The following is a 70,128-nucleotide window of genomic DNA, read 5'->3' as shown; positions in this document are numbered from 1 at the left end:
CGCTGCGGCTGCCTGGGAAGGGCGGTGCTGTAGCATCCCAGAGCCGCCACAGGAGGAGCTGAGCTGGGAACCTCTGCTCCCGCCCGCCCAGCTGTGCCCAGCTGTGCCCACGGCCTGCCAGGCTGACCGTGGCTCCCCCCCAGCCAGCAAACAGCGGGCAGGTCCGTCCCGCTGCGCCCTGCGCGCTGCTTGGCAAGGACGAGGATCATGTGGCGGCTCAACCACCCTCTCCTGAGTGCTGTGACAAACCCCATCCCTGGAGGGCAACACCCCCAGCCCAGTGCCAGCCCCTCCTACCCTCCTCCACCACGGTGAGGTGGATCAGGCGGGAGCTGGTGAAGAGGGGCCGGTGGATCTCGAACTCGAACTCGCGGGTGATGTTACAGGTGTAGATGCCGGAGTCGTTCAGGGTCACGTTGACCACGGTGATGGACACGTCCTGCATGTCTTTGCTCCCGTTCCACTGGATCCGACCGCTGAAGCGGCTCGGGAATTCGTGGTTGGTTTTCCTGTACTCGTAGATCTGCGAGGGAACGTGAGAGGGAACTCTGGTTGATCGCTGACAGGAACGGCATCCCCCTCCAGCTACACCCGTGGATGTTCTGGGCTCCCTTAGTAACAGCAGCTATTCATATTCCATCATCCTTTACCTCAAAATATAAGGCGACTTCAGAAAAGGCAGAAAATTGAATTGTCAGGAAACTGGTGTCTCCAGCACACAGGCAGAAACACTGAGGCACAGAAAATCACTGGCACACGTGGACAGTGACACAAAAAAACAGCAATGGAACTGAAAACCAGGATCCTGTAGTCTCTGTGCCTATCAGCCACTGCATGTAAGATCATCTTGAGAAAGAACCACAGAACATTTACAGCAAAGACAAACAGTTGTTCTCGGGAAGCACTGGGATACTGGGCTGAGATGAAGGATAAATATGACAGTGGGATATTCTGGCTGACCACAGTCCCCACTGCCTGTCCTAGCTCACTCCTATTGGCATTCTTTGAGTTGCCACTGGTAAATACATCACCCTGAGAGTGAATCCCCATCCCCACTACCTTAATATGGTCCCTTCAGTTCTCAGACAGAAGGAGAATATTTGTCATCTTGCCTGGCCCTGCTCAATCAAGATGAAATGCAGCCACTGATCTAATGCTCCATACTCAGATAAAACAGCTAGACAGAAATGTGCACTCAGCTTTACCTTGTTCTTCATTTCTCTTTCTTGCATCCCAGTTGCCCCCCCATCTGCGCAATTTCCATTTTGATTCACTCCGAAAATGGATTTTACCTTTTCCCAACAGGGATGCAAAACAAACCCCAGAGATCCTCTCCCAGTCAGGATCACATTGCTTTCTCTGAGGCAAAATAAAGTAAATCCTGTCCTGCACTTTTCCTGGAGGCCAATTTGCCCTCCAAAATAACAGCTTTGGGATTCAGACCCAGCCAAGGGTACCAAGTGTCCCTCCATAACTCTGCTTCCCTTCCTGATATCCTTAAGATACTGGACTTGAGGTATGGAAGAAATGAACTGGAAATCGGCATTCACGTATCCGTGACCCAAGTGTTTGAACTCAGGAACAGATTCTAGCTTTTCCTGCCACGGGTTCATGCTGTGCCCAAGTGTGAAAATGGGCTAAGCAAAGGAAAAGACACTTCAGTTGCTGCTCCAAGATTGATGTTGGGTGAAAATGCTGCAGAAGTTGTGAAGACCTGCAGCTCAGAGCTGAACCCCAAGCTCGTCGCTCTGCCATGATACGAAAGCAGCCTGTGGGGCATTTCTACAGACTTGGAATCAGAATGTGGCAGAAAGCTTTTGTTCTTATCTTTGGTTCATACCTGGGTCTCTCTCCTTCCCTTCCTGCCCCAGGACAAACTCACACTCCCACAAATACCTCTTGGCTTCTCCCACACGGGTTCACTGGGCTGTGTTTCACAGCAAGACCTATGAAAACAAGTTCCCAAAACATACATACAGGTTCATCCTTTCCCCCCTCGGGCCTGTAGAACCATTCCACCACCGTGCTGGCCGTGACCTCTTCCCTCTTCATGCAGGAGATGCAGAGCAGCTTCATATCTGTTCCTTGGACAGCCTCTGTCTCAGATGGGACTTCAACACAGACTGCAGAACAAACACCAGCTGGGGGAAAGGAGCAGCAGAGAAGTAGTGTTAAGACAGGATTAGGGAGACATCAGTTATCCCCATCTTGGCATTTATGCTCACATCATCATCCCCCATGGAAAATGGTTTGATTCATTACTAGCACCATCTGACAACAGATTAAGTCTCAAATGTCAAATTTTACCAAGCTTCCTTCCCTGAGATATTAATAATTCATAATAATTAACAGAGGCTGATCACTTCACACAGATTCACCTCTCCAGCACCTCCTTTGCCACAACTTTCATCTCTCCCCTCGTAATTAATGCCACTTTACAAGCATTGTTCATTCCCTCCCATGCGTGCTGAGCATGCTCCTGTTCCAGCAGCAATTATAGTCTGGGGTGAGGGAAAGCCCAGAATTCCAGTGTGGAGGAACAGCTCGCTCTTTGTGCTAAGTTAAAAGGTCTGGGTGCTTTAATCCATCAGTGCGTTCAGAATCCGTGAGGATTTGCCACCCTTCCTGTCTCTGGGCTTCCTGGGCAGTACTGGGACATGAGTGGATTTGGCAGCAGGAGGAGTTATCGATTTCACATGCATTCCTGCTCAAAATGCTTCCAATCAGGTCTGTGCTAATGCTGGAAACTCTCAGCTACTGCTCTTGCAAAGGAGGGGAAAATCGTTGCATGTGAAAGCACATACTTGGGCAGGAAAGGATCGTTTCAGCAGGAATCGTCTCAGCCCAAATCCCTGCTGACATTTGTCCCCTGGGCTAAACAATCCTGGGCTCTGTCTGCCCAAGCCTGTCTCCAGAGCCCAGACGCTGACTTTGCTGGCTGCTCCCTCCTCCCCAGCCTCTGAGACACCATTAACCCACTCTCTGGAGCACGGCATGATCCCGGGAACTATTCCTGGAAACAGCCCGATTCCAGTTCTCCCGTACTACCAGCTCCATGAGTAGCACCAGCTTTCAGGGAGAAATAAGGAAAAGCTACTGGATCATGCTTCATTCCAGTACAATCAGATGCACACACACACACACACATGCACCCAACACACAGGGCTGGAGGGACGTGCATATCAAAATGTGGCCGTACTGGCAAGACCAACCACCCCTTTCCTTGTGGCAGCTGCAATTGCCATAAACTGATTCACTCCAGTTTGTACAGACTGCATGAAAACTAAGCACTAACACACGGCTTCGTGCCCTGCACACCCTCCCTGAAGGCAACTAAATGTTAAATTGCACTGCAAATTTCCAAACAACAGCAAGCAGCAGGGGGACAGGCACATGGCTTTGTGCCGTGAGTCTCCTCAGCACCGAGGTGTTTTCTCTGCTCGTACCAACTCCATCACATTCACACCAACTCTGCACGAACGTAATTCCCTTCCCTTGTAAACAAAAGGGGGAAAAAAAAAAAGAAAGAAAAGAAAAGAAAAAATAAAGGAAAAGCCGCTCGGAAAGCAGCGTGATGGGAACCCCGCTAGGAAATTCAAAGCAGCATCCTAGGAGAGGCAAGCATCAGACGTGGCAATGGAAGCACCTACCCCAGAGCAGCAGCACGAGCGAGGACGCCCAGACCATCGGCGGCAGCGCAGCCATTGTTCCGAGTGCTCAGCCTGGCCACAGGCTCCTTCTCCAGATGTGTCTCCGCTCCTCGCCGCGGCCCCGGCGCAACAGGATGCCGGGCGAGCAGGAGCCGCGGGCGCGCTGGGGAGGCGCGGGCGGCCGATCGCGGTGGCCCCGAGCTCCGGGAGGAGAGGGGAGAGCTGAGGGGGGCGGCAGCACCACGGACAGAGCCCCGGGGCCGGAGAGAAGAGCCCGGGGCCGGACAGCTCCGCTGGGCTCCGCGGGGCGCGGCCGGCGCGGCGGGAGGAGGATGCGCTGGGGCCGCGGGTGCGGGAGGAGGATGCGCTGGGGCCGCGGGTGCGGGAGGAGGATGCGCTGGCGGGCGGAGGCGGGAGGATGCGGGAGGATGCGGAGCAGCAGCAGCAGCAGCAGCAGCAGCAGTAGCAGCAGGTGCCCCGAGCGGGGCGCGGCCGCCGCTCTTTGTTCCCGCGGGATGCGGGGCGCGGATCCCGGGTGGGAGGAGGATGCCGAGGATGCTGGAGCAGCCCGGGCGGGGGGCACGGCCAGCACAGGCATGCGCGGCCACCTCCCCCGGCCCCGGGGCGTGCAGGGCTCCTCCCGCTCCCTGGGGCTCCAGAGCCCCCTGGGCTGCCTCCCTCTCTCCCTGGCTAGAAGGGGGATATCATGGAATTCTTTCGGAATGGACCTTAAACACCATCCACTTCCACCCCCTGCCACGGGCAGGGACACCTTCCACCAGACCGGGTTGCTCCAACATCCAACCTGGCTTTGAACACTTGCAGGGAATGTGGCATCCACAACCTCCCTGGGTAACCTGTCACACAACCTGTCACACCACCACACGGCAAGGAATTCCTCCCTAACATCCAACCTAAATTGCAATTTGCACCCATCGCTCCTTGTCCTGTCTCTGTGGCTCAGCACCACGTATCAGCATCACTGTCCTGCCTCCAAAAAAAGCCAAGGGGAGGGGGGGTTGAGGGAGGGAGTTATCCATGCAGGGTCACAGAAAGGCCTCTGCTGTAATAAGTTTAATACTGACATTTGCACGGCTCTGAAGGTCACAGTTGGAAATACTGGGAAATCCTCTCGCCTCATGTTCCAGCCTGATTCCCGGGAGTTTAATGCCAGCAGCAGGCTGGGCTTTCTCTCCTTGGACCAGGGCCACAGTGCCCTGGAGGGTTCCTCCAACTCTGAAGGTCACAGTGGACAGAGAGGGGGAAATGAAGCGCTTTATAAATGTGCTCCCTCTTTTTAAAGCATCTGCAGCTCGATACACAGCACAATTAAACCTGACCAACCCCACGGGGGAACGACATGGCAGTGCCAAAACTCAGAGTGCAGATGGCCCAGACCCACCCAAACAGGGACACTTGCAGCCAGCAGAAAGCCTTGAGCAGAGCAGGCACAGAACAGAACCAACACTTTTCCTCGACATCACCTAATTGTGTTTGTATCAGCAGGCTGCATTCATCATCTGCCAGTAGCCACACACAGCCACTGCCTCCACGTCACCCTTCACAGGCTCCTGTGACGGCTCCAAGTAATTCCCAGCTAAGGACATCCTCCTCATGCCTTGCTCTGCTTCACTGTGCTGACAGCACAGGTTGCTCTGCCCTGTTCCAACCCACGGCTGGCTGGGAGCCCTGAAACCTTTGCAGCCTGAAATAGTCCAGCAGGGACTGAACAAAGTCCCTACATGCTGGCTGTCGGGTTTCACTCACTGCTCCTCTGCTCCCAGGCTTGCTTGCTTTCCTTCCTTCCTTTTTTCCTTCTTTTTCTTTCTTCATTTCTTCTCCTACCAGCAAAATTCTTAAAGAAAACACCTATTTAATGCATCTCCAGGAGCCAGGTATGACTAGGAAGACATAGCTGCAGACAAGTTGCAGATGCCAGCAACCCAATTGCCCCTTAGAAACCATCCATCATGGCTGTCCAAACCTTAAAAATCTGACTTTTCTCCACAGGAAGACAAAACAGCAGCCACAATAGCCAGAGCCCATGGAAGGATGTAGTTTATTGTAGCCACTAAAGTATTTTCTCTTCTCCCACTGCACCTCCCTATATTCACAGCTCCACAAAGGGAAGGGCAGGTTAAAGCCACAGGATTTGCTCCCAATCCTCCTGGAACAATCCAGCCCATGTGTGGAGGATGAGTCCTGATGGTGGGGTTTTATGGGCACAGGAACTACTGGACAATGCCCCTGGCTGTCCAGTTTGACAACCACCTGTTTCACCAAGTTCCCTGGAAATCACGTGTATTCCCAGGAAGCACTGCCAGCAAGCACAGGGCAGGGATCAGCAGAGCTGCACTGTTTGTGCTCCTGCTGCTCTAATTACATCTATTACAGAGAATCCTGCCAGGGAGGAGAGAGAGGGTCCAAGAGGATTAAGAGGAAGCAGCAGCTTTACAACACTGACTTGGGCAGAGCCACGGACTGACCCCTCAACCCTTTCTGCTCCTGCCTCAGCACAGCCCTGCCCTGCTGCTCCCCAGGTAGAAACAGAAACCTTCTCTCCTCTAACCCCAGGCACTCCAGAACTCACCTGCCAAGCAATTTAAATTACAGTGGCAAACAAACATCCTAAAAAAGCAATGAGAATCACTCAGGTACCAACCTCAAGCACTTCATGCTAGACCAGTGTAGTAGCTGTTATTTAAAGAAGGGAAATTGGGCCCTGAGGTGAAAAAAAAAAAAGCTCTGGTGAAACTGGCCTTGGATTTGGGTGGATTTTAACCTGAGGAGTTACAGGTCAGGGAGGTCACACCCTCTTCTCCAGCTCTGGAGAAGTTTATTCTTTACCTGTGATTCCTCACCTAGAGCATCTTTCATGTACCACAGACAAGACCAATGGTAATTTGAAATAAATGCCCGTAGTTTATTAACCTGCCACAACCTGTGCTGGCTTTTGTTTTCCAAGAAAACTTCACACTCATTCAGAGACACCGTTTGCATTCAGAATGAAAGAATAACACAGTTCCATTCTTGCTGTAATCTGGTCTTAGCTGGGAACTGCTCCAGTGTCTGCCTGTTTAGAACAAGCAACAAACACCTCCCGGCCCTCTTCAGGAAAACTTGCAAATAAACAGGATTACACTGGAAGCCCGTTTGAATTGGGAGCCCTGGTGTGCTGCACAAGGGATGGAGAGCAGGGATTACACTCCAGCCACATCCCATAGGATGCTCAGCTGCTCCTTTCTGCCCCGACACAGCCCCGAAGCCTCCAGGTGTAACCCTCAGGGCGCCTCGGAGCCATCAGCCATCCTGGCACTCCAGGGGAAATGGGGAAGGGGATGGAATGTCGAGAGAGAAAGAGAGAGAGAGATCTCGGCTGTCGAAAGAGAAATCTCCGCAAGAGGCAGCCCAACTTATCATGCGGGGGTTGCCATGGCAACCCACCAGTTAATGCTTCATAGGAGGGGGAAAAAAAAAAAGAGAAAAGGCTGAAAAAGCTGGCACTTGTGCACAGGCACAACAAGGCGAGGAGATAAAAATAATTTCAGCACCCTGCCCCCACTAATCCCTCCCTGTCACGGTCCCCCGGGGCTGGGATTTGGGAGTGGGAACGCAGCCCTGCGTGTCTGGGCTCGCTGGCACAGCCGCCCTGGCGGCTCCCTCTGCCATCCCGATCACATCAGCCCCAGTGCCAGCGTCCCCTGCGCTGAGCAGCAGCACGGCTCGGCCCCTCCTCGCTGCCAGGAGCCGGGCACACACCCACCACCGTCATCAGCTGCTCCCAGACGGCCATCCCAGCCCCCAAAAACAGGAGGGAGAGAGCCTGAAAACCGAGAGACACCCCCGCCCCCTTCCCTCTCGCAGAGCTGCCTCCAGCCAGCACGGAACGAGCAGTGGTTTTTGCAGAAGGAGTCATCCGGGATAATAAATGGATGCCAATTTGGAGATGTTGAATTTAATGGATGTAGGCACCCTTCCCACGCGCTCCCAAATCCGTGCAGCAGAAATCCGTAGCACGGGAAGGCTCCTCTGGTTGCCTTCACAAGTTGCCTGGGGGAGGTTATTAAAGGCTCGTTCAGTTCTCTCTTTTCACACCCAGGTTTTAAAATGCGTTCCCCCATGTACCTGAAAAATCTGCTCCACCCTGAGCAACAGCCCTGTTTTCTGTCACACACACACTGCAGGACCTCTCTCCACTACTTACAGATGGTGCATGGTCTTGATTTACTACTCTCCCTTTCTGCTTTCCCTGAGGGCCCACAGGGCACAGTCCCTTTGCCATCCTTTCCTCCCAGAGAAAACCCAGGCTGTTCGAATTTACCCTCAGCTCTGAGAACTGTTTTCCTGCCAGGACTAAGAACAAGGACTGGATTTCAGAGAGTCCTCCCCTCTGCCAGCAAGAAGTGCCCCAGCAAGGCCACTGCCCAAGCTGTTTGTGAGCCTTTGCTGCCTTCCACAGCCCTGCTCCCTGCCAGGGAAATGCTTCCTTAAATGTGGAGCAGCCTCCCATCAGGCAGAGCCTGCGCATGCACTGAGGCCTGGCAGGGTCTGGGGACTGGGATCCCTTGTAGCAGCGAACAAGGCTGGGCTGAAAATCCCCTGCTCCATATCCAAGAAACACAGAGAGCTCCGTTCCTGCACGCTGCTGACATGTGGCCAGCAATCAAATAAACACTTTTATTTATTTTTATTTTTTTTTTAATGCAGGCCACGTCTGGAGGTGTGTTATTGTACAGAGACATCCTGGAAATTCTAAGCCCTGCTGTCAGTCCAGGGGCTTTGGGGTATTGTTTTCTGGGGCTCCACGCCAACAAAATCAAGCAGTGCATCTGCACATAGGCAAGGCTTTGTGTGCTGGAACTGCAGGGCTGTTTTACCAACAGCAGCCTAATGAGGTGGCACTTTCACAGATATGCTTTTAAGCCTCTCCTCAGCTCATTCACTTCAGCAGTGGATGGGAACCCATTAGCTTGTCAGGTTGCCACACTTATTCATTCACATTTGCCCATTTAATTTCTGAATTCTCACTGCTAGTAAAATACACAAATGCATCAATTATTTTAGGTCATGCAAAGATTGCATTTTTGGAGAGAAAGGCTTGTTCAGCAGATGTTGCTGCCTTACCTTGGCTGCTGCTCTCCTGAAACGTGAATAAGGCTGGATCTCCTCCCAGTTGTCAGGAAACACGGACATACATAATTTCCAAGCCCCTTAGAAGACCAGGAGACTTTGTAATGGAGATATTTCTCTTGCAGAATCGAGTCTCCTGCCGTGAAACAGAATTTTTGGGGGGTTTTGAGCCTTTATAATCCTACACCTTCCATCTGTGGGTTTCCAACTTGGTCCTCCTAGTAGCACATTGTCATCAACTTTCATCTAAAATGACAAAGGTGTGTGTAATACATTAGACATCACACAAGAGAAAGGAGAAACAGTTTTCCAGCTTAAATGTGACAGAATTGAAAGGTCATAGAATCACAGAATATGCTGAGCTGGAAGGGACCCACAGGGATCAGGGAGTCCAACTCCTGACCCTGCCCAGGACCATCCCCAAGAGTCACACCCTGTGTCTGAGGGTCTTTTGTCCCCTGACAGTCTTCTGACATCTCCCTGGTCAAATGTAAAGGTGCTGTGTAAAACAGCACAAGTTACACAGAGTTTTGAACCCGTAAAATGCCTCTTTCTTCTCCCCCAAAACCACCACTTTTCAAAGGGAATTCCCTGCTGGTGCTTCAGCCCCTAAGCAGGCACCTTCTCCTGCCTGGGGATTCTGCTCCAGTGTGCTTACTTTTACTAGCTGTTTTATTCACTTCAAACAAATAAACAAACAGAAAAAAAAGCCAAATAAACTCAGAGTGATCGTGGGTTTCCATCCAGAAGCCGAACGCTCATAGGGAGGGAGAGACTACATGGAGAAATCCCTGGAGGGGGGCGTGGGGGAAGGAGGGAGAGAACACGTATGTGCACACATGCAGGAGGCGGGGGGGAAGGCATTCCTGGAGCTGTGTAATCCTGGAGAACACCGGCAGCATTCCCGCACTCCCGGCAGGTCGCGCTGTGCCTCCGCAGCGCCCGGGGCGAGCCGGGCTCGGCTCCTCGCTCCCAAAACCCACCAAAACACACACACCTGGGACTGACAGAGACCCTGTCGCTGTTCCCGTGTCCTCCGCATCCTTCGGGCGGCATCCGCTCGTCCTCTGATGTCAGCGGGGTCAATCATTCACCTCCCAGAGTCCCCAAGACTCTTTACACTAAGAGCTCGGTGTGACTGGGAGCGCTGCAGCTGTCCCAGAATAAAGTCATTTCCCTAAGAAAACTCTCTTTAATTTACCTGCAAATAGGTGATGTTTGTCTGCCATCACACCTTCCCCCCACTTACCGTGAAAAGTCACAGAAATGCATCAATTCTCTTAAGAAAAACTGGGGGGGAGGGGGGAGGAGAATGAACCCCCCCCCATTAATATATCACAAACCCACACTGAAGTGTTACACACATGGCAATTAATCAGCTGCAGTACTCAACACTGGGTGTGCAAGGGCAGATCATCCCCTTTCACCCCAAAGATCTGAATCTCCTGAGTTAGCAAACCCACGAAATCTCTGCACCAGAGCAGCTCCTCTGCCGGTGTGTGACAAATTCTGAAAGCACTTGGCCATAAAGGACTTGAGTGATGTGTCATTCTCTGTGCAACCTCCAGGATGAGATTTCTGTGGCACAATAAAAGCAAGAGGGATGCAGAAATTCCTCTCCAGCCTGAACTCTGGCATAAAGCATCAACCCTGCTCCACTCCATGTGCCTGCCTTTGTGTTCTCTCCTTGCTCCTCCTGCTGCTCCCACAGGAATCCCTTTTTTTTTTTTTTCTGGAAGGCACAGGGAATAACCAAATTCCACCAGCCCTTCTCCAGAGCAGAGCCAAAGCTGCAGAGGCAGCAGACAGGACAGCAGGGTGATGTCACTGCTGCAGGTCACAGAGGTTGTTATTCCAAGGTCAGCTGGAATCAGGTCATCAGCTCCAGCCTCTGTTTTGTCAAGGACTTAAAATGAGTGCCAACTGCCAGTGATGTGTGGAGGATGAATCAAGTTAAAGAGCATTTTTGGCCCTAATGGTGCTACTACTACCTGCCCACCCCCAAAACTAAATGCCACCAAACCCAGTTTTTTTGGGTGGTACTTACCTGGGAAACACAGAGTTTCCTTCTGGAGCTGGAGGTGGGACTGTCCAGCTGCAGAACAAGGGGCACTGTGGATCTAACAGTCCTCATCACTCTCATAGAAATGCAAATGTTGGCACAACGTTCCCAGAAGGATGTTATTATGAGCACAATTTCCTATTACATGGGGGAAAAAAAAGAGTGTAATTGTTTTCACTCACATTTGAGAGAAGCTTGCTGTCCTGTATGAAGTTTCATCTGTTACTTTCAGACCATTTTCCTTGTTGCTGTTCTAAAGCATACATTTGAAATATCAAAATGGAAACTGCTTGGACTATAAGCTCTTCTCCTTTTTGTGTTTCTACAGATTCAGCATCAAAAGATGCTTGTTCAGGTACAGTTATCCAGTGAGAACAACTGATTTTTGACACAAGGAGCCACGCTGATCGTATCAGAGAGAGAACACAAAGCACATATATTCCATTTAAAGAGGTAAAGCCCTCTATATAAAAGTGGTTATGTTGGAAGCAAACCCCGTGGCCCCAAATGCCCAGCAAGAAGGAGGTGAAAGGCTACTTCTGTGACCCACTAAGCACATCATTCCCATTCCAAAGGCACTACACATGGCCACCAGCCCCACCAGTACCTGAGTTATTAAACTCTGATCATTCCTGGGCTCAGGATGCTCACAGCAGGTAGTTCATGCTTTTGTCATGCCATGCAAACAATCCTTGATCAGAAACGTTTCTAGAAGTACAGTTTTCATTCTGAAACCCCCCCAAAATATTTTATATTATCAAGCCTGTCTGTGGCTGTTTCAGGACAGGCTCAGCAGGCAGGTTGAAGGAAGCAGAGCTCACTCAGAACCCTCGTGCATGGCGAGCAAACCACGATGGGGGGTCCACTTTTTGAACAAAGCCTTTTTGAGGACAGATAAAATTAGCTTCTTCTATAAAATACACTAAGCTTTATGCCAGAAATGTCATCCCATTAAAGCCCAAGCTGTGCACTACAGAGCAGAGCCCTGACAGACGTTCCCTGTCAGCTGCACTTAAATGTGTTCCACTTGCCTGGCAAGGATCACATTCCCATCTCCTGCATTTAACTCTTGTCCCTGTGCAGTTCTCCCTGATCCTGGACAGCCCAGGTGCTCCTGCAGGGTTTGGATTTCTCACCACAGAGGGCAACTCCCCATCCTTTGAAAAGTCTTTCCTCCTCCTCCTCCCCCCTCCCATCTTGATTCAAATCAGACAGAGAATGACACTTCCTAAGAAAGGAGATGTTTGTTCTATAAATAGGATTTTTCTCACATGCCACAAACATTCCCACCCTTTCCCAGCATCTCAGAGCAACAACACCCAAATAATTATCAACACTGGTTGTTTCCCTGAGAACTGAAGCAATAAAGCACCTTAATGCACATTCTGAAGGCACCAGCACTTCTGAGGCAGAAATAAAACTTCACACATCCTCAACAAAAGCTGGAGGCTTATTCCAGTTTAGAAGGAAATGTGCTTCCTCTAAAATACCACAGAGCTCCTAAGCTGTAATAAAGAGTATTAAGCACTAAGAGTATTAAGGATGATTTTCTTTTCCCAGGCACTGGGGGGGTCTGCAAACATTGAATTTGCTCTCCTGTCCATCCATAAACCAATAAAGCCCTTTATCACCTGAACCCGGGAGGTGGCCAACCCTCCCTGCCAGGAGGAAGAGTGGAAGCAGGGGCAGATGAGGGTGAGGTGATCTGCTCAAGGCCGCCCATTAAACCCTGGTTTGGGGTGAGGGCCCTGCACGTCCCCGTTTCCTGTCCCAGCGACGCCCTCGCGGCGCCTCCGCCCCGCCAGTGACCCCCATTCCTGCATTGCTGGCCCGTGACCACGCAGGGGCTGCTTTGGCAATATCTCCCTCTCCTTCCCTTCCTGCACCTTGCTCAGCAAAACCTCCTCACCTCATTTCCCTTTCTAGGCAAAGCTTTACGGGCTCTTCCCCACGCCTTGCGTGGCGCTCCTGGAACGTTCGGGTGCCAGCACACAGCAGGAAGCACTTCGGTGCTTTAAATTACTAAAAACCTTTGTCTTTTTAACTTCAGGGAGTCCTTGACTGACTGGGATCCAGTACAAAAATCAGCTTTGCTCTTGGTGATACCTCACAATGAAATGTTTTGCGGTTTTTTATCATCCTCTTCCCACACGTTTTTCCCTCCTGCGGCGTGAAATCATTTACAATTCATGCTTTGCAAATTATTAAATATGCAAATAGCTGAAATTCTCTATAAACTGATTCCATGCTCTGCTAATTTACTGTTTTACAGTGAAAAAAATCCATGTTTCACACTCAACACAAGCATGAAATGGAGCAACTCCAGCCTTGGCTGGCCCAGTCCAGTCCAGCAGAGCTCAGCTTGGCCATGGAAAGCATCTGCCCTTAATCATAGCAGGCAGGAAATCTCATCAGCTGATTGCCAGTTACTAATTTCTTATTTCCAGCTGTTTTAAAGCTAATTGCAAAACACTTTCTTAAAAAAAAAAAAAAATTATGCTGATCCTCTCCTGGTGTAATTATTCAGATTTTGTAAAACATAATTCAGCTTCGGTTCTACCAACTGGTATTCCGTGGGATGTCTCTACACTCCTGAAAAATCACCCTGAACACCCAACTGCAAATTCCTTTCAGCTCCAAATGGAACAGAAAGACGGTGTCACCACATCTGGATGTGCTAAACTGCATCCAAGTGCTGAGCAGCAGCAGCAGAGAGGAAACTTCAGAGGGGAAAGATGCAGGAGAGGTGACTGGAGCAGGATGTGGGAGAAGACAGCACAGTTCCTGGTCAGGAGAAGTGTCTGGATGCAGGGCAACAGCAGCCCCCAACACTCACCTCGGCAACAAGAAAGGAATCTTGGGGCAGGAGCCGTTTGGTCGCCCGTGTCCTGCTCTAATGAGGTCAAGCCAGCCTCGGTTTCGACTGGAATTTCCTACTGCAACCAGAACAAAGCTCCCCAGCCCTTGCCTGGAGCAGTCTGGAGCGCAGCTCACGTGTGAGAGAGGCTCCTGGTGCAGTTCTTGGAAGTGGGAAGGAAGCAGCATTCCCACAGGTCCAAGCTGCCATTCCCAGCTGGTTGTGCTTTATTACCCACCTGCCTTACGTGGCTTGGAATGCTTTCCACGAGGAGGTAGCGAGTACAAAGTGGCAACAACACTGAAATGGGGCACAGTCAGTTCAGATACATAAACTACACGGTCTGGGGTCCAGTGGGAATATTTAACCCTCTTCATACCTTAAATTCTGCAGGGAACTTAATAATTTGCTTTTTCTTCCAGAAAATTCCCCACAGGCATCGTGACAACCCCCTCGACTACATCATTTGCTTCCCTTTCCCCGAAAATTCTGCCAAGCCACTCTCACCACCCCTGTTGAATTTTTCCTCACTGCTTGCAGGCAAGTTGTTTGTTTGTTTGGGTTTTTTTAAGTCTTGATTTTGCAGCAAAGCCCTTTATCCTTGGGGTGTAACAACCTGCCCAACCCAACGTTTTGCTCAGAACCAGCAGGGGACAAATTAGTCGTGCGGGAACAACCCATGTAGGTGTGACAAGATTTATGGCACCGAGACCACGGGGCACATCCCCACGGGATCACAGGAGATTCCTGCAGGCGGCAGGAATATCCCTGGGGAAGCAAACAGATCCAGGAGGGAGGGAGGTGAGATATGGAGGAGCACATGTCAAAAGGATGAGGCATGGAATTCAAAAATCAGGAGGCAGCACAGAGGTCTGGGACAAGCTCCAAGGCAGTGTCCTGACATGGCCCCTGTTACAGAAGCCTCTGCTGGAATCAGTGCCTAAATGTCACCTCTCATTCCTCGGGGAACAGGCTCAGGAAAAACATGGCACACGTTTGAAGGGGGAATCAGCAGCAGGGGCCTGGATGAGGGAAGTTCACTGAGCACAGTCTGAACCTCAGTGCAGGAGCTGGGAGTCCTGACAGGCTTCAGGGAAGGAATTATGTCATTCCCAGACATGCACGGGCCAACTTTTGCTGTTTATCAGCTTGCAATGCAAGAGCAGAAAGTAGGGCAGCAAGCAGGATACCCCAAAAAATGGAGAGAACCATCTCCCAGCCCCTTCTTCCAGAATGGTTCTGGTTGATACACACAGCCATGAGCAGAGCTGGTTTTTAATCACAAACCAGGAACTGTTGGAGCCCAAGGCAGTGCTGAACTCCCCCAGATCAAGTGCAAGCAATTCAGCACTGAGGAAAGGAGAAAAGGTGTTCACACCCGGCTTCCTGGGGGCCCTGCATCAAAACTGAATCAAAAATCAACCCTCTGTGCAGCAAAGCAGAGATTAGAACACCAGATTTAGCCCAGGCACACACAGCTTTAAGCTATTCTTCCTGAATGTCCTACATAACAAACCCAAACAAATTAAGGAATGAGTAATGAAAAGGTGGGAGGTGGCAAGGCTTGTTTTGGTTCAGGAAAGGATTCCCATCCCTTGCTTGGAATCTAAATTAGATTCAATTTAGATTAGAGTGAGGCAAGGCCAAATTCCCTTGATGAATGAGCTGCTGCAGTAAATCACTCATATTTTGCAGCCATTCTTCAACAAATGTGCTTTTCATTTCCCTCTGCTCCTTTTGTTCCTGCTCTTGTCAGCCTCGTGCCATGCCCTCCCCTGTTCCTCCAGGTTGGGATATCCCTTATTATCATCTCCCTCAGCAAGGAAAGGACTAATTTGTTGTCTGGTAGAGGGAGAACGTGTTCCTGGCCTGATAAGTGGATTATCTCCCTAAACATGCTCTGCAATGCAACAACACCCCACACGCTCACAAAACCAAAGGAATTAATCTCAACCAGTGAAAAGTGAAAGCTCCCTCTCCTGCCCAGTGTATCATTGCTACAACCAGGGTTTAGCTAAAGGGAAAAATCCAGGGAAAATGCACGTAAGGAAATCCATATTCATGCTTGCCACGACTGCAAAATGGATCTCTGTGCTCCCACCAGCCTTGGTGTGGCCACAGCAGTCACAGGTGGGTTCCAGGGCAAAACCTACAGCTAAAGATCGGTTAAAAGCGCAGGAATAGGAAAAGAGGAGCAATGTCAGGAGTACAAAAATGGTTCAAAAATACCTCAAAAGGGGTGGGGGACTGAGCAATGCTTTGCCATTATCCATTTGCTGCAGTCCAGGCTTGTGATTTTTGATCTCCACCCCACAGATTATCCCCTGAGATATCAGTGATGTCAGCCACGATATTCAGTCCCTGCCATCTCCCTCTCAGGAGGAATCAACAACGAACAGCAACTTAAAATAAATACTGGACTGAAACTCTTTGGCCTCTGACTCATCTCCAGGAGGAAGACAAGCAGATGTAAATCACATGTTGATGCAGAGCCTTGTACCTGGTAGACCTTTGTGTGCCACCTGCTGCAACAGAAAAGGGATTCATTAATTTAATAGTTATCAAGTGCTGGTTTACAGCTTATTCTTCCTGGTTAGCAGGTTTGTGTAAAGGCATGTCCTGCAGGATCCTGGAGTGCTGAAAAGCTCCTGGCTCCTAATTTTAATCCTCAGTCAGGTTAGTAAGGTAGCTGAGAGGATTTGGGGGGGAAAGAGCATTAGCCAGGAGCTTATCTGGGGGTAATATATCCCTGTGATGGTTCAAAATTAAACTGCTGTATTTCAGTGGCCCAGCTCCCTTTGGAAGCATCCTAATTTTTGCCTCTTCCTGAGAGAACCCAATTTTCCCGATGGGCAGCTGCAAAAACACCAAGCTTTCATTTTTTGGTGCTTACTTTGTGCTTAAACACGCTCCCTTTGGCAGAACCAGCCCATTAATCATCCTGATGGGAAGGAATGCACAGAACTACTTTCCACAGAACGAGACAATTCCCCCCAGGACCGGTGATTTACTAAGACTGATTTTTCTTTATGAAGCTGTTTTCCCCTTCCTGAACTTGGGTGGCCTTTGCAAAACCGTTTTACTACTGTATTTCAGTCTTTGTTTCCAGCTGGCCCAGCATTTAATTCTCCCTTTCTGATGTTTGGTTTCACACACACTCACTTTGTGATAAAATTATGCTCATTTTGTAGTATCACTTCAGTAGCTGAATAACATACTTTAGGGTGATACTGCAAGACAGCAATATTTGAATGCAATGCTGATTTTCTGCAATAACCTGATAAAACCAGACATTATTCCAAGGAGCTGCCCTCTTGAATGGATGCCCAGAAGCTTCTGAAATTATTAATCTTGAAATATATTATGTTAAAGAGTAATCTCCTTCCAAAAGATGCAGTAGCCTAAACTCCTACATGTTAGGAACCCAGTGCCAAGTAGTGTAAATTTTCAGGGTTCTGAAAGAGCTAAAAATAAGGTATTATTCACAAGAAATATCAAAATATCTGACTCCACTTCCAAGGAAGGAAATACTAACTCAATGTGTTTTAATTTGCTGCCATCACAGTTTTCATAGGAGGGGAGAATAATACACATTTTGGAGCTTTTCTGGTCATCTGTGGCTGCCCAAACTGCACTGAAATTTAAAACAATCACAGGGGGAGATAAAGATGTAGTTTGCTATTGCTGAAAACCTCATGGCCAGTGTCCAACAAAACCCCGGGGCCAGTAACTAAACTGTGCACATTCCCAAATTTAGATTGACACGGGCACCAGGGAGGAAGAAAACTGCTCAGATAAAGGCAGCATTGTGCCACCAAGCCCTGTAAAATGCAGAATAAACCTCCTCACACAACAGTAAAACAGAAGCGTGGCTGTTCACGCGGCTTTTAGGGCACCTCATGGAATCAGGATCCCAAAATGCTGATTTTGACTAAAAAAAACTTCACCTGCACATCGCTCTACTACTGGTTTTCCAAGCTCAGGTGGTTTCACACCTTTGAAGAGGAGTGAGCCCCCCTGGTCAGAACCAAAATAAACGAGAGATTTGATCCAATCCTGTGCTTTACATTCATCTCCAGAGCCAAACTGCCTAATTAGCAGAGAGGGCAAGCTCCAGAGGCAGGCTGGGAGCCAACCCATCCATCATTTGCATTTAAGCAACGCTTCCACATTTGCAAAGTGCTGTGCAAACACCAATTACCGCCGTGATGCAGCAGAGCTGATTAACCCCGAGCTGCTGGGGCTCTGCTGCTCCCAGCTCTGCCTCTCCTGGAGCTCCAGCCCTGCATCCAGCTGCCTCCTGCCTCCTCCTGGGGGGTGCAGTTCTGCTGGGACACCCCCAGCTCCCTCACACCGTCCTGGGAAGAGTCTGGAATGTCTCACACAACATTCATAAAAATTCACCTCCAGAGCAAGAAGTTCTGATTCAACGCTTGGCACGACCCCGGTGCTGGTGCTGCCCGAGGGATAGGCTGCACAGCAGCAAGGAAAAGGGAATACAGCTCATTTCACAGGATATCCCAGTTATCTCTTGCTTTTTCCATCTTTCCCCAAGGTTACCAAGTGCATTAGCACGTCTTGCACCTCCCAGTCCTTCACCTCGTTGAGCTCAGAGCATCTCGTGCAACTTTGCTCTCTTTTAATTCCTCTCTTCCACTCCCAAAGATATGGAGCACATCCCTGGAAGCGTTCAAGGCCAGGCTGGACAGGGCTTGGAGCAACCTGGTGTGGTGGAATGTGTCCCTGGATGGGCAGGAGGTGAAACGAGGTGATTTTTTTTTTAAGGTCCCTTCCAACCCAAACCATTCTGGGTCGTGTTTTGGCTGATTTGCCTGCTCACACCGACACTGTGCTGACCTGCAGGCAACTCCCACCAGCCCTCAGCCACCACACACTTACTCATCACAAAACTTTGCATGCTGAGCAGGGATTTGGTGACACAAGGGAGCCTTTCATTCACCCTCAGCTTGGTCACAAGTCGCCTCACCCCAGATGAATTCAAAATACTTGACTCTTGAAGCAAAACTTGATGGGATTTGCCAAGATACTCCTTTAAGGAAAAAAAAAATCAGCATTAACAGCAAATATTTCTGCAGCAAATCAGTGTGACCAAGTGTGACCAAGTTCCTAGGAAAGCGTGTTACAAAAGCCCCAGGACTGTGCTCACATCTGGCTCGGGTCCATCTATACACAAAAGCCGAAAAATCAAAGCTTGGGAAATGCCTCTTTTTAATTTCCTATTTAAACCATGTCATCTGGACACAGCTATATGCATTTGTTCCTGAGGACAGGAGTCATCTGCCCTAAAAGGCAGGTATTTCATCTGAAGTGCTTCACCCAGGCAGAGGACAGGGTAATTATCATCTCATATATGTCTAACAGGGATGAGAAACTGCTGTCTGGAGGTGCTGCTTTCTCCCTTTTGGCTGTAAAGACAATTTGAGTGACTGGTGCGGCCTCAGAGCTAAATTAGATGAGCTGTATCCCCTCCCAGGCAATTTTGTGCTGGAGGAGCTGGTGTTCTGCAGCCCTCCAGCAGATTATACAGGCAAGGGGCACCCACAAATCGAGCAAGTGGAGAACTCAAACCTTTTCCTTTCGCTGGGACCCTCCTGCTGTTGGTTTTACACTCAGATTGGGGGGGGGGGATCCCAGCTGGAAAAGCCCTGATCCCCCAGCAGACACTGGTCCTGCACACAGTGAAGCCCACACTGGGCTGGCAGGGAGGGAACAAAACAGCCAAAAAAAATGAGGAGGGGGCTGGGACAGCACCTGGAGCTGAGTCAATACCTGACCAGGACCCCAGATTTTCTGGTTGGTCTTGGCCACATCACTGCCTTTCTGTGACTCAGTTTCTCCACCTGTAAAGTGCAGATGAGGCTCCTGACCTCCTTTGCTGATCACTGCTGGAGGGACTGATGAAAAGAACCCCAACCCTGACACACAGGTGGTACTATTTGCTAAATGAAGGCATTTTACAATCTAAAAAAGGCCCAGCCCTGCCACCTTCCCCAGTCTGAGCACAGTAAAAAGAGGTACCTCAGACATCACTTATTAAAAAAAAAAAAGAGCTGAAGGGAAAATCTAAACTCAGCCAGCATTTTCTGTTTCAAATAACATTTCAGAGCCGTTCAACACAATAATGCTCCACTAAAACAGAGCTACAAAGCACTTAAGTACATCTTGCATTTGAGGGCACTTAATTCTAACAAGACTTTTCATTCTTTGTGGATAGAAAGAGCTTTACAAAAAACATTATCCACACTATCCTGAGCCATTTCCCAGGTGAGACAGACTGAAAACAGGCGGATTCCCTGCCAGCCAAGCCCCAAGCCTGTAATTTTCTATATTTCTTACTTAACCGACTTTACTCCGATGCGCACCCAGAGGGTGGTTGGGCTGGTTCTCAGCAGCACTTGAACAATATCCCCTGTAAATCAAAGTCAGGGGCATTTTCCCAAGGGGAAAGTGGGTGAGAGGTGAGGTTGAGTTTTCCTGCAGCATTAAGTGCCCCAGGACTGGAGGTGTGAGGTGAAACTCTGCCCACGGCCGGGGACACGCTCGGCGTTGGCGTAGGGAGGTGATGGCAGGGCTGGGAGGCTCTGAGGAGGGAGCAGAGGCTCCTTCCTCTCTTTAAAAGCCAGTAAACATCTGGCTGGGGCACCTCTGCCACCTTCCAAGGCTCTGGAGGGGAAGTGGCATGCGAAGGGAATGTCATTCCAAGGGAATGGCAATGTGAGTCCCCTCCAGTCTATACGTCTAGACCTACAACAACTTCCTCTTCCTCCAAGTGCCAGGGGAGTTGTTTCATCCTGATTTCTGTCCCATGGCAGAAGCAGAAGCAGCTCACATTACAGTGCACAACCAAAATGCCTGCTCTTTCAGACACAGGAGGGAACTGGCCCTGTGGATTCCCCGTGCTCCTCGTGCCAAGGCCCAACACCAGCACTGCCACTTCATCCACCTCTGCCTTTTCCCTCCCAGATTCTTCCTGTCCCACCTGTCCCACCCCAGACTGGGGGCCCTGGGTGCTTCACTCAGGGATAACATCCCAAGGATGCTCTGGGACCAAGGCAGAGGCCCTGGTGGTGGGAATGGAGACACTACCAAGCCCCTTCATGTGGCTTTGACAAATACAAAACAAGTTTTTCTTGACCCCAAGTATTTTCTGTGCAAGGCCAAGTGCGGGTAAGATCTCACACAGCTCCAAGCTGTGTAGCAAAACCCATGTGACTTCCAAATTCCACAGGCAAAATGCTGTTTGCAACCTCACATCACAGCTCAAACATCCCAGTTGTGTAACACCTTCAACTGTTCCAAGGCCATCTTCTCTGACCCCAGAAGCCTCCTCTGAATTTTACCCAAGGACAAAAATGTGACCATCACACTGGTGGTGGCAGAGGATGGAATTTCCAGGGGATGGAATTTCAGAAGGAAATAGAAACGAAAAAAATAAACCAGAGATTGTCTGAAATATCTCAGCAGGCAGGAGAAGCTGGGCAGAGAATTCTCTTCCTCCCTCCCTCCTCTTCTTTTAAACAAGCCAACAGAATTCCACTGATATTGATATGCACTGATACAGAATGTGATTTTGAGAGCTGCAGGGGCTTGGAGCAGCCTCTGGAAGGTGCCCCTGCCCATGGCAGGGGATGGAACTGGATGAGCTTTAAGGTCCCTTCCAACCCAAACCCTCCTGGGATTCTGTGATGCTGGGATTGCTCCAAGCATAACACACATACCACGTGTTTTACAACCTGTCTGCTTCCTGCCCTGTGTTTGCAGAGGTGCTCTGGGGTAAACACACCCCTGGTCACTGTCCATTTTCTCCTCCCACCCGTCCAGCTTTGGCCCAGACTCACATCTCTCTTGTAACCACCCCCTTTCCTCCTACCTCCATCCCAAGGAGTTCTCCTGCCTCTCTCCAGGCTGTCAGGAAGGAGGTTGGGTGTATTCTGGAGGACTGCAAACCACAGGTTGGCCCTGCAAGTTCCTTCTGCACCAAACCAGCACATCAGATAACATTTTAAAACGTCTTTTAAAAATGTCTTTTTCTCTTTTTTTTTTTTTTTTGGCCTTAGAATGATCAAAGCCTCGAGACAGCAGCTGTTTGAAGGGAAGACTAGAATTTACAACCCCCTATAAATCATTTATGATTGCAAATGAAATGCTGGCAATATAACCACGTTTAAAGAAGAAAGTTACTCCGTGTTCCTGCACCAACTTCCAGCCCCTGACTGGTACCTTTGCAAAGCCCCAGGAAGTTACAGAGAGGAAGATTAATTTCCCTTACCGTTTTTATACCAGTATGAATTCAGGAATGGCTCATATTAGTAGCACTAGGAAGCAGGAAGATAAAATATTCAGAAGAGTGAGATAATTCTGGAAGCTGTGACTTGCCTGTGGCTTGTTTTCCTCCTCAGGGACAGCTGTTCTTCGAGTGGTGGGAAGAAATAAAGGATATATTGAAACACATATATGAAATGATGTACTTAACCCATGTTACCTCTTTGTGGCCACACAAATCTCGCCTCAGCAGTGCATCGGGTTCAAAAGGCTGAGGGAAGCCCAAACCCAGAACGTGCAATTCCCTGCTCACAGAAGGTGAATGCTCAGACAAGGAGTGGTTTTACAGCCACTGCCTAAATTACCAGTGTCCAAATGCCACTTAAGCTCTGCTTTAATCTGGCCCCTGAGAGCTTTATGGAGGTGGTTGGTCCATCACTTGTGGCCTCTGAATCACAGTTTATCATCTTTGGGTTAAACTAAGGAAGGGGGAAAGATGAGATTTAGCATCGTCTTTTCCCTCTGATGAAAGGGGATTTTCTTCTCTCTGCTGAGGAAAGAAATAGGCAATCCTCCAAACTTCTCAATGGATGGACCCAGAATACATTCCCAGCCCCTTCGACCTGCCTGCTGCTGGAGACAGGTGGCTGCAAAGCCCGGCTTTGAGGGATGTTTAAAGGACCAGGAAATCACACAGCTCCTCTATTTACCTGCCAGTGTGTGTGCCCAGCTCACCTGCAGCCCCATCCCACCTTCCAAAGGCGATGGCAGGAATTTTTCAGGTTTAAAAGCCGGGAATTGGGGAGGGAATGGCTGAGCGCAGGGGGCCGTGCGCCCTCTGCCGGCACCGCCCGCAAGCGCAGCCAGCCCGCGCCAGCCCGGGAGAGGCAAATTTAAGCGGTTTTAAGCAAATTTAAGCCATTAAAAGTGTCCGTTTACCACCCCCCTCTGCGGATTTAGGTGCTTTTCCAAGCTCCCTGTTGCCTCGGCTAAGCTGGTTCTGCTCCACACAGGACAGGAGGCACATAAATAGCACGGCAAAGTTCACCGGGCACCAGCGTCGCCTTCTCACTCCAAAATCCTTCACGAAAGATTTACACTTTTACTTCAAAGCCTGAGGGTATCTGACAATCTGAGCACCGGGATCAGCAACCTGCAGCCTTCACCCACAAGAAACGTGGTCTCCCTGGCTGCCTTTTTCCTGAGCTTGCACTCAGACAGAGGAATTTAGAATGTGATCAAAGCATGCTGCGATTCCGGCAAAGAAATAGACACAATAATCGAGAAGGGACACATTCTTTTTCTAGACTGATGCTTAGAAACATTTAGCTATTTCCAGGCTGATATTTAGAAATACTAATTCATTTTTACCTCCTAAACAGGGCCCAGCTGGGGCTGTTGTGACACACCAGGGACACACGTGACGGTTGCAGCCCTCTGGCACCGGCCCAGGGATGTTCCTCTCTACACAAGCCATGTCTTGCCAAAGCAGGGCACAAGCACCTCCCTGGCAGGATTTGGTGGTGCACAAGCCCTCCTCCAGAACGGCAGCCTGAATTCCCACCTGGGTTCTATTTCCAGGAGCTTTCCATCAGGGCCAAGTGACGAAACACAAGGTGATCTTGGCCAGTTCAATACAAGTCATTTCTCAGCAGCAAACCCAGCTGAGTACTCTGTAAATTCTAAGCTGTGGTACCATCTATAGACATTGCCCAGTGCAATCCTTTTGCTATAAAACACCTCCTTCAGCAGACAGATGTGTCAGTGCAAATATTCCCTGCAGAACAGAGTTATGAGGTGTTTTGTTGCCAAAAATTTTCCAATTTCGCCCCTAGGCAAAAGTCGTCATGATTTATAGGAGACAAACACAAAAAGCTGCCCAAATGACCCAGATAACTCCCTGAATCACAAACCATTACCAAAAAGTGCAGGGTGGCTGTTTTTATGGACCTGTGAATAGCAGGATGCACATTCTTGTTTTCCACCCACCGCTGGACTAGAAATCTCAGCTCCCAATTTAAACCTGTGAATGGACAGGACGAACTCTGCTGGCCCTGTTTTCATATTTTGCAGCCCTCTGGTTTTACCCACAGATCTGATGTCGTGCAACCACATTCCTGGAAGACATTTCCCTACTTCCAAGTCCATTTTCTTTCTCATATCCCCCACAAGTTCCAGCCTCAGCAAAGCCAAATATCCTCACTGTACCCTCTCAATCATCCTGCTCTGGTGTGTTTTCCAGGACAAAGAAGAGGATCTCTTGCACACCCTGTGAAACCTCCAGCACTTCCACACACGTGAAAAGGTTTGTGTTCCAGCCCCAGGACACAACCCAGTTCTCAGCACACCAAGCAGCAAGAGCTGAACATGAAACCTTTCCAGCTGCACTTGTGCGCCTTGCGTAACGTCCCGGGATTCAAGAACGCCGTGGAAAAAGACCAACACACATAAACTGAGGGGTGGAAACAGCTCAAGGAGGCATGAAACTGCAATTCCCTGGAAGCCTGTCCGTGAGCTGAGCGTAAATTATTCGTGCTCCTGTTGAAGCAGCTTTTATCTGTGAGTTGATAAAGTCAGCCTTGCTTATCGTCGCTAACGCGTCACGTCCCTCACCGCAGCTTGAGTCATTTGCTGGTGGCACCTCAAACCAGCCAATTTGGGCTTTATGGATCCTGTGACATCAGAGACCAACTGCTGAGATGCTGTGCTGGTCAGCAGGGCTGGTTCTGTCAGACAGTTTCCCCCCCCCCAAATAATGCTGAGCTGTAGAAAACCTTTCACCACATCTCACTGAGTTTTCCATCAGTTCCATTTCAGAGGGGAAGAAGTTGTTTTAACTTTTTACTTCTAAGTGATGAGCCAAGCCAGGAATCAGAAGAGTCATAAATCTCATTCTCACTCCTGTCTGGAAGCTGGTAATTGGTGCAAGACAAACAAAGTAAACGAGCTGTTCAGGTAAGTGCTCCTGCTGAAAATGCACCAGGAAGTGCTTTTTCCAGCTGAGCATGAAGGTTAAAAACACAACAAATGCAAGACAAGATTAAGAGTGAAGTCCAAAGTGAGAAGCCTGTAAGAGCACCACTCCATAAATCCCTGTTAGTACCTAAAGAGGGCAGGGATTTGACTCTGAGGGGCCTGAGGGGCCACCTGAACAGGCAAGACAAAATGTGCAGAGCCTTCCTTTGCCCCTCCACCAGGACAGCGGGAATCCTGAGGGCAGCCTGGAGCTGGAAAGTCTCGGAAGGAAACTCTTTGCTTCCAGCAAGATGAATAATACACCTGTTCCCTACTTGTGAGCAAACACTATGAGGGAATAATTAGATCCTATCTGACCTGAAACCCACATGCCCATTACTGTGGTATTTTTCCACCTACTACAGGTGAAACAGAAGATGGGCTGGACCTGGAAGGGGAGGGGTGGAGTGGCAGCACAAGATGCTGATTTATAAAGCACTGGCAAACAGTGCTCTTTCTCCACAGGCTTTGGACAAGGAACTCGTCCTGCCTGGAGGATGCCAAGGAGGGAGCAGGATTCCAGCTAACACCTGCTGGCCATCTGAGAGGGACCTACCACCTCCTGCACTCCAGCTGCTCTGAGCCACTTCACCTCCAGCTGGGCTTTGCCTTTTCATCCAGAGACTTTTTCACTCCATCAGGAAAGGAATAAATTCACCAAGATGGTAAAGGTGAGTACAGGTGCAAGGGATTGCCCCTCCTGCATTTGTGTTTCTTCTTGAGAAATAGCATTAATTTAAGTTTTAATATGCCAGTGTAAACCATAAGTACAAGCTAAGAGAAAAACTGAATTAATACCTGACACTGGTGGGTGTGATCAGTTTGGAGAGGGGACAATTCTAGGACTGGCTGGTTTGATAATCCACAGGTTCATGAGCACTTGCAAATACCAAACTCTAAGATTTTATGAAAATGTGCAGGTTAAAGGTTAAACATAGATCATGCACACAAGTGATCAAGAGATTCTACTAACTTCATTAATTTTCTTTATTATCCTCCTCCAACTGCTAAGCTCTCACAGTAGAGAGCTGCTTTCATTCTCTCCTGGTCTCTCTCCTTTATAGGGATTTGAAAAGCTGAACAGATTTTTGGGTGGGATAGTTAAAGAGAGGAGAAGGAGGAGAAGGGGGAAGGTGAAGAAAAAAATCCCAATAGAGAAAGCAGACTGTGAATCTTCAGCATGGTAGAAAGAAATAGAACTTTTTCTAACAGACATGTCCTTTCTCTGGGATATTCATCACCAAGCTCAAGTGCTCTAAGAAAGGGATTTCAGCCTTTCAAATCCCCAAACTGCCCCCCAGCTCTTTGCTTTTCCCTTCCTCAAGACATGATGCCAAGACTTGAATATTCCACTAGTTATAGGACAGCTGAGGGTAAGATGCCAATTTTGAGTTCAGAACAGTATTAAGTAATAAGATGTCCCAATTATTATTTTTTTTTTCTTGCTATTTCCATTACTTGAGCTCTCTGCTTTGACTCTCCTGACCCTCTGGTGTTTAATCCATAAGGAAGCCTCTGGAATGGGGTCACCCAATAGTCCTTCCAAGGCCTGGCATGTAGTTTACAAGATAATTAGGAACTGGAACGTTATGATTACAGGAGCTGCTAAATCAGTGGCACAGGAAGTTTGCCCTTCAGACCACAGTGTTGACTTAAATTAGGAAACAGCACAACCCCCAAGTTATCCCTGAAAGCAAAACATTATCTGAGGTTTAGCAGCATCCCCAGGTCAGCAGCTTCCTGGCAAAAATAAGGGAATATTTTGCTAACTCCCTGTTGGTTCTGAGCTCTGTGTGAGGAGGAGCAGACTGACCTCTCCTTGGCTTTCAGGTGGTGCTTGCCTCATCTCTCACTTGTGATTGAGTGTAAATATAAATATGTCAATGTTAATTTTAATTAGAAAAGTAACCCTTTAAGTTATGTATCTATAAAGCCCCAGGAACAAGCAAGTTCTCGACGAATAAATTTTCCCTCCCCTTTCCTGTTACAAACCTTTTGCTTTTCCACCCATCTCTTCTTGGAGCTGATAAATGACTGAATGGTTTTCACTGGCAGTGGTGGCAGCCTGGGCAGCGTTTCCACGCTGGGTGTTAGACAATAAGCTGCTAAAAGGGTTGCACATCCCTAAAGGAATCTCTGTAATTTCCATTTGGTGAAGTCCTGCCCATGATCACTGCAACACGCACTGGGTGGATCTCAGGGTAAGACAGGAACTAACACTTTGAGCTGCCAGGAGAAAGGGACAGCTGTAATCTGTAGGTCATCTACAAGAAGTAGATTTGTCAGAGTTTGACTTTTTGTTTGTGGTCTTCCACAGAAAAGGTCTGATGTTTACTCAGTTGAGATCTACGGGACAAAAGATCTCCATAAAATGGAGATTGAAGATGAAGATGAGAAGAACAAAGACTTAAAAGGCAACAAGAAAAAAAAGAAGACAGAGGAACTTAAGAAAGAGCTGGACCTGGTGAGTGTTGCTGAGCTCCCATTACACCTGTCACTGAAATCCAGGGAATGAGCATCTTAAAGAGCTGCACTGAAAATCCTGACACGGGGAAGGATTGGCTTCCTCACACCCCTGGAGTGAGCCAGGAAAGTGTTGGGCGAGATTAATGCCTAAAATGAAAGAAGGATTCTGGTTTAATTAAGCCACCAGTAGTACAGAACATTATCTCCCCAAAAGGGAGCTATTCCCCAGATGGAATAACTGTCATCAGTATTTCCTGACAACTGCCTCTTGCACAGGGAGCCAGGAAACACAGGGAAGGGCACAGACATTTCCAAAAGCATGTCCCAGCTTCAAGCCCAGGGTTTTCCCCCCATCTAACAGCATTGTCCTCCAAGGACAGTGCACTAAGCTCAAGAAATCTGTATTTTCCCTCTGGCTTGCTCCCGACCTGCTGGCTGCTCTTGGAAATGTTGCTTCCTCTCCATACATTCCAGTTTCCCAATCTGGAACATGAGGGTAATTATACTGACCTCTTTTTGGAATTGCTTTGAGAGCAGCTTGGAGGAGAGGCTTTTTACAGGCTGGATGGTATCTCAGAGGGAAAGGACCCCCAGAACGGGCCACTGGTTCTGTGATTCTGAGATCAGTTCACCCACCACCTTTCCAAGGTCTGCCCAGTACCAGCTAAACAGTCCCCAGGCCATTTTAGCTTTGCCACCAGGGGATGTAACATCACCCTCCTGTTTCTAAAGAGAAACCAAAGCACAGACAAGTTAATTGACTCATCCAAGTGCCCATGAATCACCCTGTGAAAACAACTGTGAGATCTCTCAAATTCTTGGCTTCTAAATCTCAGCTCAGCACAGGATATAATTAGGCCAATGATACCACAGAGGTGTCACTGCAGGCAAAGGAGAAGAGCTTTGAGATTTCCCTCTCCCACACCCTTTTTAACTGTGGTTAAAACCTGTTGCCTCTTTCTACAAGACTGTGGTGGATAATTTCACATACCCTGCCTTGGCAATCCAGGGCAGAGATTGTTGTCACACGTACTCTGCCACTGCCTGTGCTGCTGATCCCTGTACCACACAAACAGGAATTATTTATCCAAAAGAAGCACAGACACTTCAGGCAGGCAGGCAGGATTGCCATGAGCACACCACCCTGTTCTTGTGACAGATTTGCTGGGGGAGGGAGCTATTTACAAAAGTACTCTGCAAATCAAAAGAAAATATCATCTTCCAGTGGAAGATACTTTGCTTACCAGTGTGCAGATTGACTATTAGTGAAAGTGGAGTGTCATATAAACAACTGGATCCGTGGTCCCAGAATCTTGAGCATTCTCCAGATGTCAAAATTCAAATTTCAGCAGCCTGACATTCTGCTCACTCCCATTTTCTCTCTCTTTTGGAACTCAGGATGACCACAAACTCAGCATCTCGGACCTGGAGAAGAAGTATGGTACAAGCATCAACAAAGTAAGTCCATGGGCCAGCATTATGGAACTGCCTGAATCAGCTGCCTCTGGGCTCCCCAAAGCTTCCAGAAGCAGCAGGAAACCATTAATAGATATTTTGTGGGTGCCTACATCCATGCTCCCAGTAAATCCTAAACCAGCGAGTCCACGTGCAGCACTGGCCTGGATTTAAAGTGGAGTTTCCCTCAAGTCTGAAAAAGGCTGATCTACTGTTTTGGAATCAAAATCCCTGCACAAAACGTGGCCTCAGGGTTTGCACCGGGAGCTCAGCTTTTCTAAAGCTTTTATCTGATATTTTTGATTTCACTGCAATTCATTTCTCACTGGCAGTGCCTGTAACAACTTACAGCAAAAGTCTGCAATGGGATGACTTGGTTTTCGGAGGAAACATTACATTTCAGAAATTGTACACCTGAGTCCCAGAAAAGGATTTCAAGAAACCCCTGAGCTACAAACATCTTGTGGAAATACAGAAACAGCAGCAAAATAACCAATGTGGTTTTTTTCCCCGGCTTTCCATGCACTTAGTCCAGGTGTACCTGATTTATAACCACCAGAATTAAAACTCCTAATGGGCATGGCCTCAGATTCAGTGCTCTAGTAAAGAAATATCTGGGTTTTTTTTAGAGCAGACAACTAGTAGCAGCCACTTTGAAATCAGAAAGTTTGGAAATCAAGGTTTGCAGGTTACGGCAGCTGATTTTTGACACAAAAATCAATTAAAGAAACAGCAGCCTGTGGATTTTGTTCCGAGACAAAACAAAGTGTTTGGTTTTTTTTTTTTCCCCCTCTGGCTTTGTGTTAAACATGTCATTTCCTTCTGCAGGGTCTCTCCAGTGCCAGAGCAGCAGAGGTTCTGGCTCGGGATGGCCCCAACGCCCTCACTCCTCCCAAAGCCACTCCCGAAATTGTCAAGTTCCTCAAGCAGATGGTGGGAGGGTTTTCCATCCTCCTGTGGATAGGGGCTGTCTTCTCCTGGATTTCTTTTGGCATCCAGCTTGCCCAGGGAGCTGAATCACCCTTTGACAATGTAAGTAGATGAATAACCACAAAGTGAGTATTTGACCCTGTGACAATCTTAAGTAATTTAAATACTACACAGTTACTCAGTAACTCCAAGGAGGCCTCTTATTCTTGCAGGACTCTCCCTCTCCGACTGAACACTTCTGATAAAACCTCAAATACCTGACATACCACTTCTGTCCAGAGAGAGCCTATGCAAAGGTTTTATAACCACTGGGCGTAATAGCAACACTTGAGTACTCACAAGAGCAATAATAAAGTCCACAAAGAACTCCAGACGGAGTCTTTGACTGATTCCCTTATGAGTTACGCTCTGTTGGAAGCATAATTTGTTTGGGCTTGTGTCAGGCACAGTTTAGAGAAGGCTTTTAGAGACATGGGAACCTTGCTAATGAAAAAAACTAAAAAAAACTTTATCACTTGCAAGGCAACACTTGAAAGCTCTTTTCTTAAAATGCCTTTTCAACTGACCAACACCTCAGTTTTAAAGTCTGCTGAAGCAACACAGAACTATGATTTATTCCAGCAGAGGAACTGCTGAAGACTTGTCCTGAATTAACTGGATTATGCCTTCTGTTGATTAGCTCTACCTCGGAGTGGTCCTGGCACTAGTTGTCATCCTCACTGGAATCTTTGCCTACTATCAAGAAGCCAAAAGCACGAACATCATGGCCAGCTTCAGCAAGATGATCCCCCAGGTGAGAACCACCAGTGACCTTCAACTGAGGTGAAAGTTCATCCTTGAAGTGGCAGGAGCACAGCGAGCCCAACCTGAACACAGCTCGTGGCAGGACGTGCAGAGGGTGATTTTTGTCACACTTGTGTCTTTCAGCAAGCTCTTGTCATCAGAGATTCAGAGAAGAAGGAGCTGCCAGCAGACCAGCTGGTGGTTGGAGACATCGTGGAGATCAAGGGCGGAGACAGGATCCCAGCGGACATTCGCCTCATCTCCTCTCAGGGCTGCAAGGTAAACTGGGCTTGGAAGGGCACGGGGAAAGGGGGGAAAAGAGGGTTTAGAGGCTTGGATTACACAGAAAGAATTACCCTCTTGGGTAAGAGGACCTATTAGAGCGCTAATAGATAGAATCTGGTTAGAGAGCAAAAGCTGTGCTGTGCTGCTCAGCTCATCTAGGACTAACATCTCCACTCCCTGAACATCAAAAGAAGCCATTAGGTCCATATCATGTTCTTTGCAGGACAGAGGCAGATACACCAATACATCATTAAGAGTCTCCACTGACCTGGGGAAGAAGGTTTTCAAACCATGTTTTCTTTCAGCCTTCTACTGAAAATCCCTCTGACAGACACACAGCACTGAGTGAACTGAATTCCCACAGAAATAATCTCTGTCAGTGTCAACAGAACTCAGAGAAGAGGAACTGAGGGATTTTTGGGGCCCTGCCGCTGGTTATTAAACATGCTGCCACCTTGCCATCTGGGCCAGGCATCACTGTGTGTTACTAACCTTAATATGGGCATGTCTCCATTTCATTAAAGGTGGACAATTCTTCACTCACAGGGGAATCAGAGCCACAGTCCCGCTCCTGTGACTTCACCCACGAGAACCCCTTGGAGACCAAGAACATCGCCTTCTACTCCACCACCTGTGTGGAAGGTGGGTACAGACACAAGAGCCTCCAGGAAGGCTCCTGCTAAATCACTGAAGCAATTCTGCTGCAAGGAACTCCAGGGGGGGGTTTAATTGCTCACAAGAAACTCTTGTCCCAAGCAGAATAATAACTTATAAATATAAATAAAACCTTAAGCACTGGAATGGTCACAGTATCAACCAGCAGGGTTTTTGCCTGAACAGATCTCCTGCTTTTTCGTGCAACAATCAATTAACTGTGGTTTCCTTGCGGGTTTTCCATCAAGAATCCTTTGGAATATCAAGCTGCAGATGCCTCTAAGAACCTGTCTGGCCTGGGGCTGACTGCTTTCCCTGTCTCTGCAGGCACTGCCACTGGCATTGTCATCAACACTGGGGACCGCACCATCATCGGCCGCATCGCCTCGCTCGCCTCGGGCGTCGGCAACGAGAAAACCCCCATCGCCATCGAGATCGAGCACTTTGTGTACCTGGTGGCAGGAGTGGCCGTCTCCATCGGGGTGCTCTTCTTCATTATCTCTGTCTCCATGAGGTACAAGATTCTGGACTCCATCATCTTCCTCATCGGCATCATCGTGGCCAACGTGCCCGAGGGACTGCTGGCCACGGTGACGGTGAGTCCGGGCTCGGATTGCCGCTCCAGTTCTTGTCTGAGTTGTGTCTGAAGGAGGGGGTGGGGTTTTTTTCCCCCATGGAGCTGAAAGGATAAACACTTCCTTTGGGAATTATGGCATGACTGAGTCATTAGTCTCAAAACCAACCATCCAGTTTGAAATGAGGTTCTTCAAGGACCGCTCTGCCTCAGTCGCTGACCAGCAGAATGACACGACTCATTTCCCCACAGCCTGTTCCCGTTTGGAAAGGAGGACACTGTACCCTAAAAGATGCATGAAAACTCCACTTACTAACACATCTGTGGCACCACTGAAATCCCTGACTGAGGAGCAGCACTGCTAAGCACTGGTAGCTCTAAAGCACCAGCAGTAGTGCAACAGTGAAGAGAATCGTTTCAGGATTCGTTAAGTTGGTGACCAGGATCTCCCCCCCTTGTAGGTTCTTCCAGCTAAAACAGCCTGTTAACTGACAAGACATTTCTATCAGCAGGCAAGCAGGTTCCTCTCAGCATTTAAATGCACTTGTGCTGGTTACAGCTAAACCTCAGGTTTTAATAAAAAGAGAGGGAAAAAAAAAAAAGCACTGTAGTCAATCAAAAGCAAAAAAGGTTCTCTTCCAAAAACAAAACCCACAACAAATCCCAGGAGTATGTAACCTCACTAGCCCTCTCTGATCATCCCTCACTAACAGCTGGACTTCTTTGCTCCTGCCAGGTGAGCCTGTCCCTGACAGCCAAGCGCATGGCCAAGAAGAACTGCTTGGTGAAGAACTTGGAAGCTGTGGAAACTCTGGGTTCTACCTCCATCATCTGCTCTGACAAGACAGGGACCCTCACCCAGAACAGGATGACTGTGGCTCACCTCTGGTTTGACAATCAGATCTACTCAGCAGACACCAGCGAAGACCAAACAAGTAAATGTGGCGATGGGGGATGTGGGAAGGGGCAGCTCCTTGGATCAGACCTGGGATGTTCACACCTACTGGCTGCCAGACTGGTGCCAGTGGGAATGTCTTCTGTAGTTAAATTAGACATGTCCTTCCACACTGATGTTCGAAGTCCCTTCTTAGACATGTAGAGATGTGAAAATAAGAATTAATATTTGAACTCCACCCACAGGATAGTCTGGAGGAGGTTCTACTCCAGAGCCTTCTGCCAACAGTACATTTAGGAGGGAAATGAACAGAGAAACATCATCTAAACACCTTCAGCAGCACTGTTACCTGAGGGATGGGAAAGTTTGGGCCAAAATGTTTTTCTGTAAAAGAACCTGTCGAAAGAGGGATTTTATTCTGAAAATACAGCAGTTCTGTTGTTAAGCTTCTACCTCTATCCCATAATGGGCTAAAGGGTGCAATGACCCCATAACTTGCTAAAGGGTGCCATGTGTGTTTTTCTTCTCTCAGCCCAGTCCTTTGATCAAACCTCTCCATCGTGGACAGCGTTATCCAAAATTGTGACCCTCTGCAACCGGGCGGAATTCCGGCCAGGCCAGGAGAACCTCCCCATAATGAAGGTAGTGCCCTCTTCACACCAGCTTGTTTCCCTTCCTTTGAGAGGACAATTCATTCTGCTCAGCTTTAGAAATCTCTAAGTTCCTACTATTACTGCTGTACACTCACAAAACATTTAACACAGGGGAAAAACCCACACACACAGCCAAGGGTGTGGAATCACAGAATCACAGAGTATCCTGAACTGGAAGGGATTCACAAGTCCAGCTCCTGGCCCTGCACAGGATATCCCCAAGAATCCATGTCTGGCAGTATTGTCCAAACACAGCTGTGCCTGTGAGGGAAAAGGCAACACGAGCAGCAAGAATCTCTACACTAATAATTACTATGCTATTAATTTAATATAGCAAAGGCAAACATGCCTTAATGAATGTCTTCACACTTGACTGCTCGAAGGTAGTAAATTCCAGTGACCACACTGCCAGAACACAGCCCTGATTTCTGCTGTTTACTCATCCATGCCTTCCAGAATTTAATTTGGATTTGTGCCTCAATTAGGTCACCAAGAACTGTGTTCCAAAGGTTGACCACACAAATCTGCTTCCCAGAATCAAACACCAATTTCCTCTGGGCTGTAGCTCAGCTCTCACCCCAAGACAAGACATTCCAAATTTTTACTGTCATAATTTTCCGGGACAGCTTGAAGATTCATTGTAGATTTGTTGCTGCTAAAGCAGAAAACGTGTTATTGAATCATGGAAGTGCAAAAGTACTACAAGAGCTTTTGTAAACTCTTTCTTCTTTTGTGCACACAGAGAGTTGTGGTGGGAGATGCCTCTGAAACAGCTCTGCTGAAGTTTTCTGAAGTAATTTTGGGCGATGTCATGGATATCAGAGCACGGAACAGGAAAGTGGCTGAAATTCCTTTCAACTCTACCAACAAATTCCAGGTGTGTTTCGTTTTTGGAATTCATTTTATGCCAGACTGTTCCCAACTTGAACCATTTCTATCACTGGGTCTGCAATGCAACTATTTTGCGACCTGAAAGTCTTAATGCAGTAACTCAGTGATACAGGAAACTTAAGTTACAGCAAGTATAACACATAAGACATCCTCGTGGAAGAGAACATTGCTTCCATGCAAAACCAGAAGCAAAAAAAAAAAAAAAAAAAGCACCACTGATGCTCTTTCAACCCATTTCCCATTTGTGGCACACAGCTCTCCATCCACGAGACTGATGACCCCTGTGACAAGCGCTTCCTGCTGGTGATGAAAGGGGCCCCGGAGAGGATTCTGGAGAGGTGCAGCACCATCATGATCAATGGCAAGGAGGAGCCGCTGGACAGCGAGAAGGCAGAAGCTTTCCAAACAGCCTACATGGAGCTGGGGGGCATGGGGGAGAGAGTGCTGGGTGAGTCCAGCCTGAGAGCTGCAGGGAAATAGGATTTAAAGTCTTGGTGCATCCAGCATGGCTGGGAGAATGGTTGAATGCACTGGAGGCAAGAGCAAAGCCTGATGTTATGGAGCAAACTCTCCCGCTTATCCCACTGGGCATCACGTCAACCCGGCTTTCTTTTCAGGTTTCTGCCACTTGTACCTGCCTGAAAACGAGTTTCCAGACACCTACCAGTTTGACACCGACTCCATGAACTTCCCAACCTCCAACCTGTGCTTTGTTGGGCTCTTATCCATGATTGACCCACCCCGTTCCACGGTGCCGGACGCCGTCTCCAAATGCCGCAGCGCTGGGATCAAGGTAGGGGTTTTACAGGGAGAACCACGGTGATCCCACAGAAACACTCAGGAAAATATAAACTCTTAAGAACTTCCACCACGTTGCCATGAAGTATCTTTCCACCAGGGCTACACTTGCTAAGAACCTTTACCCACAGGAATCACAAATCTCAAAACTGTCCAAGTCGAACGTGAAACAATAATGATTCCCCTAATTTCACTCCTAGGGGATCCAGAAGTAAACTTTCAGCTCCAAGCAGAGGTGAAAAACCTATCCAAATAAAGGAAAATAATCTTTGGAATTGCACATCTCAGATGAGATGAATCCCAAGCCTGATGAAATTTTCCTGTAGCCTGAAGACAGATCTGGCAACTTTTCTTCAAGAAAAACAAGAAAAGGCTGTGTCTTATCTGTCAGGAGATCTCAGTCACAAGGATTCATTTTAAGATGCAATATTCTAAGGAGCTCTCACCATTGAACATACCTAATATAGATCCTTACATAAAGGCTTCTTTATTCTGCATTATTCTCACCTTGCTGCCTGTGACAAGTTCTTCCTTCACAGCCCTGATAAAACAGCCTCACTGCACAGCTTTCCGACCCTAAACTGTTTCCTGGTCTTGCAGCAGTAGCTATTCCACCTTATCTCCCTCCAGCCAGGGCATATTTGTTTGTTCCTCACTCCCAGTGCTTGTCCCTTGCCCAGGTTATCATGGTCACTGGTGACCATCCCATCACGGCCAAGGCCATCGCCAAGAGCGTGGGCATCATTTCAGCCACCAGTGAGACCGTGGAGGACATTGCCAAGCGCCTCAACATTCCTGTGGAGCAGGTCAACAGGAGGTAAGAGCAAACAGAGCACGGGGAATGCCTGTGGGCTCATTTAACTCCCTTGGAGAGCCCAGTCCTACACCCTCCTGCTTTCTGCTTTTCTGTTCCATGACACGTTCCCAGTTAGGTCCATCCAACGTGCCATGCCTACCCAAACATCTCCTTGGCTCTCATCTTTGCTGCCCTCTTTAAAATGCATTTTCTGCTGCTCAGGAGGAAGCTTCAATGACTCCCCTCTGTATCCAGGTAACTGTAATTCACTCCACATTTCTGCAGCGCCTTTCATTCAACACCTGCTGATTAACAACGAACTGATGCCGAAATTACCTCAATTTGCTGCTTCCCCACTACCCAGCTGCATTTACATGCTTTCCACGGAGTGCACTATTTTTATCCCAGTTTTTCTAATTTGAAAAATTCACTCAGCTCTCCCCATGGCTCTTGCAGGGAAGCCACAGCAGCGGTGGTTAATGGGATGGAGCTGAAGGACATGAACTCGGAGCAGCTGGATGAAATCCTGTGCAACCACTCCGAGATAGTCTTTGCTCGGACATCGCCCCAGCAGAAGCTGATTATAGTCGAGGGCTGCCAGAGGCAGGTGAGTAAGAGGTGGGGAAGGTCCCACTAGGATATGGCTCCATGCCCTCCAGGAGCTTTCCCCAGATATCAGCCCAGGGGTGAGAGGGTGGAAGGCAATTCCCAGTGCTCCCTGAGCTCTGTTTATACTCCTTTCACCGAGCTGGAACATTATCTAACAGATTGCCATCGACACTGCCTGGACACCATCCAAGCCACTCAGATCCCCGTTACACACTCTGAACTCCTGCTGACAAAATGAGCTTTCCCTGGGCTTCACTGGCTTGGAGCTGTACCCAGGGTCTGGATTTTGGCTGTAACTCCCACAAGCAGCTGTGCTGCACATAAAACCTCCTGGGCAGAGACTGCACTGCCTGGGAAGCTGCCTCTCCTGGGGGATCCTTTCAAACCCAGATAAAAAGCAACTGTGCTGCCACATCCTCTCATCTCCCGTGGCCATTTAGACCTGCTGCCCACGGGGATGTTCAGGAGTGAGGTGGTTTAGTGGTGGACGTGGCAGTGCTGGGTTAACAGGTTGGACTTGGTGAGCTCGAAGCTCTAAAAGGATTTATGGTTCTAAAGGTATGAACCCCACAAACCTTCACAGCAAGATTTTATGCACGACCAAGCCTTATCTCTGTTGCTTTCCAAGACTGTAAATCAACCCACAGACAGCAGGATTTAAAGACAGTTTGTCCCATCCACGGGCAATAATATTATGTAAAGGAGTGTGGAGTGCAGCCAGCACAGGAGGCAGAGAAGTGACTCCTACAGAGCTCTCTGAAAGATGCAAATTGCCATCAAAAGATCCCCCCCTCAGAAATGCCATCTTCCAGGTAGATGCTGTGAATCAAAGCCACATGAGTGCTGTCCCTGGACTTAGTAGAGAAGACATGGCACAAGACATTATTTCAGCTTTGTAGTTATGCCAGCACTAAGCTTTCCAATCAGCATTATTGGGTTTAAGCCTGAACTGCTTTCAGGAGAGTAAAAAAAAAAAAAAAAAAGTATACGAAAAAAAGGGATGAAATGGAAAGATTTTATTTTTTTGAATGGTCCCTGTTTGGCACATGGTGGGTAAATGTGCTCTGCACTGCTCAGACACCCACACTCCTGGGAGATTTAAAGGATGGAAAGGAACACCCTCCCCCCTCAACTCAGTCTCCATGCTATGTTTAGTGCTTAGAGCTTATAAGCCCTTCTGTACATGGCATTATTTATAGGTAGTGACACTGAGCTAAATCCCCCCAGGGACAGGACACTCAGCATTTCTATTAATCACTTTGTCAGGCTTTTTCCCACTTGGAACACCCTGTGTTGCACCAAACCACAAACTCCTGCATCAGCTAGAGCAGGACCTTTAGCTGCAGGATAGTTCCATGGGAAGATAACAAAGAACCTGAGTGGGATAAGCAGAGTTTTCCATCTTTTGGATAACTAGAGCAATTCTAGCTTAGGCTGATGATGGCCAGAAGCTGTTGGGATCGGATGGGAACGGGCTCTAAGTCAGCAGTTACATAATTTACAATTAAGATGAAATCTGGCAGATTCTGTAGACACTTCACAAAAAAAAACCCACAAAACAAAACAAAACAACATGCTCTGGCATGTTGTGTCAATCAAATCTCACACAAATGACAGAGGTGAACCTGTGTCTGCTCATACAGGGATAGACCATCCACCTACCATCCCTCTGACCCCTGGCTGCTTTCTGGGGGTACAAAGAGGATTCACAACTTCTTACCAGCACCTTTTTCCTAGAGGTGTAAAGAGTGTGCTGAGAGCAGCCTGTCCTTAGGAGCAAATAACACCCATCTCCTCACCAACCCACACCTGCATCCTTTTGTGTGTTCCAGGGAGCAGTCGTTGCCGTGACTGGAGATGGAGTCAATGACTCCCCCGCCCTGAAAAAAGCAGATATTGGAATTGCTATGGGCATTGCTGGCTCTGATGCAGCTAAAAATGCAGCTGATATGGTTCTGCTGGATGATAACTTTGCTTCCATTGTGACAGGAGTGGAAGAAGGTAAAAAAATAATGTTGCTATCCACTTTCTGAGCTGAGAGCTGCTGTCACACAGCACTGGCCAGGCCTCCTGATCCTTCCCTCCCCACCCTGCACTCACCTCCTCCTTTTTTCTTTCCGGATTTGGAAATGTAATTTTGATAGCTGGCAAAATTGGGAATTAATTCCACTTATAGACATGAAAATCATCCCCTCTCTCACACAGCATTGATTTGCTACTGCTGTTTGATCAAATTCTGGACAAAACCACTTCCCACCTTGCTCCCATGAGTTTGGAGCCTCACAAGTTGTTTTCTCTACGTTTTCAGTCTGTTACTTGCTCTCACTTCACACCTAGGACAGTTCCACCCACTCCACTCTCACCATAAAGGTTCTGGGGTTTCCATTAAAACTACAGCACGTTGTGGAATGGGACTTTTTCCCCTCAAACTTTCTCATTGAAAGAGAGTTTTCATTACACCTGAATTTTCTGGAGGCTCTAAGGGAAGGTAGGTTAACAGTTAAAAAAAACCCAAGCAACCAACCAACAAAACCCACAAAAATAACCTGTAAAATGCATGAGGAAACATTTGAGGAAAGTCAACATAAGTACTAAACATTTTCACTTAGTAAAGTTAAAAATGGAACTTTTTTTTTTCTTTTTTTTTCTCCTCCAGGCCGCCTGATCTTTGACAACCTGAAGAAAACCATTGCCTACACCCTGACCAAGAACATTGCTGAGCTCTGCCCCTTCCTCATCTACATCATTGCCAGCATCCCGATGCCCATTGGCACCATCACCATCCTGTTCATTGACCTGGGCACAGACATTGTGAGTTGGGGGTGTTTTAAGTCATTTGCTGCTGGAATATCCAGTGAGAGGGGCTGGGTGCAAAGGGAATGCAGAACAAAGGAAGATTTTGCTGCCTTACCCTGCAGCTGAGTAAGAAGGGAGCGAAAGAGGAAGTTAAAAGCAGCCAGGGATAGAGAAAGATGAGTAGAAAACAACAACTACCTGCAGAGGGGGAGCAGGAAGCAAAGCCTTTCTGGTCTGTGCTGACAAGAACAATTAGAAGCGAGCAAACAGCAGTGTGCTTCCATCAAGAGATCACAGAAATCACTGCAGTCACTGCAGGGGATGAACACCAGACATTTCACCAGAGCCAAGGAATCTGAAAGGCCTTCTAATGTTTTTCACATTCTCCAGCTTTTTCTGTTGTCATCTGATCACCAGATCTAGGGAATAGTCTCAGACTTCCCTCAAACCCTTGAAACACGGGGAGGGAACACCCCAAAGATCCTTCTCCCCTTTGCTCTGTGTATCCTGACAAGGCAGCACCTGCGAACAGATACACCTGAAAACTGCAACTTTGCTGATAAACACCCAAAAAAAAAAACCAGGCCAGTGCTGCCCCCAGGGCCCTGATGGGTTGTTTGTGTTGCAGATCCCCTCCGTGGCACTGGCCTACGAGAAAGCTGAGAGCGACATCATGAACAGGAGACCCCGGAACAAGAGGAAAGACCGGCTGGTGAACGAGCAGCTGGCTGTGTACTCCTACCTGCAGATCGGTAGGTTGGCCTCCCAAACACTGCCTTGCATCAGCAAAGCAAGACAGAGTCAAGCTGATCCACTTTTTAAAAAAAAAATGGAAAGCTGAAACTCGACTCCCCCCTCTGCAAATTTACCGACTCTCTTCTATTATTCAACGCTACAACGGGGTTTTATCTACAGGGAGCAAGAAACTCGGAGCACCAAAAGCTCCAAAACCACTTGTAGACTCATGGCATGCCCCCCAGTGCTCCTTCATTTGGTTCTTCCTCATGGTGCCCCTTTGATTTTGCAGGTATCATGCAGTCAGTGGGAGCCTTTGTGACCTATTTCACCGTCTATGCTGAGCAAGGTTTCCTCCCTTCCACCTTGCTGGGCGTGAGAGTCAACTGGGAAAGCAATGGCATCAATGACTTTGAGGATTCCTATGGGCAGCAATGGGTAAGGAAGCACTGAAAATTCCTTGCCCTGCCCCTCCTTAAAAATTCTATGCTCTCCTCCAAAATAAAGAAAGCAAAAGGAGGTTTAAATGCAAATATAATTAGTTGCCATGCAATGTTCCTTCAGGATACACTCTTCAGAGCTTCCTGCCACCCAGCTTCTATTCAGCCTCCCTTCTTTCATTCATTCTTCTACAATTTGCCCACTTTCTCATTCAGAGCCTCTGGAGAGGCACCTTCCTCTCTGGACTTTACGTTTAAGCCCACCCAAATCAATCAGAAGCATCCTCTCTCTCAGCCCTGCTTCTGAACAGCACCCCTGCCAAGTCCTTTGCAGTCTCTGCCTCCCCCTTTCCCTCCTCACTCCCCCTCACTCATCCTGCAGAAATCACAAGACAGAAGCCACTGATAAATGAACACAAACACCTCCTCACACCCAGCTCATGCTGCAGCCTCGTGACTCGGGCCCAGGACCTGTTGCAGCAGAACTGGCCCAAATCTGATCACTGTGGGTCTAAATCTGGAACAGCTCTGCATTCACACCTCGGCAACCGAAATCAATCCCACTCTCGAGGTTTGCAGCCGCCTGCACGAGATGGGAGTGTCTGGTATAATAACACTCTCTGATTTCTCCTTCCCTTTGCAGACCAAATACCAGAGGACCTACCTGCAGTGGACAGGCTACACGGCCTTCTTTGTGAGCATCACCATTCAACAAGTTGCTGATCTGATCATCAGGAAAACACGGAGAAATTCCATTTTCCGCCAGGGCCTTTTCAGGTGAGTTTTGCAGGTTTGACTCTTTTGGAACCCCAGAATGGGTTGGAAGGGATCTTAAAGATCATCCAGTTCTTCTCCCTCGCCACCTTCCACCAGCCCAGGTTGCTCCAACATCCAACCTGGCCTTGGGACACTTCCAGGGATCCAGGGGCAGCCACAGCAACCTGTGCCAGGGCCTCCCCACCCTCATAGTGAGGAATTCTTTCCTAATATCTAATCTAAACCTATGTCTCGAGTTATCCTACAGCTCATTTCAGAAGCAGGTCAGCTCAGTGATTTGACCCACTCACATTCAGCCTTTGCACAAAGACCAAGTCTGGCCTCGAGCAACCACAAATCTCAGACAAACATTTTACTACTCCTCCCCTCACCCCCCTTTCCTGCTCCAGGAGAGGGGTTTTCATTTAAAGCAGGACATTGTATTCATTATTCTGAGAATGCATAAGCTTTAAACTAACTCTCCATTCATTAAAATGTCCCCTATTAAAAAATAAAAAAAAAAAAAAAGGGAGTTTCCTTTCCAGATTATTTTCTCAACTCCTTTATGTAGTTATCAACAGATAGCATGTTTGGAGCTCTCTGAGATAACTCCAGGCTCCAGAAGGGGAGATACCAGCTGGCCACCCTCTGCACCCTTCAATCCCACGGGAGCCAGAGAATTCCAAATATCTGCTGGCACTGAGGCCACCCAGAAAAGCTGACATTCACCCCGAGCACTCGCGATAGGAGAGCGATTGATTTGTTCTCCATCCGTTATCTGCAGGGACAGAGCCCACGCCTATGTGCCCTTCCTTACAGCAACACCTGAGTCACGCTGGGCACGCTCCCAGTGCCCCAGCCAGCAGCAGTGTGTGCATCCCAAAGCTTGCTGCCAGCTGGGAATGCTGCCAGGGGGGAAGCAGGAGCACGTGCAGTGCTGCGGAGCCCACCCTGTGCCCGCAGTGCCCACCTGGGGCAGGGGCAGAGGGGTGTGACTCTTCCCTCTTTGCTCTTCCCTGCAGGAACAAGGTCATCTGGGTGGGTATATTTTCCCAGATAGGAATTGCTACGGTTCTCACCTACGGCCTTGGACATGTTACAGCCCTGAATTTCACCCCTCTCAGGTGAGTTTTTGGTGCTGCTGAACTGCCCCTTGCCCTCCCCATGCAAACACACAGAGGGAGCAGGGTGCCCATGCAGCACCACTCAGGGGTAAATATTGGGGAACATCCATTAGGAAGAGCAAAATGGGCTATTTCTTAAGCAAAAAGGACATTATTATCATCATAATTTTCATGTTATTCCATCTAAACAGATGACTCTCAGATCTGCTCCATTTTTCTGCCATTTTCAGAGGCTGTAAATACCACCAGGCAATGTTTCCTTCTGGATAGGATCTGGAACAGATTAATTCAGTAACTACTTAAGACTGGGAGGCTTTATGGGCACATTTAAGTGCTTAGTTAAGACAAAGGAAAGAGGCCCAAAAGTCCAGATTCTCTTTTAGTGACGTCAAGCAGCACAGAGACCCCAGAACGGCAGCTGGGTGGTTGTTAATGCCTCTGACTGAGCCCCTCTTCCCACCCTGCCAGGTTCCAGTACTGGTTTGTGGCTGTGCCCTTTGCCATCTTGATCTGGGTCTATGATGAAATCCGTAAGCTGCTCATCAGGAGGTACCCAGGAAGTAAGTACAGGATTCTTCCAGTTTAATATTTTGATTTAATGTGCCTTTTCCTACCCTTTCACTCACAGGTGGCTCCTTAAAAAGGAACCACTTGTTGCCAATGATCACTTCGCCTTTCTGAGGGAAAAAGAACTGATTATTTTTTTCTCCTCTCCCTTCTCCTCCTGCAGGTTGGTGGGACAAGAACATGTATTATTGAAACAGTCCTTACCAAAGGTTTTCTTCCTCCTCCCTGGAGAGATTCGTCCCCCCCTGACTCAGCCTCTGCTGCTTTCAAAGTCCTGTCTGTGCAATACCAAGCATGGATTTGCCCCACGATGGGGTGAAGAGATTTCATGAATTTAATGAAGAAATAAGGACTTTAGAGGCTGATGAATTACCTCCCACCGTACTGTAAAGCCAAGACTTGTCTGGAAATTGAAATACTACCTGTTTTTGTTACGACTACGATTTCCCCTCGGTCAAAGATGAAGCTGGAGAGCACTCTGAGAGGAAAACACACATAAAGGACAAAAAAACAAAGACAGGAATTCCATGTAACCCAAGGCATTAATTTGCACTGAAGGTGTTGTTTGCTGGTTTTGTTCTGGTGGAACTGAATTCCGAGCGAGTGCATACACAGACCTGTATTCCCTTACCGAGGGTAAAAGTGATGTATAGGACTAATTTGATAATAAAACTTTTTCCAGAAAACTCTTCTCCACCTTATTTTCTTATAAAGACTGAGAAAAACTGAGTGGAACAGGGAAGGACCTGCCAGGTCACAGGGGAAAGAGGTGCCCCCCCTTGGTTTATTTTGCCCCCATTTACAGCCCAACATACTCGAAATCCTTGTCTTGACAAATTTGTCTTGAAAATCAAGGCACAAAGCAGAAGATTTGGACACTTTGAGAGCCCAAATTCCATGCTCCCTTCCCAAAGGTGACAATCTCCAAGGCAAAATAATCCTTGGGATGGATTAGTTGAGAACAATTAAAGCTCTCTTTGAAACCAAGTCTTGAATAGGGTCATTTCAGCAGGAACCAGGAGGTCCCACCTCTTGTTTAGACCAGGGCTCGACCAGTTTTAAAGCAAATGACAGATGATAGGTATTAAATTTCACATTTAAATACAAGTCTAGACAAGCTTTAGGGAAGAAAGAAGGGCAGAAAAAGAGAACTGTTGCATCAAACAGCAAGAGGGATTGCCAATGAGGGAGAAACCAAGCTGAGGGAGGGGAAGGAGAGGAGTGTTTTCCAAGCTAAAGCTGCCTGTCCAAAAGTCCACACCCTTCTGTTAGAAGCTACTTTGCATTTTGTGACCTCCCTTCCTCAAAACTCCTCACCTTAATACCTGGCTGGGCACTGCACTGGGTATCAACTATACTGGGTATCAACAGAGGGACGTGAAGAAGAGGAATTGCCAAGGAAGAAGGAAGAGGGACAGAAAACGAGCCTGGAAACAATGGGTGAGTCCAAATTCCAGATAAATGTGTTGCTTATCACTGGCAGTGCAATCCTGGAGCACGCCAACAACAGCAGGAGCGGTGCCAAGCTGACTCATTCCAACACCTTGGCACCTGCCAAGAGCCAGCACTGATTTGTTTTGTCTTCTGTTTAAAAGCCAGCAAAGATACGAGGAGAAATTCCACGGGTGAGCAACATGACCTGCTTTCCAGCATCTCCAGACTGGCCAAAATATCTGTTCAAATAAGAGACAAGAGGAAAGAAAGGGGAAAGGCTCGATGTGAGGGGGCAGTTACTGCACAGAACCAGGAAGGAATATAATAGCTATGGTTGTTTTACTTCAAAAAAACAAAATATATTTTATTGAAACAACTTACAGAAAAAAATGACTGGATAGGCTGTAGAGAATGTACAAGAATATATAAGATTAAAAGCACAGTACAAAACCACCTCTGGAGCAAAGAGTCTGTTTTCTCCCACTGGCTGAAGACCAAATCTACAACAAATTCTTACAAAAAGAACTTTGTCTCGTGGTGCTGTAACTCCTGACAGTTATCACCTCATAAACACAACCCTAGGGAGGACGGGGAGAGTTTTCCCTCCCAGCCCTGCCAGCTGGAGTGCAGTTTGTTCCTGGATGAGCCCAGCACCCCTGACTGCAGTCACAGACAACACACCACAGTCCTGCCAGTGCAAACCAAACCCACACTCAGGATAGTTTCTGATTATATCCACAGGTTCTCAGGATCTCACAGCACAGCATATAAAAGATTGACAAACCCACAGGGCCACAGGAGAGGAGTTTCCCAGCGTTCCAAGGCCAAGTGGCAGCGTTACAGCTGTAACACTGGGACCTGATCTGGCTGCTTCTTTACATTTCTAGGAACGTTCTTTTGCCATCTCACAGACTATTCAGTCTCTGTCTGACAACTGCAGCCTCCCCACTATCAGAGGGAACTTTGCTCTGGGGTGGAAGAAGAGTCAAACAAAGAAACGGGAAGGAACAAAGCAACACAGGCTGGAGAAAAACTCAGCAGCAGGGGAGAAAAAAAAGAGAAGTTCTGAGAGGAAAACTTAAAAGATGGATGTGATCCATCCATTTTGGCATCAACATATGGTCCTGAGAGAGGAGCAAAAGAATTCTGCTCTTCTGTCATAGCAGTGTCTGAAAGCCACCAAATGTCTGTACCCACATCCTCTCTGTGCAGGAGTGAGCGGGGAGGAACAGCAGCACCACATTTCCCACCTGTATAATCATTTTAGGGGGGGGGGGAAAGCAATGTAGAAGATCAGTGACAGAATAAAAACCAATCCCAAACCAATAAAACAAACAAACAAACAAAAAAAGCAAAACTAAACAATTAAAAACAAATAAACGAACAAAAAATAACTAAAGGGGGATGATGATCTGGGGCAAACACATCGAACCCTGCAAATGATTCTGAAATAGTCTGCTCTCATACCTGTAGAGTCAGTTTTGCTTCTAACAAGAACTGCCAACAAATGCTCCTTTGTGTTTCCAGTGTTGCTTAGTCACAGCTCTCCTCAGGGGCTGAGATTAGTCTGTGTGCACCCTGTCAGCTCTGTAGTCTGTGACTCCATCACACCAGCATTCCTCTGAGAGACAAGATGTTCCCTGCAATCTGTTTTACCATATCAATGCCTGAGCAGAAAGTTCAAATCAAAGCAGCTGAAAAGAGAAGTGAAAAAATCAGAATATTGACATAATTTTCCACGAGGGCAAAGCCTGCGAACGCCTGAAGACAAGAGCCACTGTTTCTAAATCTCAGAGCCTTCCCAGTATTACAAAAGAAAAACAGACAAACAGGCCACAGGCATGGAAAGAATGAATCCTGCATTTGCTCGTGGCGTTGGTGTTGGTTTGAACCAGCAAACCTGGGAATTGCTGCACAGCACAGGGCAGGTCATTGCATGAGGGCAGTGCAGGGACCTCCCAGCCCAGTGTCACCATCCTCTGTTGACATCCCAGGCATGAGGGTTTGGGATCTGATGCAAGAAGAGTGTGGAACTAAACACAGGCCTCTCTTAACCCCCTGAACTCCGAGAGCACTGCAGTGTTCACAAGGAGAAGGTGGCACAATCCAACCGCAAACTTCAGCAACTCAAACACACCCAGAAGCATCTTCCCTCCAGTCTCATGACCAGTTTATAAGCAGCAGCCTCACACATCAGTTCTTACACTTAGTGCTGTATCATTTATTCCCTTGAATCTGCTTTGTCTTTGTCTTTGAGCAGGTTAAAGGATGTTCACCATGGCAACTTCGTCTCCTCGTGGCTCCCAAATTAAAAATGTTATTGGGATTCAGTTAAATTCCAGATCTGGGCAGCATACACTATAACCCACACTCTGAAAAACTGAGCTGGCAAACTCCTTATAATATAGCTGGGAAGGAAGATAATTTGCTTTCCTGGTCAGGTCTCTGCACAGCTTTTTCACTCAGCTTTGCACAGCCTGTATCACACAGAGCCTCCAACCTTGTGTAGGTTTATTGTTACTCCATGCACAGCCTCTTTATTATTATTATTACCATTTGAGGGGTGAGAAAACATGCAGGAACAAATGAATCACGAGAAATACTTCTGTGCTGGATGCTGGAACAAAAAGAAAATGCTATTCCTCCACTGAGTTCTTTCTTGTAAATGCCCTGAGTCAATTGTGCAGCCTCAGCAGGAACAAACACTGCCCTCAGTCTCAGTAACTTGTTATTAAGACATGCAATGGAGAGCAGCAGATTTTGAACTGTGAGATAACAGACCTTCAAATAGGCTGTTTCTTTTTTTTTTTTCGCTACAGCTCCACTAAAAGCATGTCAAGAGTTAACTTACTAGCTCATAAACTGAGAAATCCTTCTTCAGCACAAAACTCTGCCTTCTTGCTCCAGCCTCAGCCAGACTGGACAGGTCTGATGTCCCCTCTGATTACATTGAATTTCACAGCCTTCCTTTCCCTCCCTTTGCTGAACTCAACAGCTTCTCTGCTCAGTTTTCTCTGGTTTGAACTGGCTCTCAGCATCTCCACCTCCGAAAAATCCAAATACTCTCTTCCCTTTCACCTCTGTGTTACTGGCAACTGCTGCATTCTGGGCAAGAGCAAAATGAAAAGGGAGAGGTGGCTCCAGGCAAAGGGTTGCTCTGCAGCAAAGGGGAAAGGGAGGACGTAAGGATGGCAAAAAAATTGTGCAATGCAGTGTGTAAAAGTCTGTCCAGGCTGGCAAATTGTACTGGTTGCTCTGTCGCGGGGTCTGACTCCTGACCCTCAGAAATTTATTAATAGCAAGACTTAACACTAGAATTAGAGAGTGGGATTTTAGATCCTACTTCCTAACACACGGATTTTGAACAGGTCAGAGTTACTGAGCAATTTATCTTGGAGTGAGTCAAGCTTTGAGATGGTAACACATAACAATACTTGCCTTCTACCATAACTGTGTGAGAGAGAAAGTCCTCATGTGTGGCAGGGCTGGATTTTCCCTTATCCTCCAAACCAAAACTGATTTTGGCATTAGCAAAGAGATGTGTTTATCACTGAAGTGTAGCATGTAGACTTTTCAGTGATGACTATGTATAGAGCATGTTCCCTTTCCTGTAAATCAGTTTGGCAGACCTCGTGTAGGACACTCATTCCCTCTCCAAACAACTGACTAGGAATTCCCAGTATTACATTTTTAACCACAGAGTACGATTTAAGAGCTGAAGAATCGTTTGAGAGAGCCTGTGATGTCAAGACTTGAGTGAAGACTGGAGGGCTACAAGTGAAGACTTCTGAGAGGGCCTTCGGTGCCACCAACTCATAGGGAGGGTTCACATTTTCAAACAGAAATTGCAGCCAAATTACACAGTGAAAAAACTCTTCTCACTGCCTTTTCTGCTGCACCACCTCTCGTGCAAGGAACCTCTCTGGCAGACACCAGGACACAGGAAAGAAAAACAGAGGAAACAAAGCACAGAAATTCACATTCTCAGGCAAACATTTGCAGAGAGCTGCTGTTCTCACTGCAGCGTCAACACCTGCTGAAAATAGGACTGATGCTAGAAAGGCACACCCAACTCACAGTCCATTTATTCCTGTAAATCAAGAGATTACTGCTGATGTGCCACCAACACACACAACCCTGGGATGGCACCTCCTGAGGGCAAACAGTTCTCCAGGGCCTTGCTGGGAATCTGTGACGAAGCAAAGGAAGTTTTCACATCAACACTCAGGGAAGCCCTAAGGAGAGATTCAAAAATGCACCTGCAGAATATGATTACAGTGCCCATCTTGGGGCTTTACACAGCCCCAGAAATTTCTTTAGAGTTACTGAGACCCCAAAGATCTGATCCAGCCCCATCCTCTGACCACCCCTAGCTGGTTGCAGAGTTTTCTTCTGATACCAGAGACCTTCAACAGAGGAAAAACACCCTCCTCCTAAGTCACGCCCCGTTACACCTGCTTTAACTAGGTCAGTTCATGAACTTTTTCCAAAACATTATTTTGCAATGACCGAAAAACTAGTCTAGACCCACCAGCAGGAAAGACACCCCCCCTGGGAGCAGATAAATCCTGGCAGCACCGCACGGCCCACAATCGCTCCATCCATCGGATTCCAGGCAGCAGCACCACAAAGCACGGCGTGGTTTGCATTCCTAATCTCAGCTCAGCTGGGCTTCCTTCAGCTCCACACCGGGAAGGTTTTTAAAAACCCTTCTTTCAGCTTGAAAATAATTTGGAGGTGCGAAATCCGAGGCTTGCCAGTCAACGGAATGCAGATAAACACAGAAATTCCAGATGTTAAGTTGTTTGCCACCCAGCAGATTCTCCGGGCTAACCGTAATTCCCACACCGGCACAGTTACCTTTTGTAACCTTCGAGATGGTATCTTCGAAGCTCATTTGGCACCATTTAAATGCTCAACATTTCTAAGCAGGCTGTTTAGGAGCCAAAGCTCAGCTGGAATCAACTTTAGCTGGTCTGGTGCTGCTAAAAACCCTCGTAATGTTTTGCCAGGAATTTCAAGGAGAATGCCCAGTCAGAGCAAAGCATTTAAGGACAAACGTGATTTTTTTTCTAGCAAACCCATCAGCAAAAAGTCTTTTATTTAACAACCCACACCAAAACACCACTATGTTTTGTAACTTAATGCCCCTTTAATTGGAAAATTATTTGCAACAGCAATGATGCTTTTTGAAAAGGCTGGGAGATTAATTCCTTCTGTCCCGTGTTTCACCAAGATTTCAAGCAAAAATCCAAAATGAACCGGAAAAATTACTGCTCTTTTTCTTGAAAAGCAAGAATTCCCAGGCAGGAAGATGTGCAAGTGCTATGAAAATGGGCAAAAAGCAAATTCAACCTCCAATTCTGCACCACGAAAAACGGTGGTTTTGTAACAACTACAGTAAAAATAGCATGGCCTTTAACACGGCCTTCAGCTTCTCACACAACTCAACTGTTGCTGAGCCTCTGTCCTCCAAATTTTACCCCAGCAGAGAATCTGTAACTGGTCCTTTTGTACATCCACTGACAGATAAACAACCCAGCCTCAAGGGGAATGATTTTATCAGTCACCTACTGCCAACAGGCAAGGAATGCCCTGAACTATGAGACTATCTTGACAATAAAAACATTGGAAGTGATTGCATTATTTATTTTTCCAGGCCATGATTTCTTCAGCCATTCTGTCCCTCTGTTCCAGCCTCACATATTCTCCATATTTCTCCTGCCATCACTCTCGTAAAAGTGGAAAACAGGCAACGTTTTAGGGCTGTGCAACTGAGAAACTACAGGAAAAACCACATTGCTCTGCACAAGTCTTGCTTCTGAAGCAGAAATTCCTACTCTGACCCACTATCTCAGAGCAGGCTTTCTGATGGAGCAGTGATGCCTCTCCAGGTATCCAATATCAGAAGTTCTGCACAAACAAAACCCAGAATATGTTGAGTGAGTGAGTAGATAAGAGCCACAAGACAAAGCACAGGGAATTCCCCCAAGGCAGAAAGCCTGCTAGCCCGAAGAATCTTATTTTTCCTGGGGGCAAAAGTGGTGGAAGGGGGAGAATTAAAAGTTCATCTCCCTCACAGCAGCCCTTGGCAGCTGATTTTGAGCTGGGTTCTGCTCCCTGCCTGCAGGGAGGGCTGGGGGAGGAACCAGCCAGGCAGAAGCACTAGCTATGTGACAGAAAGAGGAAGAAAAACACACATACTGCTATTTTTAAAGATGCTTGAAGCACTAGTTCCCTGTAGCCTTCTCCATTTTTAAAGAAGGAAAAGCTGGGTAGTGAGAATTCCAGGTTGTAAGACAAAGGGGTGTGAGGGCAGGACTATTCAGAGATGGACAGGGCAAGGGCCAAAGCAAGGGCAGGCTGGGACTAGAGGTACAAAAGGAACAGATCACAGAAACCACATTAAAACCTTGCAGAAAGAAACTTGGAGAGAGCAAAAGCTTTTGTCAACTCCCCTGATCACCAGGAGCATGAGCAGGAGAGTGAGGTTATTACTTTAAATCACAGAACCTTGAGACAGCCCAAAAAGGGACAGTGCAGGGAGATCCTCTCAGATTATTCCAGTCTCAAGCTGCCAGTTCCTAAATTGCAGTAATTTAGGAACTGCCCTTGGATTTAATTTGATCATTTCAATCATCTTCACTGCCCCCCAGTCAAGCAAATTTTTTATCTTTTCTCTGTGAAGACCTTCTTTTTCCCCATGTGGTGTTTTATTATCCCCAAAAAATAAAGTCACCCCAAAAGAGTGATTGGAGGACAAAGCACACCTCAAGTGTAATTTCCTATGGGATTATAACAGATGATAACTGAAAGTCAAGACAGGGATTTTATGCCAGGAAAATTGGCCTGTGTCTGCCTGGTACATAAATAAGATGCCTGTGACCTAGAAGGGCTCCGAAATAGCCTTTTTATGAGTTCTGAGAGTTACTATCCTGTCACACACAAAGGATGTGCTGGCAGAGAACTGCTGACTTACAGAAGCAGCAGCACTAAGCCTCTCAGCTGAGGATGTCCATGTGCTTCCAGAACTGGAGGCCTGAATCCCTGAATCCCAGTCTGATGGAATGCTGTCACCTGGCTCCACTTACCTAAAAACCAGCGTCCTGGCTCTCTGCAGTCCTTTGCCAGGCTGGGAGCAGCACAGCCCTGGCTGGAACCAGTCCCTTCGCTGTGGCTGAAAGGAATTTTGCCCTAAATTCTCAAGGGCTCTGCTAGATTAGGTTTGAATGACTCTGGTTTGTGTTTCTGTCTGGAATAGCCAGGTCTGAGCTGCTTTGGAGGAAAGTTCATTGATGCTGAACAGACAGAATGTTCCCAAGCCAAATCTCCCAGTCCCCAGCTGTGACTGAGCTTTCTTTACTGGGCAGGTCAATGGGGGTGCAGGAGAAGTGCCCCCCACTCCCCCCAGGGAGGTGGAATTTAAATTCAGACATAAATTCAGAAGGGGAAGGAGGTGCTTGACTTCCCTGGATCACAGCTGGACCCAGCTTGTTGCTGAGACCAAACCCCTCCACAAGGTGAATTTCTCCTTGAGTGCAGGATCTCCACAACCCACGATCAAATTCCCTCCCAGTCCAGAAGGTGAATGTGTCAGCAAGTAAAAAAAAAAAAAAAAGAAAGGCCACAAAAGAATAAAACCCAAGAGAGGTGATTCTGTGCATGACCATTTTCTTTCTGAGCTTAGCTAAGGGGTTTGGAGCTGCAGTTTGTTAAGAGAGGGTGGAGAAGCCAAGGTAAGCAAAGGATTTATAACACTACAAAAAGTCTTCCTCGTTCTTTGTTACTGCTGACCTACAAAACACAGGTAAATACACTGCAGGAAAACTCCTTAGGGTGGTAAATCATTGATGGGAGACATTTGCTGGTGGACTTATTATGGATCAAATAACATTTACATCTTAAATTTAAAATTGTTTCCCCAGGAAAGAGGTCAAAGGATTGTTTACTGAGTGTACAACTCTTCTTTTGCTAGAGGAGAAAAAAATTAACTCTGGCTCCTCTGACAAGACCAAAGAAACCCCCCCAGGTCCTGACCTCATTTATAGCAAAATACATCAAAATTTCATGTTTATGGAGTAAATCCAACTTCCCAGCAGCACGTAACAAGAGAGAATCAGGTCTTTTTATAGTTCCAGTTTCTAACTCCTGCAGTCAGTGTTGTGATGTAAATCCAGCCCACAATCCCCCCTCTGGTATCACTTGTGAGCATGTTCATCAGGTGGCCCTTTTCCAAAGGGTTGTTGGCCCAGGTTCTCCAGGTCTGGGTCATCCACCCTTCCTGTCCTCAGCCTTCCAGGCCATTCACTCAAGAGCTGCACTCGATGACCCTTGGGGGTCCCTTCCAACTCGCAATATTCCACGACTCTGCTCAGCCTGGGGATCCTGGAGAGCTCAGTGCTTCGGGCAAGAGGCTTTGGAGAGCAGTTTGACCTGCCAGGAAGCGTCTGACCTCACCACCCAGGGCCACAAGAGGCCTTTGACCCACACAAGGTGTTGACTTCCCTGCTGACCACAACCCGGCTGTCGCCTCCCCGGCGCCGCTCGCAAAGGTCAGACCCGGGCACTTCGGGCTCTCCAGGAGGGTTTAGCAAGAGCTGGGCTCATGGAAACCACCAGCTTTCCCCAGTGCCACGTTCTTCACTTTATCTGTGTTTGCCTTGGCAGGTTTTCCTCCCAAGGAATGGGCTCATTAGCAGCTCTTCTCCCCATGGGAATAGCGCAGGTGTGGTTGGGGAATGGCAAAGTAAAAAGAGCTGTTTGCTTGGTGGCTCCAAGGTGTGGGAGTGATGGGCTGCAGCAGATTTCCCACAGGGAACAGTGCACATTCTGTGGTATTTTTGGGCTTTGATTTGTCAGAACTTCCACCGGCTGACAGATGGGTGAGGGGGAGATGGGGAATCGATGCCTATTCCTTTTGGTGGATATAAGTGGAATTTCCAGGTCTCTCTTTTTCAGGGTCTAATACTCCCAAGTCAGTAAAGGGCAACAAGGAAAACCAAGTTTTTTCTTCCTCAGTTCAAGTTTCTTCCAGTTCTCCTAATGACTGGACACCTGACTTACTCAAAGACAAGATTTTGTCCTGCCTAATTTCTTCCCTTGGGCATCAGTTCTTTGCTGAAAATACAACACCACTTTCCCATGAGCCACTAAATTCTTCCAAGATTGCTGAAGAGTTCTCACAAAAGCAGGCACAAGTGATTCTCACTGCATGTGAATCTCACTGAGGAGTCCCAACAACTCTTTGCTTATTTGGGGGCCACAGTTAAAAACTACATTTTGGAGAAGTTTTTGTTGAATTCAAAATATTTTCAGCATAAAAACCAAGTGCTGCAAGTTTGAACCTGTCTGTGAATTTATCTGAGATCAATGTACCACTGGGTGTTGTAGAGAGAAAAGTCCTGCTCCTGGTGATTAGGTTTTACAGCCTTTTTTTATTTTTTAATAGGAACCTTGAGCAAGAAGAATTCAAATCTATAGGTTTTGCAAGATGATCAGCATTTTTACACACAGCTTTAATATGTTTCCCATTGTGGTTCATATACAAGTGCTCAGCACAGCAAATCAGCAGGACTGATGAATCAACAGGTCTGTGTAAGATGGGACAGGGTCCATCCCATGAAGATATGAGCTATCTCAGGAGCTATGAAGTTATTTCTGGCAGCTATGAAATCAAAGCTAAAATTACTAGCAGCTTGTTAATTGAACACTTCAACGTTTCCAGAAACAAAACTACTGTGTCAAAGATAAACCCACTTGGGGCTGCAGCTTGTCCTCCTGCCAACGTCTGTGATTCACCCAGTGTCTGCGAGGATCAAAGCCGCTGGGCATTTCCCTGGCTCCAAACTCATTCCCTGCTGAACTAGGTCAGTGGACTGTTTGCTCAGAAATGAAGCTTCTGGCAAAAACCCCATGAATTCAGTGTGTCATCAAGGAATAAACCAACACATCGAGGTGGCCTCCAGAGCTCAGCACCAAAGCAGCTCCTTCCCTCTGCCACTACTGGTGTCTCCCAGTTCCTTAGGAAGTTTTTTTTTTTTTTCCCCTGGTTTTATTCCTGTTGGCCTGTGGTGAACGACTCCTTTTACCTGTGGTAGAAACACAACAAGCTCGTGGACAGTGCTAGGGGACCCAAAAACAGGTCAAGCACTGGTTTCATTCAGGTCAGGGGCTCACCTGGGGATGGGACTTCCAAAAGCAGCTTGGCTTTTTGGCCAGATTTTCTAGGTTTTCAGCTCTGGCTGGTGAAACTTTGGAATCTTCACACTTCTTCAGTTGAGCTGCAGAGAGAAAAGAGAAGATCCCACATAATTCTTGTACTTCCATGTGCATGCCCCATCATCCCCAACTCCAGGACTTCACACACAATGCAAAGAGATTAAGAAGCATTTTGTCCTTCTTTTATAGTTTTTTACTTCTGGAAAAATAAAATATATTTCCCATTTTTACTATAAATTAAAAAAAAAGCCCTCTTTACTTCGGGCTTTTACTCCTCACAAGTAACAGGTTATTCTCTCCTCTCATGTTTGAGACCAAGGTTACAGAAACATTTACCTCAGGCTCATACCCAGGAACTTTGGAGTGACAATGCTATGGTCTTTCAGCAGTAGGGTAGAAAAAGCTGCTTGGGAACCTTCCTCTCCTGCACAGGATAAAAGCATGGTATGAAAGCCAGAACCTTTCAAAAGAAACTTCACCTGGAAGCACACAGAAGGCAAGGATTCCAGGGCAGGAAGCTACAAAGAGCTTTGGCAATGAAACAAGAGACATGTCAGCTATGCAAAGAAAATACCCCAAATCTGGGAGCATTTTAATTGAGTTCTGGGATTCAGGAGCTCAAAATATCTTCATTGGACATATATATACTTCCATCAGATATTTTCATTGGGCCTTTCATTCTCACAGCATTTAAAGGCTCCATTCCTGAGAGTGTCAGAGGAAGGATTAACCAGGGGATGAGCACAGCCAGGGGCAGCCTCTGGAAGGGCCACAAAACACCATCAGGAACACACTGAGAGGCTCAGCCACAGCTTCACACTGGAACTTGGATCAGCAGAAGCTCATTTCAGACCTCAGAGCCACACACAGCACTAAACCAAAGAGGTTCCTTCTCAGGGACCCCAACCAACCCTTCCTTCTCACAGCCACAGCAGCGTTTGATGCTCTCCAAGAGAGGCAGAACTCCACACTGAGTGCTGAAAAGGGCCTTTTCATTTTCTGTTAAGAGAGGCACAAGTCAAGGCAGCCAAAGAAAAAGCATCAGCCCTCTGACCCATCTCCAAACACCAAGTTCAGTGACCCTGCACTCCATCACTCTTATCAGCAGTTCCAGGGAGCCAGCACCCTTTACATGTGAGGAGACTTCACAGCTACTCCAGACAGTGCTGGACTTCCAGGAGATTCTATATAACACTATAAAATGAGCTACCAATAATAAATACTTCAGAAGCAGGATGAATCCGATGATTGCACCACTCCTCGTTTTTATTTGTCCTTTCCAAGGGATTATTAACCGAGCATGAAGAGACACACTGTGAGACTCTGCTCTTTTCATTGATATTCTTTGGTTTGGTAGGGAAAAAACAACAAACAAACAAACCCAAAACGTTTTGAAACCGAGTTGTTTACTTAAAACTGAAGTGTGTTTGTTAAGAAAACCACAGTGGTGGAAAAATAATACCAAAATACCAACTTTGAGCAAAATTCCACATGAGTATCTTTTTTTTTTTTTTTTTATTTAAAACAAAACAACATTTTCATTGAGAAACTGCTACAATAAAAATGTGACAAATTGTATTTACTACTGCCTTCCACCCTGCCTTTTACAAATAGAACCCCAAATCCCCAGAGATAACTTTATCACCTGCTGGGTACCACGTTTCCCTGTGGATATCAGAGAGAGCAAGCACTGCAGGCTCTTACCTCCATGTAGGACTGTTACAAACATATCTGCTGATAACCTAAAAAAAGAAAGCAGTGAAGAAAGCAACTACAGTTTTTTTTTTTTTTTCACTACTACATTCTACAACAGCCAGCCACAGTGACCTGCAGGTGCTCTGCACTGTTTGTGTTTTCTGAAAGCCCCTTCCAAGTATCAGTAAAGCACCTAAATTCTCCCAAGGTGAAGCTGCAAAAGAACTCCAACAAACCTTTCGGTTTTGGATCCAGCAAAATGAGTAGATGAGGGCCAAAAAAAGACACCCCCTGCAGCTCCTCTGGATCCACCAGACACGCCTGTCAGTGAGAAGCAAACCTGAGAGCTTCTGTCTTGGCTCCTGGACAACCACTCTCTTCACACCCCCCGTGGTTATGCAAAGGCAGAAGGAGCAAACATGGATTTGTGTCTAGGAACCAGGAAGGAGCAGGGTCACAAACCTCTCCACACATAAGCAAGTCAGTAAATATTGCAGTGAGAAGAAAACAGGCTCTGCTGGGGGAGCTGAATCCCACCCAGGGGGGTGTTGCCAAGGGACTGTGCTGGCTCACAGTCAGCAGATCTTGTGTTGCTGCTCCTCACCCGGAGCTGAGGAGTATTGTGAGGATGGAGCAGGTGATTCTGCTCCTGTTCCACAGAAACAATGCCCCCTCCCTTCACAGCCAGGCTCTCCTGCCCTCACAGGGACAGGTCAGGAGGAGCAGAATGGTAGGAAGGATGTTTTTTTTCAGTTGGACTTCAGCAGCTACACCGATCCCTGCAGTCACTGCTACAGGAATAATTTAATTGTCTTCTTTGCTCAGAAAAATCACATCTGTAGAGACCCTGAGGGTGTCTGCCAGTAGAACTTACTGAGATCAGCATGAGTGTACTGAAAACATGTAGAGATGCTGGGCAAGCTTATAAAAGTGTGGCTCTAAAATACTTGAAAAAGTCACAGACATCCTTCATATCAGAGATCACAAAAGCTGTACAGAATATACTGTATATATGCCATCTGTGGTCCTATGTTTTCTGCTTTACTGACTTAATAAAGAGAACTATAAAATCAGTGACATCAAGAAGCTCAGCTTCCTTCTCCACCTGACAAATTACTGATAATCCAAGACGAGTGTGAAAGTATTTCAAGGTTAAGCAAACAGAATATGGATTACTCATGATGCATTTGACCAAATACATCCTTAATTAAATACAAATCTACTGTGATATTTCAGGTAAAGCAGCTCTGTCCTCAGACACACACACACACACTTCAGTCCAACTTTAGTCAGTGCCAGGGATAAGGTTCCTCAAGGAAGTGAGTCGGTGGTTATTTTACTGTGCAGAGGATGAAATGCTTCTGCTTCTGTCTCTTCAGTCCTGTGAGCAGTGCAGCTCCTCTCCATGCCAGCAGCAGAGCTTCCTCCCTGTCTGTAGCTCAGAGGAGGGCTGAGCTCCCCACGCTTGTTTGATGTTCGCTGTCTGTCAGAGAAATTCAAAATGAGGGCAGAGTGGAAATGCTGGGCCACCCCTAATCCACAGGGCACAACCCAGGCCAGGACCCACAGCCAGCACTGATCCCTGCCCAGGGACTCGAGGGTCTGTTCACATCCAGGCCTTTGCAAACCCCCTGGATCTGAATTGCAAAATAATGCAAATGATCCACCCATAATTACACCAAACCCACACCATTATTAATTTCAAACTCTGAGCGTCACAGCCTAAAAATTCAGCAACTGCTTGAGAAAAATGTTCAGTTCAGAAGACATCCTGGTTATTTTAACTCTTCATTTACTGCTATAAGCCAGTGCACATGAAGAAAACCAGCTGCCTTACTCTCATGCTGGTAAATTGGTTCCTAAGATCGCAGATCCTGGCTGTACAACTTTCCCCAGAAACCTTTCATGATGACAACAAATCAATAAATTAATTCAGTGGAAGGAAGAAGGAAACCAATCTATATGTGTGAATTAGGCAAGCATTTTTGTCTGCTCATTGACCTTCTGATGAATTCTTTCTAAGGAACTACAGCAGATATTGGTGCTTATCGGGCACCAAGAAATAACTTCTCTACCTGGGAAATCTTCTATCACAAACAGAAACTGCAGTCAGACTAAGATTTATTACCTGGATTACCAAAGTCTGAAGGTTCCTGCAGATTCACCAAGGCTTGCTTGATCTCATACAGGGTCTTGGCAAGGGGAGAAGCTGCTACCAGGCCCTCCACCTCCAACTCAAACAGATAAGGCAACTGGAGATCTAAACCTTGGAGAAATGGGGATACTTTTAAGCCTGAAGGAAGAGGTTTTTCATTCCTGGATGGCTACAGGAAGGAAATATTGCACTGAGCAGAGAGAACACCCAACCAGAGGCTGTGGGGAGCACAGAACTGATGGTGTAGAATCTTCCTGACCTCCCCATATTGGAATTTAATTAGTGTAATGAAAGGACTTCACTGAGTCAGCCCTCTTTGTGATCTCTGAAAGCACCCATGGCACTGCCCTTACCTTGCTCTTCACATCCAGGGAAGCTGAAAAAAGCATCTTTCCTGATGAAGAGCTCACACTGCTGAGGCAGCTCATGATCCTGTGGGATAAAAAAGGGCCCAAGAGTTAAAGAAATGGGAAAAACCAGCAGGAAGGTGAAAGATGGGACAACAACAGACACCTGCAACTCACCTGCCCTTCCACTACTTCTGATTTATTGTCACTGGCCAGGCTGCCCAGGGAGGGCACAACTTCCAGTGCATCCTGTGCTTGGACCTTGTGCTCCATCTCTCCTTTCACAGCTCCATTCCTGCAGGGACCATTCCCAAGCAGCACTTCCAGAGCTTTCATTAACTCTCTCACTTCCTGCCATGGAGCACCTAATGAACCTGATAAACCATTTAAATGGGCTTCAGCAGAACCACAACTACACCCAGAACAAAACCAAGAGCAGGAACCTTTCTCTGGAAATGTCACCAGGTGCCTCACATTGTACAACATTTCCCAATAAATGTGTGTTTGTCTCTTCCTGAGCTGACAGAGAGGAGAGGAGAGCTCTCCTCTCACTCAACTGAGATGAAGACAGACAGAACAACACTGAAAGACACAACCTTGTGAGATCTCTGTGTGTTTGAGCCAGCTCTTTTTTTTTTAACCTGTTCACTCTTGCACTCTGGGCCTCTCACCTGGCTGGAAGGTGTTGCCACAGTGCTCAGCACACTGTTCAGCAGCCTCTGCTGCCCCTCTGCTGTCTGCAGGTTTGTGCCCACAAATCCTTTGCCTGGCAAAGGTTTTCAGGGTGTCAGGGTCTAGTGCTTGCACCATGTCCTGTTCACAGAGAGCAGCAGTGTTATACTCTGTTATACTCTGCTAGCAATGTTACACCCTGCAATCCACCCATTCCACATTCTGCCTCCCATATAAAACCTATTTAAACTATACAAACTATTAACTAACTATATAAACTAGATAAACTTAACTATATAAACTATTTAAACTATATAGAACTGGTTTATGCCAGAATAACGTACTGGAAGGACTAAGACACACCCCTCAATAAACTCTGGCTTCAGGGGGACTATTTTTCTTACAAATGTCACGTTTCCAAGACACCCTTCCCTCAAATCTTTCTTCCCACTGACCACAAGGCTCTGAAGGTGGTGGCTGATCCCGTTGTAAAAGCCCAGCACATCCATCCTGTGCTTTGCCAGCTGGGATGCCACGTGCAAATTCTGGTCCTCCAGCTTGTCATAGAGGGTGCGAACGCTGAAATCCTCCAGGACCCTCCGTGCCAAGGGCTCTCCTGAAACACAAGGGCTCACACTCGCACTCAAACGCTGGCCACGGACTTGATTTCCCAGGGGGGACAACAGAATTCCGTGCTCTGTGAGGAAGGAAAGTGGATGAGGCGGGAGGTGGCGAGGGGGAGGGTGACAGAGCGTTACTATCAGCTCCCGACTCGCCCAGGAAACTCAGGATGCTGCTGCTCTCAGAGCTGTTCCCAGCACCACTTCCTGCTGCCATCTGCTGTTCCCTCTCAACACCCCAAAATTCCCAAGATGAGGTCATTCCCAGAAAGCAAACACAGCCCAGGAGTGACTTTCCTTCTGATAATAGAAGGACCAGCAGAAGCAGCCAAGGGAAATATTTGTAAAGATTTTATTTTCTTTACCAGTCATTTCAGTTTGCTGCCGTTTCTTAGCGCTGGGAATTCCTCTCCTAAGGGAAAAAACTCCCCCCCCATTCCAATCAGAGGGGTTACCCTGCCTAACTGAGGAGACCAAAGAGATCCAGAAGGGCAGTGTGTAAATGTGCACACACACGGGAGTGCACAGCCCCCAAAGTGCCTGTGTGACCTCAGGGGTGTGCCCTGGGTGAGCAGGGAGCCAAATATCATGCCAGAGAGTTAACACAGGACAACAAAGTGGGCAGTAAGTGGGAAGAAGCCAGCTGGGGTTGGCCCAGCACTTCACCTGCATTAGAGACTGTTCCTTTCTCTCCAGAAGCAGCATCTCCTCCAGAGCCACGAGGACCAAGCATCTGATAAAACTGAAGGCTAGAGGGAGTGACAGAAGAGGGTGAAGAGCACCTCATTCTTCTCAGCAATATCAGATCCTGCAGCACCACCAGCCCAGCTCAAGCAGGAGGACAGATTTCCTGTCTGGACTTTCATACCTACCATGCAAAGGGGCTTTACCTGTCCTTAAGGAGGATGTACTCTGGTGGGATGTGTGGCTCACCCAGGCTCCTCCAGCGTGGCTTCCAGCCCTTCAGGGGGCTGCTGGCAGAGCCAGCAGGCTGGAACACTATGGCCAGGGTTGTCAGCACCACAACGAAGGAGCCCAGAACAAAGAGGGTGGCTGGGGAAGCAGAGAGGGATGGCAAGAAGATGAGAAACATAGAAACTCTCGTGTATCCTGCCCAAACCCAACCCTGAGCAGCTTTCATATTGATTACAGGGGCTTCTGCTTTCCCCCTGTTGGTGTTGGTGCATCAGGCCAGGAGCAAAGTGTTTTCTGAGGGGACACAGCCAAGGATCACACCTGCAAGCCACACTTTCATTTCTATTGTTTACTGATGGACTGGTATGTGCAAAGCACTCACACAGAGGCCTGGCTTTGAGGAAAGACCTCAACTGACCTCGTGTTCAGCCTTCAGTCAACTTTCAAATGATGTATTTAACTTCAGTTTAGTTTATCATGGAAAACACGGTGTCACTTTCTGCTTTCCAGCCAAGGAAAACAAAACACCCTCAATTACTTGAATTCTTCGAGCAGGGTGTGGGGTGAAACACAACTGCTCCTTCCCTCTCTCACCACTTGAGCTCCTCCACAGGCAGGTTCTTGGCTAGAGAGCAGTGAACTTTGGGGAACTCCACAAGAGAATAGGATTAAAGCTGACAAAGCCAGTTGTTTGATGGTGTTTTCAAAGAAAATGCTTCTTTAAACACACTTCAAGAAGTACAAGAAAGGTCACAGCTAAGCCTCAAGGTTGGTGTCCCAGTGTTTTGGCTGTACCTGCGATAGCAGCCCAATTGGGAGCCAAGTTCAGACCCTGTTGCTTCAAAACCCCATGTCTGGCCAGCTGGAACAGAGAGGAGGGCTGGAAGGGCACAGCTCTGGGGTCACAGCTCACGTTGGCTTCATTCACACTCACAATCAGGAAGCGCTCCTGGACAGTGCTATCCCTGAAAACATACGTGCCAGACTCCAGGAAAACATGGGCAAACCTGAAAGAGGGAAGCCAAGAAGGCCCTGGGTTGATCCAAGTCTCCTTTGGCCTCCAGCTGCGATGGTGGTAAAGAAACATTATTTGAACACATATTTGATGTTTTCACTGCCAAGGAGCTACTGATTCCATCCAAGGCTCACTCCCAAATCCCAGGATAGCACCCAGGATTGGGGAGTGAGTAAACACAAGCACTGTCATCCACAGCAGGCATTACCAGGAGAGGTTGAGGTGAGTCTCCTGGACGAGGTGGTTTAGCCTTCGAAAGGGTCCAAAATCCCAGCTGGGGTTGCTATTATAGAGATGCTGCTTCTGATACACAGGGTAGTGGCTGGATGCACGATCTGGGAAGTGAAAACCATGAGGTAAGCCCCTGTCAGAGCCCAGACTGCAGTTCTGGGATCCCCTGAAGGCAAGAGAGCAGGGATGGGAAGGGATGTGCTCACACAGGCAAATGTGGAGTCACTGCTCTGAACGGGTCTGGACACACAGATCTGCAAGATCCAGCAACACTCACCCTGGGAATCGATGCTGAGCTGGAAAAGGATCGTGTCTCCTGCTTCCAAACACACCACAGGGTTGGGAACCAGGGGCAAGGCCTGGGTATCTTTGGAGGAAGCCCTCTGGAATCGATGACCTTTCTGCAGCAGCTGACTTGATGGAAAATCTCCTGCCAGGCAACAGAACAAACCAAAATGGATCCTACAAAATGAGCAGCATGTGAAGACACCCAACCCTTGGCAAGAGCTATTTATTTTGTGCCTGTGGGCAATTACAGCTCACAAGGCCAAATTCTGCTCTCAGTCACACCACCCCAATTTGAGGAGCAAATGAAATCAGGAGCCAGCACACAGCTGCCAACAGATTTGCCTCCAAATGGGGTTTCTCCCTAGTTCTTGGAAATCCAAAAGCATCCTGCAATCTTTATTTGACCCATTCCCAGGGAGCTAACCATGCAGTCAGTGCAGTTCCTCACTGTTTAATCCCAGTCAGAACAAGGTATCTCCCTACTTTCTAAATAGTTTGGAGCATCTGATAATAAATTCCCACTGTGCCAACTTGAAAGGAAACAAATGGCTCGATCTGGCTGGAATTCAGGTTCACTCTCAGGGGCTCTCCAGCCTTACCCATGAGAAATGCATCCAGGACATCTGTGCTGGAGACAATGAAACCCAGCACTCCACTGGGGCTGAACAGGACCAAGTGCACCCTCTGGCTGTTCTGCACGTGTTCATCCGGGCCCAGGACATTTGCCACTTCCTTTGGGAAGCAGAGGGAAACACTAGTCACTAATACAATCAGCACTGGACTCAGATCCTGGTTTGTGACCAGGCTTAACTGCAGCTGTGCAAGATTTCCCTAGTGAGGCTGTTTCCCCACAGTTCAGGAACTGTCATTTCTCTGTGAAGCATCAACCCTGTAACTTCAGGGCCCACGAGTCCCTTTAGCAGGGTGTGATGTCTGCAGAGAGCTCTCTGCAGACCTGCCTGCTGAGGAAGCAATCCCTTCCCCCCCCAAACCTACCCTCACTTCTCCTTCGTTCATCCTCAGGAGCAGCTCCCTGTTGATGCCAAATGCCAGGGAGATGCGAGGGGCTCTCAGCAGGCACAGCTGGTCACAGAGCTCCTCAGCAGAGATGTACTGCTTGCAGTGACAGCTGCCAAGTGGACAAAAGGCCCTGATCAGTCGTGACCCCTGAGCTACAACACACTGAGGGTCAGGATAGACCCAGTATCCTACAACTTATAACACGTGGGGCTACTTTATGTCCACGGAAAACAGAAGGGAATGAACTCCTTGTCCATCCCATCAGTACCTTGCCTGCTATTCAAGGTCAAAATGTGACTCCCCTCTCTCTAACAGTGTTTGGTTGGTGTCTAATAGTGACCAGCTTAGTCCTGTAACAGAGCATTACACACCCCTCCCTAAAGTTCAGCTTTAAGAACAGGGTTGACAGAAAGACAGTACAACTTTAACACACTAGATTTCTGTGTAGCCCGTGTCAGGAGGAGATTTTCCAGTGCAGAAAGAGAAAAAAGAGTGATAATTGTACAACCAGAAGGAGATCCAGTGACAGGGGAGTTGGAACTTTGTGATCTTTAAGGTCCCTTCCAACCCTCACTCTCCAGGCAGAGGAATGGGGCAGGAAAGGGACTCCATCAGTGGAAACTCTCCCAAAAAAACACCTCCCACGGCCCTGCCCCGCCAGGAGCTCGTGGGGTCAGTTGGTAAGGCAGTGAAGTGGTGGGTAATGAGGGGCTAAGTGGACTCACATGCCCAGCTCTGCGTGGAGCTCTCCCCCTGCCCTCCCGCATGCCGGGGAGCAGTCGTGGCGCTCGGGGACCACGCAGCGTCGCGTGGCTGCCAGACGGACCTGCCCCGGGGCACAGAGCTCGTCCACCTGCAAATGCAGCACCCACACCACGTGGGAAAAAACCAGGCAGCACGTCAAACAACCCAGAGCACCCCCAGAATTCCCTCCCTCCCCGCCGCTTCAGATGTTCAACATAAAGAGCGTCTGTAGCTCTTCTCTGGTGTTTTGACAGCTCGTCTAATTACTGCCCAGCAAAGACTTGGGCTGTCTAACAGAGGACAAGTTTTATCTCTGTTCTACAGAAATCCAGTCCAAAAAGTGAGAAGCACTGACTGAAGTTCCTAAAGCAACCTTTAACAAGGTTAAAGGACAGCTTGGAAAATATGGGAGAAAGAACCACGGCAATTTCCCCTCCCATCCAAATCCCTCCTGCAAGCCTGATGAGGAACTTCATATCAACAGTAAGAAGGCTTAAATTCCTGCATTTGTCATCTGTGTGAGACAGTGCTGCTCCCCATTGCCCTGGTGTGGAAGTATCCTTTGCCTCAACGCTTTATGAATTTAAATTTAGCCTCATAAGGTCCTAGTAAAGAAATCAAGTGCCATTATAGTACCAGGAAGGGTCAAAGGCTTCAAAAAAATCCCCCCCCCCCAAAAAAACAGTTAAAAGGGCTTGCTTGTGTCTTCAGCCCAAAGCACTGCCTGGGCCAACTACTCTCCCTCTCCTGCGCAAAATGATTTTGTTTTGAAGCCAGATTTTACCTGAGGTCGACAGTCCTGGTCGCTGTTGCTGTCGGGGTCTTTCTTGCCTCTCTCATCATAGTAAACATATCCTGCCTGGCAGATACAGGAGGCATCTGACTGCTGGAAAGCCCTGTTCAGCCCATGGCAGGTACAGCTGGTGGCACCTGAGAGGAGAGGTTGGAGAGGCTGCACATGCACTGAGCAAGGCACGTGCACTCTTCACTGGGCACAGCTGCCTACCTTCCAGTTTTCCACCTTTTTCCCACTTTTCCATGCCCTCAGCGCCCAGTTTTGGCTCAAAAGCACACCTACACTTAGCACAAGCTCCCCAGTTCAGGGCTAAAGCACTCCTGGTGAAGCTCCACTGCTTCCAAAGCAATGATAGAGCAAGAATTAGTAGAGCTGCTCATCTCTTCCTTCCCTTAAGGAGCTCAAATCCCCTCGGCTAACAGAGTGTAAGAGAAACAAAAAGACAGCTTGGAAAACTGAATTCTTTTTCTGGGTGGGACAGAGGAAGAGCAGTTGGGCACTGGCACCCTGAGGATGGCAGGGCTTGTGATAAATCACGAAACCATGTGAGGCAATCATGTTTCTAGGTGATTTCCTTACTAGTCTTTCTCTTAACAGAGGTGGAATTTCACTCACACACACACACAGAGCAACTCACCAGGCTGAGAGGAAGAGGAGCTGCCACAGGGGAAGCAGGCAGGCTGGGCAGGGAGGTGGTTGAAGGTGCCAGCAGGACAGGGCTGGCAATCCCCTCTGTGCTTCCCAAAGTGGCTGCTCCCGTGGGTCCCCGGGGGACAGGGCAGGGGGGCCGGTGCCAGGGAAGGGCAGTAGTGGCCTCGAGGACAAGGCTGCTGGTGGTAGCTCTCACTGCCTGGAGAAAAGGCACTGCTTAGGGACCCCAACAAGTGCTAAGAGAGGGGCAGAGACCACCTGCTTATCCCCCTTATACACAAATATATACATATAAATACACATATCTGTATATAAAAATCCAGTGGCAAATCCACGTGGCAGCCCACGGCAGGGTGTTATAACTGCAGAGGGCTCAGAGCTTTGCCCACACAGAACCGAGAGCTCCCTGCTTCCAGCCTGAGCTGCTGTTCCTTGCCCCACTCCCCCAGGTACCTGGTGGGCAGAGGAAGCCAGCTGGGCAGGGCTGGCAGGGGGCTGTGAGCAGGAGGGCATTGCGGTAGGTCCCTGCAGCACAGACCCTGCAGAACTTCTCCCACGAGTCCCTCAGGCCAGGCAGGGTCAGGGCCATGGACCCTCCTTCACACGGCACCGGGTGGGCACTGCCAGGGGGGCAGTAGTATGGAAACACACACCTGGAAGGCAAAACAAGGCAGGGAGAGGGGAGAAAGCCTCTAAAAAACCAGTTTGATTTCTGGGCTCAATGACCAGTGCAAACAGGGGACAAAATAATAAAAATGGTTCTCATCTAATTCCAGGCTCAAGCTAATTAGCAGAAATCATAAATGGCCCCATACAGTCTCAGCAGTCACCAAATCTGGGACTGCAGTTCCAAAGATCCCTTTGCTTTTGCACAGTGCACAATGACTGTGCTTTAGGTTCAATCCCAGGCACAAATCTGAGTTTTTAGGGAAGTGAAATCTGGCTGCATCAACACTTCAGGTACTCACAGCTGCTCAGGGCTGTTGTATGTGGAGGATCCCTCGGGGCAGTGGTACCCAGCAGGACACACAGAAGGCTCACCTGTGAGAGCACCACAGTACAGGCCAGGCCTGCAAGGCTTGGGATTTACTGAACCTGGGGGGAAAAGGGTGAACAGTGATATATAATGTGACATACCCAGAACACGAGACCCTGCTGGGGAGAGGAGGAGCAAGGGGGTTTTATTAAGTGTCCATAAACATTATTGCTCACAAAAGGGCACAGATCTGATGGAAACCAGTCTGCTATTTAGCAGAAAACGCTAACACCTCAATGTGTAGCCGTGCATGAAGATATCTACTCCTTTGCCAGGCCCAGACAACTTCCTTTGGCAACCTCAGCTAAACGAGAACAGGAAGGGAGGGCTGGGAGTGACCATGTCCTGGGAGTGCTGCTGCAAGAATGGGACCAGGGTCACTGCTAAATGCCATGGCTGTGCCTGCTGATCTGCCTGCTAGTCTAAGAAAGGGCTGAGAATAAAGGAAATTAAGAAAACCAAAGGTCCTGTCACCTGCTGGGCATTCATAGCCAGGTTTGCAAGGCACTCCCTGGGTGTTGGGCAGCCCTGTCTGTGCCGGATCCGGGCAATAATATCCAGGTGAGCAGGGATCACACTCTTCCAGTGACTTTGCACCAGGCTGGGTCCTGGAAGTGCCAGCTGGACAAAGGAAAGTGTCCCCTTTACCAGGGCACCAGTAGCCAGGGGGGCACGGATAATCCTCAAACCGTGTCAGACCTGTGAGGAGGAGAAAGGAGAGAAGAAAGCGAGGCCAGGGGGAGTTTTGGAGATAATTGCGGGTGTGACTGCCTACCTCACCTCAGGGAGTTTTCTAATGAGCTCTGGAGGTGGGGAAGGGCTGGCTGTCCCCTGGCACTGACCTGACAAGGGGCAGTGGTACCCTGGAGGGCAGGGCTGGCAGTCGGCCGGGCTCCGAGCCCCCGGCTGCCTGCGGAACGTCTGCGGGGGGCACTGCCGAGGGGCCACGAGGCTGCCGAGCTCACTGCCATTCCCCCCAGAGCAGTAGTGTCCTGGTGGGCATGGATGGGCCTGGGAGTCCCCTGGCAAACAGAAAACAAGGATTCAGAGAGTCGTTTTCCACGTGATCGAAACACCTTTGTTCTTCTTGTGACCTCCTGGGCCCTTCCTAAGCTACTGCACTGTCTGTCTGTTCATAATCCACCTCCACCATCCAAAGCACCTCTTCTGACAGGGATATTTGGAGACTGGTTGTGATCTCAGGCTCTCCAACATTTGTGGTTGCTGGAACAGCATGTTGTATTAACACTGTTAAATACCTCTTTTCTCTGCAGACACTAGAACTCATCACTAGAGTGTCCCACAGTGCCATGTCTGACCTCAAATCCAGCCTCACCAGGTTCAGGGATACACACAGCTCTCTTAAAAAGCAACTCCCACCCCTTCCCATCAGGATTTACCCCAGAGTTCCAACCTGCTTTGCACCAGTGTCCTGGTGGACAGGGCAGGCAATCCTCCCTCCTCACAGCCCCTGGAAGATCTCTAAGAGTGTTGGAAGGACACGGTGTGGGCACCTCAGACCCCTCCAGGCAGTAGAAACCTACAGAAAGGGATGGGAAAGAGGTAAAAGTAAAATGTGCAAGTCACAGAATCAAACAGGTTGGAAAAGACCTCTGAGATCAAGTCCCACCCATGACCCAATACCACCCTGTCAACTAGACAGAGTCCTCCAACGACAACAATGTCTGAGCAAGAATCTCCTCTTGTTGCAGAATGACCCTTTACACAGCTGCTGGGAGGCTGCTCTGCACACAGAAAGCCGAGCCAGAAGCCTTCAAACTCTTCTGGAGGAGCAGCTCAGCACCATAAATTCAAGGTGCCTTTTTGGTCAGGCACGCAGATTTGTCCAAAAGGTGTAAAAACAGAAGAAACCAACAAGCAACGGCGATTTAAAAGGAGGGGATCACAGTCTATTATGCAAGATAACATGTTTTTCGGCTGGTTAGAAGCAAGCCAATAATTCCAGACCCTAAATACCCCCCGAGGTCCTCACTCACCTGCAGGACACAGCCCTGCACACACCTGGCCCCAGCGACACCCGGCCAGGAAGCGCCAGGAGAAGCTGTGGCCCTGAGGAGCAGCCTGGGAGCTCCCAGCCAGGCAGAAATATCCAGCAGCACATTTCCCCTCCAGCTGCCCGTGCCTGGAGCAGAGAGAACAGCAAGAGTCCACATACACTCCCCCACTGCTGCTGATGTGGGGCAGAAGCAGAGCAAGTATCGATGCAGTGAACTCTGCAATGAAAAATAACTTCTTACACTGAAAGGAGAGACAAAACAGCTCAGTTTTTCCATATGGAGATGACTAAAGTGAGCCAGACACTTCTGAGTTCAAGTTCCATAAACATGAACTGCTTTAGATGGATTTGTGCTTAGCACCCACTTATCAGCACCAACCAAGGATGTCAAAGTGAGAAACAAGCCAGACTGAAATGATTCATAACCTGCAGTAGTGACCAGGTAAGCAAGGCAGACATTCCTTCTCATTCCAGAGGCCAGTCATGTTTCCAGGAGTGAAGGTGCCTTCAGGACATGGGAGAGGAACTTGTGTGCCTGGAAAGGAGACCACAGAGACAACAACAAACCTCAGCTAGGCTGTTGTGGTCTGACAAGGCTCTTGACCTGGATCAGAGCGTGGCAAATGACTCCCAGGACATGCTGGCCCGTTGCCACCTCACTGCCTGCAGGAATTCAAGCATGAGGGTTGTACCTCTCTGGGATCACAGTGAACCCTTGGCATGCAAGTTCCAGTGTACCTGTGGGACAGTAAGAATGGGGTGGGCAGCGCTTGGGGTCTCCTGTCACCAGGTCCTGGCAGTAGAACCCTCTCTGGCAGGGGATGCAGGATGCAGAGCCTGTGGATGGCTGGTACTCTCCAGCAGGACATGGTGTTGGCTGGGCTGTCCCTGACTGGCAGAAGTGACCCTGCAAGGACAGAGATTTCATGGAGGTGATGCCAAACTCAGGGTCTGTGTCACTAAAACCTCGGGCAACACTCTGTGTGGGTGCAATCAACGTGTCAATGAGGTGTGTGAGACCCTTTGCCACTGTGGGACCTGCCCAGAGCTGAGTCCCCTCTCCTTCCCCC

The 70,128-nt window shown here is 48.0% G+C and overlaps 3 protein-coding genes across 3 annotated transcripts in view; 1 reads left to right on the top strand and 2 right to left on the bottom strand.

The window, feature by feature from the left end:
- Positions 1-3,918, bottom strand: part of SCN3B (sodium voltage-gated channel beta subunit 3) — a 7,812-nt gene extending 3,894 nt beyond the window's left edge. The window contains exons 1-3 of the mRNA XM_027888094.1: positions 3,651-3,918; positions 1,978-2,141; positions 298-523 (exon numbers count right to left, since the gene is read on the bottom strand). Coding sequence (XP_027743895.1) covers positions 298-523; positions 1,978-2,141; positions 3,651-3,705 — 445 coding nt within the window. The 5' untranslated portion in view covers positions 3,706-3,918. The remainder of the gene's footprint in view (positions 1-297; positions 524-1,977; positions 2,142-3,650) is intronic.
- Positions 3,919-25,456: 21,538 nt separating this feature from the next.
- Positions 25,457-43,890, top strand: ATP12A (ATPase H+/K+ transporting non-gastric alpha2 subunit). Its single transcript, XM_027888068.1, has 23 exons — positions 25,457-25,668; positions 27,315-27,461; positions 28,862-28,921; positions 29,747-29,950; positions 30,528-30,641; positions 30,776-30,910; positions 31,441-31,558; positions 31,898-32,166; positions 32,881-33,079; positions 33,572-33,681; positions 34,435-34,569; positions 34,839-35,031; positions 35,201-35,376; positions 36,062-36,198; positions 36,634-36,784; positions 38,619-38,787; positions 39,443-39,597; positions 40,211-40,334; positions 40,610-40,755; positions 41,401-41,534; positions 42,536-42,637; positions 43,106-43,197; positions 43,368-43,890. Exons 1-23 carry the CDS (start codon positions 25,660-25,662, stop codon positions 43,394-43,396), a joined length of 3,108 nt encoding a protein of 1,035 aa, XP_027743869.1. The 5' UTR covers positions 25,457-25,659; the 3' UTR covers positions 43,397-43,890.
- Positions 43,891-57,327: 13,437 nt separating this feature from the next.
- Positions 57,328-69,575, bottom strand: LOC114059519. Its single transcript, XM_027888058.1, has 23 exons — positions 69,485-69,575; positions 69,039-69,184; positions 68,456-68,581; positions 67,884-68,063; positions 67,690-67,740; positions 66,974-67,100; positions 66,459-66,658; positions 65,992-66,204; positions 65,343-65,488; positions 64,540-64,667; positions 63,791-63,923; positions 63,394-63,526; positions 62,784-62,936; positions 62,484-62,610; positions 62,056-62,267; positions 61,236-61,398; positions 61,012-61,094; positions 60,181-60,341; positions 59,725-59,866; positions 59,231-59,418; positions 59,060-59,138; positions 58,680-58,817; positions 57,328-58,034 (listed from the first exon to the last, which is right to left on the bottom strand). Exons 1-23 carry the CDS (start codon positions 69,541-69,543, stop codon positions 57,991-57,993), a joined length of 3,132 nt encoding a protein of 1,043 aa, XP_027743859.1. The 5' UTR covers positions 69,544-69,575; the 3' UTR covers positions 57,328-57,990.
- Between the last annotated feature and the right edge of the window lie 553 nt (positions 69,576-70,128).

Source organism: Empidonax traillii, unplaced genomic scaffold (assembly GCF_003031625.1).
Source record: "Empidonax traillii isolate 1590-97213 ecotype Southwest subspecies unplaced genomic scaffold, ASM303162v1 scaffold230:size732421, whole genome shotgun sequence".
Lineage (NCBI taxonomy): Eukaryota > Metazoa > Chordata > Aves > Passeriformes > Tyrannidae > Empidonax > Empidonax traillii.
This window is presented reverse-complemented; position numbering and strand designations above follow the sequence as displayed.

Excerpts from the sequence above, each read along its gene's own strand:
- ATP12A (XM_027888068.1), top strand. Across the intron at positions 32,167-32,880 it reads GACTGCTGGCCACGGTGACG|GTGAGCCTGTCCCTGACAGC; the intron begins GTGAGTCCGGGC and ends TGCTCCTGCCAG. Across the intron at positions 43,198-43,367 it reads CATCAGGAGGTACCCAGGAA|GTTGGTGGGACAAGAACATG; the intron begins GTAAGTACAGGA and ends CTCCTCCTGCAG.
- LOC114059519 (XM_027888058.1), bottom strand. The coding sequence starts at position 69,543 with ATGACTGGCCTCTGGAATGAGAAGGAATGTCTGCCTTGCTTACCTGGT. Across the intron at positions 69,185-69,484 it reads TTACCTGGTCACTACTGCAG|GCACGGGCAGCTGGAGGGGA; the intron begins GTTATGAATCAT and ends TCTCTGCTCCAG. Across the intron at positions 62,268-62,483 it reads ACTCACCTCAACCTCTCCTG|GTTTGCCCATGTTTTCCTGG; the intron begins GTAATGCCTGCT and ends TCCCTCTTTCAG.